The sequence below is a fragment of the Miscanthus floridulus genome, chromosome 3 (genome assembly GCF_019320115.1).
Source record: "Miscanthus floridulus cultivar M001 chromosome 3, ASM1932011v1, whole genome shotgun sequence".
Lineage (NCBI taxonomy): Eukaryota > Viridiplantae > Streptophyta > Magnoliopsida > Poales > Poaceae > Miscanthus > Miscanthus floridulus.
The window spans coordinates 145,227,386-145,298,750 of NC_089582.1; the positions used below are offsets into that span (position 1 = coordinate 145,227,386).

General features: G+C 46.4%; 2 protein-coding genes and 7 pseudogenes across 4 annotated transcripts; 4 read left to right on the plus strand and 5 right to left on the minus strand.

Annotated features, from left to right (window-relative positions):
* Positions 1–10,331: 10,331 nt before the first annotated feature.
* On the minus strand, positions 10,332–11,185 carry LOC136542731 (quinone-oxidoreductase QR2-like; annotated as a pseudogene).
* Positions 11,186–11,188: 3 nt separating this feature from the next.
* Positions 11,189–14,243, plus strand: LOC136542729 (beta-glucosidase 26-like; annotated as a pseudogene).
* A 193-nt stretch (positions 14,244–14,436) lies between these two features.
* LOC136542730 (uncharacterized) lies at positions 14,437–16,299 on the minus strand (annotated as a pseudogene).
* A 75-nt stretch (positions 16,300–16,374) lies between these two features.
* LOC136542728 (probable glycosyltransferase STELLO1) lies at positions 16,375–20,345 on the plus strand. Of its 2 annotated transcripts, none has more exons than XM_066535299.1 (4): positions 16,375–18,146; positions 18,307–18,433; positions 18,525–19,691; positions 19,820–20,345. In XM_066535299.1, exons 1-3 carry the CDS (start codon positions 16,540–16,542, stop codon positions 18,999–19,001), a joined length of 2,211 nt encoding a protein of 736 aa, XP_066391396.1. In that variant the 5' UTR covers positions 16,375–16,539; the 3' UTR covers positions 19,002–19,691; positions 19,820–20,345. The 2 variants fall into 2 exon arrangements, with proteins under 2 accessions (XP_066391396.1, XP_066391397.1); XM_066535300.1 differs by having other exon boundaries at positions 19,824–20,345.
* A 1,522-nt stretch (positions 20,346–21,867) lies between these two features.
* LOC136547393 (uncharacterized) lies at positions 21,868–24,738 on the plus strand (annotated as a pseudogene).
* Positions 24,739–38,592: 13,854 nt separating this feature from the next.
* LOC136542734 (adagio-like protein 3) lies at positions 38,593–40,754 on the minus strand (annotated as a pseudogene).
* Positions 40,755–41,655: 901 nt separating this feature from the next.
* LOC136542732 (uncharacterized) lies at positions 41,656–44,968 on the plus strand (annotated as a pseudogene).
* Positions 44,969–46,173: 1,205 nt separating this feature from the next.
* Positions 46,174–50,550, minus strand: LOC136542733 (serine carboxypeptidase II-3-like). 2 transcript variants are annotated; one of them, XM_066535301.1, is made up of 7 exons: positions 49,808–50,550; positions 49,280–49,665; positions 48,922–49,179; positions 48,707–48,825; positions 46,966–47,115; positions 46,812–46,917; positions 46,174–46,645 (listed from the first exon to the last, which is right to left on the minus strand). In XM_066535301.1, the coding sequence occupies exons 1-7, from the start codon at positions 50,208–50,210 to the stop codon at positions 46,457–46,459; spliced, it is 1,611 nt and encodes a 536-aa protein (XP_066391398.1). In that variant the 5' UTR covers positions 50,211–50,550; the 3' UTR covers positions 46,174–46,456. The 2 variants fall into 2 exon arrangements, with proteins under 2 accessions (XP_066391398.1, XP_066391400.1); XM_066535303.1 differs by having other exon boundaries at positions 46,179–46,645; positions 47,023–47,115; positions 49,808–50,544.
* A 20,237-nt stretch (positions 50,551–70,787) lies between these two features.
* Positions 70,788–71,365, minus strand: part of LOC136547394 (3-oxoacyl-[acyl-carrier-protein] synthase I, chloroplastic-like) — a 2,988-nt pseudogene continuing 2,410 nt past the window's right edge.

Here is a 71,365-nt window from a genome sequence, read left to right on the forward strand (position 1 = left end):
CATCGAGCCCAAGACCTCGGCGCCAGCAACGATGGCGTCGAGCAGTGTAATCTTGGCGTCAGCAACTATGGCGCCGAGTTAAGGGTCTAGATTTTAAAATCTTACCTCTAGGGGCATATTTGTGAATTTTTTTCAAAAAAAGAGCTAAAAATAAAAAATTCAGGCTAGGATTTGGTTGGGGAAACCTGGGGACGGCGTGCGTGTCTGAGTTGGCGAGAGGAGGGAGGGAGAACGAGAGACTGCGAGAGCCCAATCTATGACCGTTGGTGTGGCCTTTTCGCTCGTGCGGTAGCTTACGCAAGGCAGTGGGGCCGCCATGGCAGTGGGCGGCGGGGAGGGGTGTGCCCCGTTCCTCCTGTGGGTGGCCATGTGGCGTGCACATTTTGTTTGGTGGGGAGTTTTGTTTTTTGGTCCTTTTTGAAACTTTTTTCTCTCATCATCACTTGTCACTCCTCGTCAGCTTGGGTGAGCGGCTGGCGGCGGCGTGTGCTATACAGTACAACAAGCTGTCATTCATTTAGGCCTTGTTTAGACCCGGGTATAAAGTCTTGGGGTGTCACATCAGATGTTATATAGGGTATCGCATGGGGTATTCGGATACTAATAAAAAAACAAATTACAGAATCCGTCGGTAAAGCGCGAGATGAATTTATTAAACCTAATTAATCCGTCATTATCACATATGTACTTTAGCAATTTATTGTCAAAACATAGACTAATTAGGCTTAAAAGATTCATCTCGCAAAGTAGTCAGAGTCTGTGCAATTAGTTATTTTTTAATCTATATTTAATACTCCATACATGTGTCTAAACATTCGATGGAATATAGTGTAAAGTTTTGACGGAGGATCTAAACAAGGCCTTACATAAAAATTTTCCTTTCTTGCATTAGAGCTTGGAGTCTTGGATTTGCATTGGAGAGGTCTTGCCTAAAGCCGAGTGTTTTTACTCCTCACAGCCTGATTTCGTAACCGTTTGATTTGCATCGACGGTTCCACGAAAATTAAATAAGGAGAAGCATATCCTCTCCGTCTTAAAAAGAAAAGAATATATCAACCTAGTTTTTCTTTTCAAAATCTAGGCCTCCTCTAGAGACTGAAGTGGAGGATTTTCATAGAAAACCAAGGGAATATTGTTGACATCCTACGATTTCATAGGAATTTTAGAAAGAAAAATAATCTACTTGAACCTCTTTCTTCCGTTACGACGACGCAAAACAACAAAAGGACAGCCGGGTTTCCGTTAATTTCCTATGTCCATCTGAAAACCGCACATTGTACAATTTTGTTGTTGCATTTCTGTGAAATTCCTATTTCTGTGTTTTTGCATTAATGTGTTTCAGAGAGGATCTTAAAATGTTTTTTTTTCAAAGAGACGGATGCAGTAGTGGTTTTGTTCCTAAATATATGTCGTTTTCGTTTTTCAAAAAACAACTTTGACTAAATATATATTAAAAAATATTAATATTTATAATACATAATTAATATTATTGGAAAGATTTTTAAATCTAGTTTTTTAATAAATTTATTTGAAAATATAAATATTACACTTATTTTTTATAAATCGAGTTAAACTTGCGACACGCACACCAACAACGATAGTTATTTAACGGCGGAGCGAGTATGTTTTACTAGCTTGAGTGAGTATGTTTTACTAGTTTGCTTTGGTCCTTTGCGCTGGACACACGTTGGGCACGCATGGGAATGGATTTGGTCAGTTTATTTTACTCCCGGTCAGACACCGACTTGACGACTTGCCTGCATGTGTCGCCAGGTCCACGTGGGCCTCGGTCTGCCTGCCACCTCCGGGCTGCCGGGGGCCACGTCGTCACGGTGGTCCTACTCGTACGCTACCGCCTACCCCTGGCATGGCATATTGGCATCTGACTCACCTTTTCGGCCATTTTTACTTTTACCGAGACCTTGTTTAGATTACCTCCAAATTCCAAAAGTTTTTTTATTCTCTCCATCACATCAATTTTTGGACGCATACATAGAACATTAAATATAGGTAAAAAAAATAACTAATTACACAATTTGGTTGTAAATCACGATACAAATCTTTTGAGCCTAGTTAGCCCATAATCAGACAAAATTTATCAAATACAAACGAAACGTGCTACAGTGTCTAGATTGCAAAAATTTGCAATCTACAGAAGGCCCAAAGGAGGAGGACGAGAAGATGCGGGATCCCGTAGACCCGTATCACCGGATGCGAATCATCTTTTACCTTTCTTTTTACTAGTACCACCTCGCCGGCAGTAGCACAGAAAGGCGGTGAGCTCGTCATCATGTCCTCGTCATGCGGGGCGCTGTCTGTCTGCCATCAAAAGGCACCGTCATGTCTTCATCGCTCGAGCGGGGATGGATTTGCTTCTGATCCGGTGATCATCAGACATTAGAGCAAGCGCAGCGCAGGCAGCTACCATCGTTAGCCTCAGTAAAAAGCTAGCCTACACGTATGAGTGAGTGACTGAAGCCACCACCTCCCAATAGCATATTTGCCTCGGCTTACTTTAAAAACCGGTTTATTTGAGGTTTTTTTTAGCTGAAATAATATTTTTTTTCACAACATTTTAGCTTTGACTTGTTTTTTCAGCCAAGCAAACGGAGCCATTATCGCAGGCTATACTGCCAGTTTGACACAGCTCTCCCTCTCTCTTCAGAACCTTTTCAGAGATGAAAAGTAAATGTTGGAAGCACTTCCTTCCTCTGATCTGGGCATGTTCGGCTGGTATTAAAGCTGGATGATAAATTGGCTGAAACTGTTTTGTTGTGAGAGAAAAATACTGTAGATTCTAGCTGATAAGCCGGCTAATAAGTTCCAACCAGAGCTTATCAGTCAGCCAACAGTATTTTTCTCTCACAACAAATCAGCACCAGCCGACCTTATCAACCCAGAAACCAACCAGCAAACAGACCAATTGTCTGGTTGTTGCTTGTTGCTTTTGAATTTTGTCAGATGAGGCATATATATCCTCTGTAGGATGCTAGCAAGCTCTGCGAGGCCACCATCTTCCCTTTTCTCATCCAATCCTACATGGCCTGACAAAGCCAACATCCAACATGGATCGTTGGGGTAGCCTTAGTGTTACGAATTTAGGTATTTTCATATTAAAATTAATCTAGAAAAGTAATAGCAAATTTGTGATGACAAATATGTGCACATATATGATTTTACTACTACCCACATTAGCAGCAAATATGCTCATGAACAACATACTGATCATAGAAAAAAGAGATTGAATTTAATCAATTTAAAAATAGAGATGTACCCTGCGGAGGGGCCCATGCTCAAGGCACCGGTGGCTCTAGACCCACTCACGACGAGTTGCTCGAAGTCGCGGACCACAGTCAGTGCAGGAAGATGTACGTAGTGCTGAAGCCGATCCGAGGAAGAAGGGGCACCACCAGGAAGAAGATGAAGACGATCCGATGAAGAAGAAGAAGACGAACAGTCGCGGAGACGCTCCCCAAAAACATAATCGCCCGTACACACCCGAGCAGGTGTCCCGATACGAACGTCGGTTCCGGAGGCCTACTCTCCCACTCTCCGTGCGCGCAGAGGATGTGACAGGGAGTGTCGTGATGCAAACGCTAGTTCCGGAGGCCTGCTCTCTCACTCTCCGTGCGCGCAAAGGATGGGACGGGGAGTGCTCGATGCGCGCAGAGGATGGGACAGTGAGTGCTCGGATGCAACTCGACAGGAGGATGTTGAGGTATGGCTCGTGAGGCAACAATATTACGTCTGTATCCCTTCTTCTTCCTTAGCCAGTCTAAGTGGCAAAACCAATCCACACCCACGCTCGACACGCAACCCTCGCCTAGGCTCGGCGGCGGCGGCGGCGGGGCGTGCGCGCGTGTGGCACGCCTTTAACCTCTTTAAATTTCTCTACATGTACACATGTGTGTATCCTATTTAAATTGAGTCAACAATTAGTCAAAATCTTATTAGGGACTAAAATTATATTGTACCACAATATTTAATAAGAGTCTAGAATTAATTAATTATTAAATAAAATATGGGCCTACACCCATGTAATATTCAACGCTTAGTACCCATTCTGGAAAAAAAGGGAGTAGGGTGCTCTGCGCACTAGTAAGGCCCTATTTAGTTGCACCCCAAAACGCCAAATTTTTCAAGATTCTCCGTCACATCGAATTTTTGGATGCATGCATGAAGCATTAAATATAAATAAAAAATAAAACTAATTACACAGTTTAGACGAAATCTACGAGACGAATCTTTTAAGCCTAATTAGACTATGATTGGACACTAATTGTCAAATAACAACGAAAACGCTACAGTAGCGTTTTGCCAAAAATTTTGGCATCCAAACTGGCCCTAACAGTAAAAAAGGACTGCAGGATGAGCAGGTGCAGTAAGGGCCTGTTTAGTTTCCAAAATTTTTTGCGCAGTACCCATCATATCGAATCTTGCGGCACATGCATGGAGTACTAAATGTAGACGAAAAAAAACTAATTGCATAGTTGGACGAGAAATCGTGAAACGAAACTTTCGAACCTAATTAGTTCATAATTAGACACTAATTGTCAAATACAAACGAAAGCGCTATAATAGCCAAAACCCAAAAAATTGTGCATCTAAACACGCCCTAAAGAAAAGAGAACGCGGCCTGCCACGAGGTCCCTCGAGTGTCAGCGGCCAACCGCACGTGCAAAACGACGCAGTCACGCAGGTTTCGGCGGCTAAAATTTAGAAGGTGTTATAAATATGTGTCGTATGAAATATTCAGATACTAATAAAAAAATAAATTATAGAATCCGTCAGGACTTCACGGGACGAATTTATTAAGCCTAATTAATCCATCATTTGTATATGTTTACTGTAGCACTACATTGCCAAATCATAGACTAATTAGGCTTAAAAGATTCGTCTCGTAAATTAATCATAAGCTATATAATTTATTTCGTAATTAGTCTATATTTAATACTCTATACATATGTTCAAACGTTTAAGAGGAGAAATCAACAACCCTGGCGCACGTGCCCGCGGGCATCTTGAAATGAAGACGTCAACTGTCATGTCCCGCAAGGAAAAGAAGAGAAAAGAAACGGCTTGGCGTCTGGAGAACGCAACGCAACCGACGTCGTCGTCGCCGTCTGGCCGCAGCCTGCACAGGCGGCTGTACGTGCGGTGCGCCCCCTGATCGCGCACCGATCACGCGCGGACAGGTCGGGCATGTGGATGCGGACGCCCGGTGCCGAGGCCCCGAAGCCCATGGGCGCACAGGGCGTCTGGTGAGGTCGGTCGTCGTTGTCGGCTCGTCGCGGGCACGCTGGGCATCCCGGTCATCGGCGGACCGGAGGAAGCCTCGGCAGCGACGGGCGGCGCCCCTGGTGTTGGTTGCGCTGGATCGAGCGCCCGATACGACGACGGCGGCGGGCCGGGCCGGGGGTGAAGCAAGACTTTTTGTTCGGTGACCCTCGAATGGATCCCTTCCTGACCATCGTGCATTCCCAAGTCCTGACCGCACCCGTAACCCGTTACCCGTGCCAATGCCCTAGGAAGAAAGCATCGGTGAAGTTGACTTTTCTGTGCTGCTGCGACGAATCTTCGGCCGCACGAGGGATGCTTGGAGGATGGACAAGCATGCTCGCAACCCGCTCTGGGAGGGAAGTGGTTCATGGTCATAGAGCCGTGATCCGTCGCCGTCAAGAGGAGCCGTCAGCCGTGATAACCATTCACCGGACGTGAGGTCGGGGGTGTGGACCGTGCGGACTCTGCTCCGTCCGTCCGAGTCACCCGCGGATTAATGGCCGACGATGGCGGCCGCCGTTTCCTGGGCTGGGCCGCCCGCCCGTAGGCTGAGTCGTGCTTCACCTGGGCTTCGGCCGTTCCTAGACGGATCATAGGCTGGGCCAGAAACATCACATGTCGAAATAGCAAGCTGTCCTGAATTTCTTTCCATTTCTTTCCCTCTGTTTTTTTATTGCTAGCGCCCGGATGTTCGGACGGACGCCCGTGTCCGGACACTGGTGCCACTACCCCATTTCCCGCGCCTACACCCAGCACGCCCACACCCGGCACGCACCACCTGGACCGCACGCACCACTCGTCCTATCGAAAACATGCAGAGACTACTCAACGCTTGTGCCTCATACGCTTTCCACACGCTTATAGGCGGGAACCGCTCATGCCTCGTGCGCTTTCTAACACCCCACAACAGCTGCAACAGGCGGTTGCGGTAGGTGGTCCCATTGCAACATGTATAACACCAGATCTACTTTTGCAATGTCAAGATAAAACACTTGCAACATACGTCCGAAAACCGTTGAAACACTTGCAACATATGTCTAAAACACTTGCAAAACAACTTAAAACACTTGAAGCCATTGCATATGCATGCAACATCCAGATATAGTTTTGCAACATCCAGATAAAAACACTTGCAACATACGTATGAAACACCTAAAACATACGCTTGCAACATGCATGTTATGCAACAACCCGATATACTTCTACACATCCAGATGAAACACTTGAAACATATGTCTGAAACAACTGAAACACTTGAAACATACACTTGCAACATGCGTATATAGCCATTGCAACGTACACAACATCCAGATGAAAACACTTGAAACATGGCGTCGCCGGCAGCCATGGCCTACCTTGTGGGGAACTGCGATAGCCAGCAAGCGACGCTTACGTGCAGTGGAAAGGGAGGATGGCGGGAGGCTAGCGGTTGGGCGCGTTGAAGAACGCCGCGTCGGAATAGTCGTCGTGGACCACGCTGCGTCAGCTCGGAGAACTAGGCGGCGAGTGGTGTGGCGGTGGGGAGATAGGAGGCAGGCGGCGGCGCCTGGCGCGGCATAAAAGAAGAAAAGAAACTAATATAAGTCGAAGACGCGGAATGGTAGTGAATAGAGAAAAAGATTCTTTTAATTTTCTCGTTCATGAAAATATTCGATCTATCTCAGACGCCGAGTGGTGAGTGGTGGTGGGGAGACACAGAGGCAGGCGGCGGCGCTCGATCGTGGTGCAGCACGCCGCTGCGATGCGGCCGCGGCAGCGCGGTCACAGTTGAGCACACCGCAGCACTATGGGCGTGAAGAGTGAGTTCGAGAATAGATCCGGACACAACGGCGATTCGAGGGAAGGTGAGAACGACGATTTTTTATTTTTCTTTCCATGCGGATGCAGTGTTGCCTGTTAGGCAGTTCGGTTGGTCATCCAGGTCTACCCACGTGTGTCCGGACGAAACAGACGAGCTACCGACAACATTTTCGTTTTTTTTTTTGCTGTATTTTGGATTGCGAGGTAAAGTGACCGGATAGAATGGAGGTATTTATGTCCATCTACTGCGTGCTAGACATCCGTAGGTCACCTGACCCGATCAGCCTGGCGGCCTGATTCGCTGGAAAAAAAAACTTACCTTGCCTGATCCGGCTAGTGCATTGGATGACCTCGGTCCATAACTTTTGACCCATATAATTCAAATTTTTTTGAGAATTAATCTGCACAAACTCGTACGTAGCTCGCCCAGACCCGACGGCCACGTCGAATTGGCACAAGCCATTTTTTTTATACCCGGCGTTTTTTTCTTGGGCCGATCTAACCCAATCACGCCTAGTTCCATCCTTCACAAACGTAAAATAATCAAGGCTGTGCTTAGTTGTAGGAATTTGGATTTTGGGGCTACTGTAGCACGTTCGTTTTTATTTGGCAAATAATGTTCAAACATGGACTAATTAGGCTTAAAACGTTCGTCTCACAATTTCCCACCAAACTGTGCAATTAGTTTTTCTTTTCGTCTACATTTAATGCTCCATGCACGGACCGCAAACATTCAATGTGACAGGTACTATAGTAACTTTTTGGAAGTTAGGGTGGAACTAAACAAGAGCCAAGTTGCTTTTGTTTTTTTTTTTGAGAAGAAGCTAGGAGCAGTAGTAGTAGTATATACAGTACTGTTGTTGGCACGTGGACCTGTCCCTTGTCCCTTGTCGTAGCATCGGCCTCGGCCGTGGCCTCCGGTCCTCCCACTGTCCAAACGCGACTCGCTTTGCCATCCGCAGATCCCCGAGTCAGCCGGGCACCCACCAAAGCAGCGCGTCCACCACAACGCAAGCGGCCGGATAGGATCGCTAGCGTGATGGCAGTTTAGCGACGCAACACCTCGTGCTGCCGTTGCACGCCAAGGCAGACGTCGCCGGACCCGGACGCCGGTAGCCGCCCGCCCTCCCCAAACGAAGCTTGCACGCGTACGCGAGCGCGGCGAAGGGGAAGAAGGGTCCAGGCTCGGTTAACGGTGATGTGCACGAGAACCGTTTCTTGTTGCGGGCGGCGGGAGCCCGATCTTGCCTTGCCAAACTTTGTCATATTCTTATCTCCACAATTGTTTTCTGTACATTATCTAAAAAACAAATGTTCTGTAGCACGCTGACACGTGTACGGATATGTTGTTCCTGACACGGTAGCTATGTTCAAACGAGAAGCAAATATGTCTGCAGTATCACGGAGACCCCCGTACGGTGATCCAATCCACTTTCCCTGCAGTTACTGCTGACGAGACTTGTCCGTTCAGATGAAGCGCATCATGCTCTCCATATTTGCAGTTTGGGTCAGTACAGATCAGTTAACATTTGTAGCAAGGACCAGTGGAAAGCAGTTTATACTATGATTTGTCTGGTTTAGCTTTGAGTCGTGAAAAAACTACTGTGAGCTATAGTATGAGTTATGAAAAAATTGTTATGAGTTATGTGCCATAAAGAGTTGTAACTTGTATGTTTCCACTAATGGGTAAAAGCAGAAAGTTGAAAGCCAAAAGTAGGGTTCAACATGTGTTATGAAAAAAAACTACTGCAAAGTAGCGGTTTCTAGAAAACAACTTCTAGTTCTACACATTTAGTTGGTGTTATGCTTTTGGCAGCACATGTATTTTCTATAGCTGAACCAAACACAACTATAGATGAAGTGAGGTGTAGATAGTCTTTTTCTTAGCTTTCGTAAGTTGAATTGATGAGGTTGTTTAGTAGAAATTAAATTTATTATTATTTAAAGAAATACATTATACTTGTTTATTATGAATATAGCATGAATAATATCGTTCTATCCTCATTTCAAAATGTAAGACATATTTAGTTTTATCCTAAGTCAAAGTATATCTAAGAAATATTATTGCTTGATGGTCTAAAGATTTATGTAATTTTTAATAAATTTGGTTAAATCTAGAGAAAAGCTAAACAACTTACAACTTACGCTCTCTGTCCTAAATAAATCAATTCCTAAGATCATCAAAAGCTAACTATTTTAAGTTTGCCCTACTTTATAGAAAAATATAACAATATCTATGACACTAAATGAGTAGATTATGTAATAAAATATATCAAGATACTAATTTGATTTCATAAATATTGGAGCTATTTTTCTATAAATTAAGTCGATTTTAAAATAATTTGACTAGGAACAACAACTCTAGAAGTCGATTTTATTTGGGGAGGGGGAGTATATCAGAGAAAATATTATCAATCAATGTGATTGATAACCAACAAAAAAAATCAATCTAAATCTAATGGACTTGTTTCGTAACCGGTAGCTACTCTCTCCATTCCTGTTTATATGCGTTCTCAAAAAGTCAATTATATTCAACTTTGACCAAATATAATAAGAAATATTAATAATTAATGTCATTAGATAGATTGTTGAATCAATCTTTATAATAAATTTATTTGAAGATATAAATATTGCTAATATTTTTTATAAATATAGTGATAGTGATAGATAAAAAGGAACATGGTAGCAATAGATAAAAAGGAACATACGAGTATATATTGGTCCCGTTCGCTAGTCTAAAACTTAGCTGGTTTTATGAGAGAGAAAAATTGTAGCGGCTGGTTGATAACAGTGGCTTTTGAGGGCGTTCAGCCGGCTGGGCGAACGGCGCCATTATATTCTAACCAAGAAAACTTGCCAAACTGGATATGTGGGTCCTTCATCTCGTTATTGGGAGTATAAAAAAAGACAAACAGAGCCACGCAATCGGCAACGCAGTAAAACACACAGACACGCGCGCGCACACACACAACACTGACTCGAACTGTCGGTTTCGAACTCGAGTTAAACCAACAACAGGAACATGGATATTTAACTTTTTTATCATCGTACGGATAACAGGTTTAAAATTGGCGCTACAATTTTAGCAGCTGAGAGAGAAAACAATACGTTTTCATCATAATTACTAGCGTGACACGTCACCTCCACTAGCCAGCATGGCAGGCGAAGAAAAAATGACCGCCCCTGTCCCTGTCCTCTCTATCCCTCTCCACGTGCGGCCCAGCCCACTCCAGCTCGCCCTTCCGCTCCTCCCTTCCGCGAGCCATGTCCTCCCCGAGCACTACTCCAGTTGCACCGACGGATGGGCATGGCAGAGGACAGAAAACAGAGAGAGCACTACTCCAGCAGGCTCAGGCGACCACGCCCGCTCGGCCGCTCCGGCCTTGAGCTGCTTGGCAAAGGCGGCAAAGTAGTTGCCCTGGTGCACGGCCATCTGGAGCTCGGCGTCGCTGGGTAGCCTGCTCCTCCCGTCGGCGCCGGCGAACGTGCCGGGCCCGTACGGGCTGCAGCAGCTGACCTCGTCCATGTCGAACATGCCGGCGCCGAACGTGGACCCGACGGGCACGAACACCATGGCGTGGTGCGTGAGCTGCGACACGGCCGTGGGCGCCGTCTCTTCCTGCCCGCCCGCCGCCCTGGGTGCCCAGCGAGAAGAAGAACCCCGTGGGCTTGCCCGCGAGCGCCTGCGTCTGCCAGAGCCCGCCCGTGGAGTCGAAGAGCGCCTTCATGTGCGCCGCCATCATGCCGAACCGCGACGGGAAGCCGAACAGGGATGCCGTCGGCGTCGGCCGGCCAGCTGCTTGCCCGATATCACTGGGTGCTTGTCGCTCTTGGCTGGCGCGTGCATCTTCGCCAGCACCTCCTCCGGCAGCGTCTCCCCCCACCTGCCAGATGGTTGCCTCGACGCCGTCGACGGAGTCGGCGCCCTTCTTGATCTCCTCCGCCTGCCTCGCCACGTGGCCGTACGTCGAGGACCTGATCAAAGTCAGCAGCAGCAGCAAGAGCATGATGAATAGTAGAAGGGAGGAGCGGAAGGGCGAGCTGGAGTGGGTCGGGCCATGCGTGGAGAGGGATAGAGAGGACAGAGGTAGGGGCGGTCATTTTCCCTTCGTCTACCACGCTGACTAGCTGAGATGACGTGCCATGCCAGCCATTATAGTAAAAATGTATCGTTTTTCTTCCTCAGCTGTTAAAATCATAGCGCCAATTCTAAACCTGCTATCCGACGAGTGACCATGACAGTAAAAAGTTAAATATCCCACCGGAACAGGGCAAAGGCTCGCCCTCGTCCCTCTTTTAAGCCTTCGGAAAGCACGGCCTGTGTCTCCGGCCTTTGCTGCTTCCACTGGGACCATGCAGAGCACCGTGAAGCTCGCGGTGCTAGCTCTACTGCTAGCGGCAGCAGCTCACCATGGTCTGCTGCTGCTGCCGCTGCTGACGGCGCGATGCTACTGGCTCAACCCGGAGATCTACGACGCCGGCGGGCTGAGCCGCCGCGCGTTCCCGGAGGGCTTCGTCTTTGGGACGGCCGCGTCGGCGTACCAGGTCGAGGGGATGGCCAAGCACGGGGGCCGGGGCCCCAGCATCTGGGACGCCTTCATAGAGGTACCCAGTAAGTAAGTAAGCCGAGCAGTTTGAACAACCATGGCCTTTTTCTTCTGATTCTTTAGGATAACGAAGTGGTGACAGTGATGCTTGAATTTGTGTTCTTGAAAATAAGGGACCGTCCCTAACAATGCCACCGCTGATGTGACGGTCGACGAGTATCATCGGTACAAGATGTGTTATCTGAATGCTGTGAGTTTTTTTTCCCTGGTGCTCCTTGTTGTTTTGTAATGCTTGATATGGCTGATGGATGTTTTTTGAGGCACAGGAAGATGTGAACATAATGAAGAACATGGGCTTTGATGCGAACCGGTTTTCAATTTCTTGGTCGAGGATTTTCCCAAGTAGGTGTGCTCCATTTTGTGATTTTTCTTGGGTCCGAGGAGTTTCTGATGTAGAGTTCTGTATAAAATAAAATAAAATAAAATATATTCAGATGGAAATGGCAAGGTGAACCAGGAAGGTGTGGATTACTACAACAGGCTCATAGATTGCATGCTTCAGTAAGGTAAGATTCTCCCATATGGCAGTTAGTATATTCTTTCAGGGAACATTCAGATTCCTGATTAAGCTTCTTATATGCCGTATGCAAACCTCTACCATTATAACCTCCCCCATTGGCACTCCATGAACAGTACTTGGGCTGGCTTAGCCCAAAGATTGTGTAAGAATTTCAAACTAGGCATCAAGAAATCAAATTTCAACTTGATTTAACCATGTGTCAGTCAGTCTGACCCAACTGCACGCTGTGCTCATGAAGGGAGGTGTTTGCAGACTACGCCAAGTTCTGCTTCCAGACGTTCGGGGACAGGGTGAAGAACTGGTTTACCTTCAACGAGCCGAGGTGCGTCGCCGCTCTGGGCTATGACAATGGCTTGCACGTACCGGGAAGGTGTTCTGGGTGCACTGCAGGAGGTAACTCCATGACGGAGCCGTACCTTTCTGCACACCATCTCATCCTTTCTCATGCAGCTGCGGTGAGGCGATACCGCAACAAGTATCAGGTAAAATGCAGACCTGCTAACCATTTCAAGCCCCAGAACTCAGAAGTGTGAATTGCACGGTGCAAATTTAGTTCAGTTGAAATGTTAGTGCTCAGGCATCTGAAAGATGATCTGTATCTCTTTTTCCATTAAACGAACAGCTTTACCAAAAGGGGAGGATTGGAATTCTCTTGGATTTCGTGTGGTACGAACCTTTCAGCGACAGCAATGCGGACCAGGCTGCAGCACAGCGAGCCAGGGACTTCCACCTAGGCTGGTAAAACCCTGAAAACACACACTTGATTAAGGACCAAATGTCATTGCAGACCTTATTAGAGGTTCATTGTATCAGTGAGTCAGTGACATTATTATAGCGTACTAGGCACAAACTGATGATATCTTATCTTGGAGGGAAACAAACTAACACAGCTCGTTGCCAAGAACAAACTGATACTACAATCTTCTTACAGGTTCCTTGATCCCATTATAAATGGATGGTATCCGTGCTCGATGCAAGAGATTGTCAAAGACAGGCTGCCATTGTTCAGCGATGAAGAATCCAGGATGGTGAAAGGCTCTATAGACTATGTTGGCATCAACCACTACACTTCTTTCTACATGAAGGACCCTGGGACATGGAACCTGACGCCAGTCAGCTACCAGGATGATTGGCATGTTGGTTTTGTCTGTAAGTTTCTGACTCGACATACCAAATTCTTGAATTCTGCAGTTTATTGTGCTGCTATCAACTGTGACTAGATGCTCATTCAGTCATATGCTTCTCACATGTTTCTGCAGACGAACGAAACGGCGTTCCTATTGGCGCTCATGTAAGTATGCTGGTAGATGTCTTCAGACATCGAAAGCAGGGAGGACTGAAAGTTGGTTTGCCTCTGATTATGTAACTGTAAATTTCTTTGAGCTGTGCAGGCAAACTCCTACTGGCTGTACATTGTGCCGTGGGGAATCAACAGGGCTGTCAACTATGTCAAGGAAACTTATGAAAATCCTACAATGATCCTTGCTGAAAATGGTACTCATGAATCAAAATTCAAATTTCCAAGGAAAATGGTCTATGGATTGGTTCTGATAAGTGTTATGCTCTTGCAGGAATGGACCAACCTGGTGATGTTAGTATTACTCAGGGTGTGCATGACACAGTAAGAATTCGTTATTACAGAGACTACATAACTGAGCTCAAGAAGGCAATAGATGGCGGTGCCAGAGTCATTGGGTACTTTGCTTGGTCGCTGCTTGACAACTTCGAGTGGAGGCTTGGGTACACTTCGCGGTTTGGAGTGGTCTATGTGGACTACAAGACGCTGAAGAGGTACCCCAAGGACTCAGCTTTCTGGTTCAAGCATATGCTCTCCAAGAAGAGGAGCTAGAATTTCAAACAAGAGGACCAATGGCTTCAGGTGTCACACAAAAGTTCACTCTGCATATCCTCTTAGTATGTCAGATTTAGCTTAAGAAACCATGCAGATGATTGAGTCTCAAGACTCGACATCTCTAGCTTTGTTAATTGTTGCAAGGCAATAAATTGGTATCTTTGAAAACCTTGATCCTCCATAATAGAACAAATAGAAGCACAATGACTAGATCACAGACAAATGACACAAGTTCGACAACATATATGCCATAAGAAAAAGAAAAGGGGCGAATTAAGATTTCATTGCATTCAAGAAGCTGAAAAATGATCTCATTTTATTCCATAATCCAAACCATATATATATATTTGATTATACGATACACCATCTCAGCATAAATCAACAACGAAAGCATGCTATCTTCATTGCTATACTTTCTAGACTAAACTTATACTTGAGATTCTATCTTGCCATTTTTCTGTCCAAGAGCTTATCTTCATCGTGCTAACATGACAACTTAACTTCTATCCTATACTTCTCCGTGGGAAGGCAAAACCAGGCCATTAAGACAACAGCAGGTAGAAATTACTAGATACACTTCAGAAGATAACTTGGCCTCTCCAATAGTCTTACAGTAAACATCTCCATTGCTATAAACAAAACTTAGTTAACTTCATCGATCAGTCTGCGACCTGAATTTTTTTTTCAGAAAGTTAGTATACACGATATATCACGCGAGTCCATAACTATAATGCACAGCAGAAAAACTAAGATATGGTTAAAATGACTCCTTATGCTTGCGGGCTGCGGCAAGTTCCTAAATCCTAATTTGCAGTTCTAGGAGTTCTACATTTCAATTCATTGATTTTGAAGTTCATAGCTGTGCACAACACATTGCGGATTTTAAAATGCAATTCCAACTACCATCCTAATTCAAGTAGTCTGCACGAGTTTAACATACCATATAAACATACGGATCCAGGGCACCACCAGTGCCTGCACGCCGCAAGCCGCCCTCCTGCTTCAGCAGCCTGCAAATTTTGCACGAGCGGAAGCACGCAGATACACAGGTTTAGGCAGCAATCAGGCAACCATTGCAAAACCGTTTCAAATGGGAGTCGGATGCAGAGTCAAGCTCACCAGCGTATCGCCTTGCTCGTGCCGGAGTTGTCGCCGACGGCGGCGCGGATGTCATTCTCGGTGGCTGGCCCAGCTTGCGGCCGTGAAAACCACTGCATGATCACGTCCGCCCTCCTCGGCCCCTTCCCAGTCCCACCAGCAGCACAACCCGCCCGCGGAGCCCTGTGGCATCTCCCCGACGTGGCCGTGGAGCCCGCGGACGCGACGGCCGTGACGGTGCTCCCCTCGCTGGCCACGGCGCTGCTCCTCTCGCTCTGGTCATCCTTGTCGCCGCCGCTGTCGATCTCGATCCACACGCCCTTCCGCTTCTTCTCTGCGTCGGTATGGAACAGCGCGCTTGTGGCCTCGGCGAGCACCTGGAGCCAAGGAGCAGAGCCATCAGTGCGTAATCGCAGAAGAGAACTTCTCGCAAGCGCGTGCTCATCATTAGTCGAGGAACCGGATTGCACACCTTAGGGTCGACGCGGCGGAGGGAGGCGACGACGGAGAGCACGCGGAGGGGGTCGACGACGGAGAGCACGCGGAGGGGTTCGACGGGGCGGCCGCGCTGCGCCGAGTCGGAGACGCACGACCTCGCCGACGCGCCGGAGTAGGAGAACGAGGAGCCCGAGTAGCAGGAGAACTCGTCGCTGCAATGCGGAGAAGCGCGCCGCAGCGGAGGCTCGGTTAAATTGCGGTGATGAAGTGCAATTCGGTGGGGGCGATGAGCAGATGACGCGAGGCAAGCGAGGAAAGTACCTGAGAGCGGGAGGAGGCGAAGGCGGGGCCGGCGGGGGTGTGGAGTCGGCGAGGAAGAGGAGGGCGCGGGCCCCGGAGACGTCGTCGTAGGTGGGATACTCCGCTCCCATGCCGCCCGCCGCGCTCTCCGCCAGAGGAGGAGCAGTCGCCCGGTAGTGGCGGAGGCAGCGGTTGCCGGGGCCCCGGGGGGCTGGGATTTTGTGGGGGATTTTCGAAAAGTTTCGGGGGCGTGGCCGTGGAGCTGACAGGGGAGCAGCGCCATTTTGAAATTTCGAGCGTCTGGGGGAAAGCCGGAGCGCCGGCCGCCGGAGGAGTGCAGCGGTGCGGGTCCGGGTTTCGCCTCTTAAATTAATGGGCCGATTCAAGATTCGAATCCAGCCCATGGCATTGAAAATTGCCCAGGAAAGAGGCCCGCAGTTCGGTCCAAGTCCAACTTCTGTTAGAGCCTACTCCCAGCCAGACCACGCAGTCCACGCCATCCGGCGTCCCCCCTTCCGGTCCCCTCGCCGGCCGAAGTGCCGAACAATCTCACCGCACCGGCAGCGGCCACCAGCTCGGCGCCGCGACGCTCGCGCTTGACCCGGCAGCGTCGAGTCAACCCCTCTCCTTCCCCCAACGCCCAAATGCCACCGCACGCCTTGCCGACTACCTCCACACCCGCATCTAGGCGCGTCGTCTACGTCCTCCTCGCGGCGCTCGCCACGGCGCCGTTCCTGCTGCTCCTCCTCTACGGCGGCGCGTCCCCGTCCGCGCTCTGCCCCGCCTCCTACCGCGCGCCCCGCCGCCTCCCGTACCCGTCCGTGCTCTGGTCCCGGGTGCCCCCGCTCCCCGCGCTCCCCACCTCGCCGCACCCGGACCTCCGCGGCTCTCGCTGGATCGTCTTCACCGCGTCGCCGCATGCCCCGCGGCACCGCCCGCTGCGCGCGGTCCCCGGGTGGCAGCTCCTCGCCGTCGCCGACGAGGCGACCCCCGCGGACTGGTCCCAACCAGGCGCCGTGCTGCTCACGCTCGCTGACCAGGCCCGCCTCGGATTCCGCTCCGTCGCTTTCCTTCCAGCCCGGGGCCCGGCGCGCAAGGCCGCGGCGTACCTCTTCGCCGTGCAGCGCGGGGCGCGGGTCATCTACGACGCCGACGCTCGCAACGCCGTCCTGGGTGGGAACCTCACCGCTCACTTCGATGTCGATCTGGACCAGCGCCAGGGAGGCGCCGTGCTGCTGCAGTACAGCCATGCCGATCCTAACCGGACGGTCGTGAACCCGTTCGTGCACTTTGGGCAGCCGTCGGTCTGGCCACGGGGGCTGCCGCTGGAGAAGGCAGGGGAACTGGATGCTGAGGAGTTCTACACGGAGATATTCAGTGGTGGCCAATTCATGCAACAAGGGTTGTGTAATGGCCTTCCGGATGTTGATTCAGTGTTCTACTTCACTCGGAAGTCATTGGAGATGGAGGCATTTGATTTCCGGTTTGACGCGGATGCACCCAAGGTTGCGCTGCCACAGGGCACGATGACGCCAGTCAACTCTGTTAACGCATTGTTCCACTCGCCGGCGTTCTGGGGGCTTGCATTGCCGGTGTCAGTGAGTCCAATGGCATCGGATGTCATACGTGGATACTGGGCACAGAGGATACTATGGGAGATTGGAGGGTACCTAGTTGTCTACCCACCAACTGTGCACCGCATAGATAATGTGCGTGCTCACCCATTTGATGAAGAGAAGGATCTCCATGTCAATGTAGGGAAGCTGATAAAGTTCCTAATGGAGTGGCGATCCAGTAAGAGGACACTGTTCGAGCGGATTCTTGATCTAAGCTATGCGATGACAGAGGAGGGATTCTGGGGTGAAAAGGATTTGCATTTCATGACTGCTTGGCTCCAAGATCTTGTTGCTATCGGGTACCGGCAGCCACGGTTGATGTCATTGGAGATTGACCGGCCTAGGGCAACCATTGGACATGGGGACAAGAAGGAGTTTGCACCAAAGAAGCTGTCTTCAGTGCATCTTGGGGTTGAAGAGATTGGGGAAGTAAGCACTGAAATTGGCAATCTAATTAAATGGAGGAAGCATTTTGGTGATATCGTGCTCATAGTTCATTGCATCGAACTTGTGGACCGAACTGCACTAGAGTGGAGGCTGCTTTACGGTCGGATATTTCGAGCAGTTGTTATTCTTTCAGAACAAAGCAATTCTGATCTTGCTGTGGAATTCAGCAACTTGGCACAAGCCTACAAGTGAGTAAAAATAACTTCATTTCTTACTTGGTCGATAAAATTCTCGCAACACTAAATAAACCCCTAAATCTTACTGATTGCTGCATCCAGTAGAGCTTCATTTCCTTCGTATCAAAACTATGCTACTCTGTAAGTGTGTACTGGTAATTTTTTGTTGCAGGTACTTGCCGAAGGTGTTTGCTCGATTTGGAGGTGCTCAAGGATTTCTGTTCCTTCAAGATCATATGATCTTCAATTACTGGAACCTCTTGAATGCTGATAAGGCTAGGCTCTGGATAACCAACCAGGTGCATATCCACGTCATGATTTCTAGAACATATATATGTGAAATACAGAACTTCTGAAGTTTTTGATGAGATAAAATTAACCTCTTCCCAGGTGAAGGAATCTTGGTCGGATGTGCCTCTACATGGTAACAAAATTGAGTGGTTTGTGAACCAAGGGGACATGATTAAAAAGGCAGTCAGCAATTTTCCATCTCATTACGAAGATAATTACAGGAGAAATGTTGGTGAAAATAATCTAATTCGTTGCAGCAGTGAGATATTTTACATACCTCAGCGGTACATCGGTGGCTTTTCAAATCTTGTTAAAGCTATTGGAAGCTTAGACATTCATCACAGTTTTGCAGTCCCCATGTTATTCCTTGCAATGGATTCACTGAGCAACTTTGAATCCAAAGCTTTGACAAAACTTGTCTATAGGGCAGATCTGCCATCAAATACCACACTCTCAACAATTTATACTGCTGAAGCACATGCAGTGTACCCGGTGAAGGTTCAGAATGAGATGGACTTTGTAAAACTAATCAGGGTTATGTCTTCAGGAGATCCATTTCTTATGGAATTGGTCTGATCTAGGATTTCACTAATTTTTTAATGCGTCAGGTTGGAGAGAGAAAACAAAACAATGTTGAAGATAATGTTTGGTTCCTCTTTGTCCTCCCTTCTTCCAGCTGAGGATGAGGATAATCTAGTGTTATTAGATCCAGTTTACATGTACAATCATTAGATAATACAAGCTTACTTTGTTGAGCTACAACAAAAAAAGAATTTCCAAAGTTCTAGTGTTATTTTGATGAATGAATCAGTTAAGGCTGATGATACTCCTTCCTTCCTAGTACTGCTGTCATCAAGCGCAAGAGGAAGGGCAGGGCGCCAGGGCGGCAACAAAAGCCCAACGTCCGTTTCCAAGGCCCAGGAGATGTAGTAGGCAACCAAGCAAACGTTGCAGAACTGACACGTGTGTCGCGCGAGGAGTCCTCTGTGGTCTTCCAAATTTGCCCTTATGGTCGGAAATCCTGTCGGGTCTCGACGCAAGGAGGGCCGAAAATAAACAGAGGGGCTGCAGCCTGGATTGCAGGTAGGGTTTGGAGGAGAGGTGGCATATAGTTGATTAATCGATCGGGCAGCCCCGCTGAGGCTGAGCAGGTTGGATCGATCGGGTGTCACCAATCGATCCAGCCGCCCCGCTAAGCAGCTTGGAAGGATCTACCACGGTGTCCTCTCCACGGGTCCGAGACAGCCCGCCGCCAGCTAGCGCCAGGTACACACAACAAACTCGTGGTTCCAGATTCAGTTTCGGAATCCGACTTCTCTTCGATTGCAACCTGTGATGCTGCTGTCTGCGCTGTATAAATTTAGACTCTAAAAAGGCTCGTTTTGCATCCGTAGATAGATCCAGATACACAAAGGGAGGGGAGGCGTCTACCGCACTACTATCTGGAGGAAAGGGATGCCTAAGCGCCGAGGGGAGGGCTACGGCCAGAACCAGCGCCGCAATGGAGACCTGGCCTGCAAAAGGTCACGCCCAGAGAGACGGTGGAAGCATCTCTATCTAGTCTTGGATGACTGGGAGAAGGGATACAGCATCCACAAGATTGACCTTGTCAGTTTTGACTCCGACTCCGACGACAACCAGGACTCCGACAGGGTTGCTGTTGCAGGGCACCTCCTCGAGCCTCCAGTAGTACGGTTAGAGTCACCAGGGGACGTGGACATGTTGTTCGCCACCATGGCACTTGGCCCTGCCATTCCTGCTCATCTGCAATGTTTGGCAGATGGTTTCTGCGGCTGATAAGCCGGCTGATGCTGTTTTGTTGTGAGAAAAAAAACACCGTACCATGGCTGATAAGTCGGGCTGATAAGTTCAAGCGGTGGCTTCGACACTGTTGTGGCTGCCCATGGAATGTTCTATGTATTTTCACCTCCAGCTTGTAACGAACAACACTCCTTGATGTGATGTCATGCGCACTGGTTGGCTCACGTAGTCCATCTGAGGTGGGCTGGTTCTGGAGGAGTCTCCCGTCATTGCCACCACCGTTCAGCGTCTACGAGACCATTACATCATATGCTGTGCACTCAGATGGACACACCATCTACATGACCACATCCTACAGAGATCGTCCAGGTCTCCAGAAGTGCACCTACTCTCTCAACACTAAGTATTCTGTGTGGAGGTGGCATTCCTGGGCTCTACCTTTCAGAGATGAAGGTTACTTTGACAGCGAGCTAAACGCATGTGTTGGTCTTCGCTGGGATAGGTATATTTGTTGCTGCCAACTTCCCTTTGACAACGGCAGCGAAACTCCAATAGAGCTTGGCACAGTGGAATGGGATTGGCAACTGGTGGAGGACAAATTGTTTTGCAGGGAAACTGAGAAATACTTGGAGGGCCTCTCTCACCTACATGGGAAGAAGCAAATTTTGCCTCATCCGCAGTGCGATGTGTGAGGGAGCCAAAGCTAAGTATCTCTTGGGTGATGATGATAGCTGTGTGCTCCATCTGACTATGTTTGGCCTCAAATACAATGATAAGGGAGACCTGTGTTTCACGAATCACAAGACCTCAGTCTCTTAGGCATACAGATTTCTTTTCTCCTGTAGCATTCTGGTTGTAGAAGTTTTTTTTTAATGTTTGTTCTCAGAATTCACAATTCAGTTATCACCCACGAAACGTCGGTCTATGTTGTGAACTGCGGTTCTCAGCCAGCTGGTATATATATAAGTGTGTCCAGGACCTCAGTCAGGTATTGAAATTCAATTTTACCTGATGGGTTAGTTTTCGTTCTGGAAATCAAGGGATATGCCTATAATCCTGTCTCAAAAATTAAGAGTCATGCTGTTTGTTGTGCTCTTTACAAAATTATCATGCATGTAAGTAAAGATTTGTTTTCATGATTATTACTAAAATTATTTCTATCGACATATAAAAAGATTTAATATAGTTAGAATGCACTTCAATAACAAAGGAAAAACACCAGAGGTTTCCGGTGAGCCAAATCGAATCTCCTGCGGCGTCGAGCGACTTCTGACTAATGGGCCCTGATCAGCACTGTGTCGCACCGTGCGTTGGCTCCTAAATCTCTTGCCACGCGGCGTAGTTTGGTTGGATGTCCGCATGCTGCTGGTGCAGACGGTCCCCACACACGCACGGCACTGAGGTATAGGTTCTCCCCTGTGGATTTGTGACACATGTTTATGAGGAATATTTAGAAAGAAAAATTACATTTCTCGACTCTCGTACGCGCATGAGTTTGGACACGGATAACAAATCTATGATGGGTGGCCACACGGCCACACGGCACACCCCACGCACGCCGTGGATTTCGATGGGCCGTTCCTGTGCGCGCGCGTTCTGGACCGCATCTGTAGTCCTTCCTGTATACGCATGCTGCATGCCAACATGGTATACAAACACGGGCCAGCTTGCTCCCGTCCACGGCTCTGGCTGCCGGTCTGCCCTCTGGGGGCGCCAGCATGTGCTGGCCCAAACTATGGCACGGCGATGTCGTCTTCGTCGCGTCTCACCTGATCATCTCTCGCTTTCGTTCGTCCAGACTTCGGAGAGTCCGGACTCGCCTCTTCCGGCCGTGTGGGTTCGAGCAGATAGGCAGCTAGCCCCTCCCGCTCCAGACCTCCACTACACCGTCGTGTCGCGCTTCACGGCACCGGTGCTCGTGCTCCACGCGCTGGAACAAACCTAACAGTGGGTGCGTCACCCGACAGCGACGACGCGCGACGCCAGGTACATCTCCCCCACCCCTTCTGCCCACCTCTCCTTCAGATCGTCGCTCGCTCGCTCTCGCTCCACTCGGACCACTCCAAGTCCTAGCGACCCAGCCCGCCCGGAGGCCGGAGCATCGCACCGGCGCCGCACGCACGTCGCGGCAACCGCCCAGCCTCTCTCTCTCTCTCGCGCGCACGCGCAGAGCACAGCAAGCAACCCGATGGCGCTCCTGGTGCTGCGCGGCTGCGCCGCGCCAGCCGTCCACGCGGCTCCGGCGGGGTCCCGGCTGCTCCCTCCACCGCCGCCTCGGCGGCGGATCGTGGCCGTCGCCTCGGCTGCCTCCTCCTCGCCGTCCGGCGAGGTGACGTCGTCGCCGCAGGACGTCCGTGGCCACGGGATCGTGGGCGGGCCCAACGGCTCCGCCGTAACGCCCGCGACCGCCACCAAGTCCACCGTCGTCGAGACCACCATCGAGAGGGTACGCTTGCTCCCATCTATCTGCTCCATCGCCTTTCGCTCGCCTCCAGAGTCTTCTATTCTACCGGTCTGACGCCACGCGCGGTCGCTGCTGCTGTGCTCGTCGCAGGTGATCTTCGATTTCCGGTTCCTGGCACTTTTCGCCGTTGCCGGGTCACTCGCCGGCTCCATCCTGTGCTTCCTCAATGTAAGCGATCTTGGATTTCTGCCTGCCCCGTTCCCATCCATGGCTGCTCCGGTTCTAACCTAACACGCAGTACTGGTCTTGGGCGATGCCCGCAGTCATGTAAGACAGCAAATTCAAATTGGCATTCTCTCCTAGTAGCGAGTGTTATTCTGGCTGGAATCTGAAAATAGTTTACGTGGCCGTGCGCGATGGACAGAGCTTTCTTGCAAACTGACATGACTAGTTGAACTGTGTTACCATGCCATTCTGTTGGCCACAAGTTTTAGCACCACTTTTGCATCTGTTCAAATTTTCACTGTGACACACACAAGCAATCATGCATACTTATTACCATTGTTAGGCGCCAACGCTTTTCTACTGTCACTCCACACCAAGGTTCATGGATCTGGTTATCTGACATCTACTCGTGATCAGGGCTGTGTCTTCATCAAAGAGGCATACCAGGTTTATTGGTCGAGCTGTGCTAAGGGGATTCATACGGGGCAGATGGTCCTCAAAGTCGTAGAGGCCATCGGTGAGATGTTCTTCTAGCTAATTTGTTCAGTCAGTTAGCATCATCAATAATGTTATTTGCTACGATAATTCATATCCGTCTGTGCCACCTCACTAAACTGTTGCTTTGCGGTACACTTGTGCACAATCTTCTGCAGATGTGTATCTTGCTGGAACAGTCATGTTGATATTTGGGATGGGTCTTTACGGTCTCTTCATCAGCAATGCATCCGCAGAAGTTCCTTCTGAATCCGACCGTGCCCTGAGTGGATCATCGCTGTTCGGGATGTTCGCTTTGAAGGTAATTGTCGGAATTTTAAATCTCAAACATTTTTGCAAGTTCTGTTGATACCTTTTGAAGTATATATCAAGCCATATTCAGCACTCGTCTGCTTGCTTACATTGCACTCGCACTCATGTATCATGTCTCGAATGTCGTTGCTTCTTCTGAAAATTCATATTAAACCCATTTTTAAGTCAACTGCTCATTTCTTACAACAGTTCGTACACTACTTGTTGTCAAGTGAATTACTCATTCATACTACTCCACTACTGAAAAATTTAGACTACATATAGTCCCAAATAGTTTATAAGTTTTGCTGATAGCCTGGTACTCCCTCCGTTCCAAATTATAAGTCGCTTTGACTTTTTTGGTTCTTCCATTTTACTATGTATCTAGACGTATTATTATATCTAGATACATAGCAAAATTGATGTACCAAAAAAGCCAAAGCGAGTTATAATTTGGAACGGAGGGAGTACCATTTATCAGTATCCTATATGCTTTTGTTGGACACACAGATGCAGAACCATATCTCGAATGCCATCCCATTGCTTATTCTGCATGCTCTTCAGTCTACTGCTGAATTCAGATTAACTCCGTTACTAGTGAAACATTCAGACGACCAGCTACTGAAACAAAACATAGCAACTGCACATTAACTCATAGCATTTCCTACTACTGGTTTGAAAACTGCACTCATCATTTCTACTGTTTCTTCAAACTTGATAAATAGTAATAAGGCACATGTATGAAAAAAAATCCTTTAGCAATACGATAAATCTTTTGTTCATGCAGGAACGACCGAACTGGATGAAGATCACCTCCCTTGACGCGCTCAAGACAAAAGTGGGGCATGTCATCGTGATGATTCTGCTTGTGAAGATGTTCGAGAGGAGCAAGATGGTGACAATAGCCACGGGGCTGGACCTCCTCAGCTACTCGGTTTGCATCTTCTTGTCGTCAGCTTCTCTGTACATACTGCATATGCTCCACAAGGCCGACCCTGAGGACTGAGGAGAGTGCAATGCCGAATTTGTAACTCTTTAACATTGTATAAAATGACCAGATCAGATTTGTTGTAGCTATTGAAGGAACTAGAAAATTTTTGTGTAAGATTATTGATCTCCCAATCTCTGATTTCTGCATGATCATAGCCACTTGCTTCAGTTAAAACAAAAGAGATACTGGTCAGGCGCAAAAAAAAAAAAAAAAAAAAAAAAAAGAGATACTGGTCACTTTGGTTCCGCTGTTCCTTAAAAAAAACTTTGGTTCAGCTGCCATGTGGCCCGTGGACCCACATGTCAGTGAGCAAGGGTGTCGTCACCTGGCAACTGGCATGCCCTTTCCAAGGCTCTGGTCCTGAACTCAGACTACCAAAGAAATTAGGTTATGTTTTACTCTATGGTCTGTATACTATGGGTTTATTTCGGAGTGATTGAGGAAACTTCCATTGTTTTCTCTTGTTTGAATGGATTAGAAGAGACCTGCTGACGCCTCTATGAACGTAACCTATTGCTTTCGTGTCGCATAACTGACGGTACTGGTGTATTCGAGAGAAAATAAAATAAAATAACTGGTGGTGTTCAACGGTGCCGGTCCAAGGATTTTAAGGGCTAGCGATCTTGAACGGCCCTTGATGGTGTATAAAATCTTATAATATATATATATGCTAATTTTACTTATAAAACGAAAGCAAATTCAATAACATAGTTTTAATCTAACATGTTTGATAATTATCGAGGAACAATATAGATTAAGCAATATATTTGTAAATGTATGCTAATTATCGAGGATCAATGTAGATTAAAAATGCAATATATTTGTTTTCTTTTCTCACCCATGACAAATGTTTCTTAGGTAACATTCTAAAATTCTAACACCTAAATTAGAAGAAAAATATGACTATATGGGTACAAAGTATTAGAAGTCTAGAATACTATACAAATAATTAATTTGGATTAAAATAAAAAGGAAAAAATACCTTGGGTCTAAACAACTGATCGGTGATCTCAATTCATAAGAAGCCGATGTTGTCTTTTTGGGCCATATGGCCAGTTCTGTCTCTCTTCTCATTAGTTTGCTAATGCCTAATGGACTATAGGACCTGGGGGTTTGTATACTTGGGCTTGGGCCCCTCCTCTGCTTAGACCCTTGGTTGTCGCACCTCGTGCCCTACCCCTAAGGCCGCCACTGGTGTTCAATACTGGATTTTTAAGGTACACACGTTGTAAGTTCCCTATCTGATACGGACGTTGTTCAAGGTAGGAGTACCGCCTTAGAGCTTATTGCTTCTATTACAAGCCTTGTCAGCATTACTATAAGTCTACGTCCTGTTCGTTTGGGCTTATTTGGCTGATAAGCCATGATTGAAAGTACTGTTGGCTGATTTAGTGTGAGAGAAAAATATTATTCATTGGCTGAAAAAATATGACTTATAAGCCAAACAAGCCCAAGTGAACAGGGTGTATAAACAAGGCTGAAATACTAACGCCTGATAATGGGCACCTTTTTTCAGTCTTCTCCTTTCACTCCATTTTGTCATCCCTACCATCAGTGGGTGGACTACTATAGTTTTTCCTTACCTCCACTAAATGAAACTGCAGAGCACCTGCTAAATTCCGTTCTCAAATAACAAGGGAAAAAGCGTATAAAATGTAGAGAGGCTGTTTAACTGGGTTATCTAGTTAGTTTTAGATGAGGAATATTGTAACATCCCGTCTAAATGGGCCGAATTCTGGTTGAGGTGAGACACCGTAACTGTGCGCGTGGACCGTGGTCCGAGCTGTAGCTGAGGGCACTGCAGCGCTGAGGTGGGCCGGGCCAAAAGCGGGGGCACTGTACCAACGCAGCACTGTTGCTTAATCACTGTTCACGCAACCTGCTGTAGCATCACGAAACCGCTCTGTGACGGGACTTTAATCCTAAACTGTGAATCATAGTACGGCCAGACTGACTTAAATATTCAGAATAAGGATATATAGTAACATTCAGTTAGTTATTTTACGTGAAACGAGGATAGAAACGTAAACGAATTGGTAGGTGGAGCCCATCCTGAATAACCTTGCAACTCACTGTACAGAGGAAGACACGATAAGCGGGTTAACCGATGATGATTTACTCGATCTTGAAATTAAAAGGTCAACTTGAGAGCAGCGGTGAGGGCTGGTGTCTGATCCACACGATGGAGACAGATTCTTAGTCAGCTCAGCATAGATATCAAGGATCCAGCTACTAAAATTTAGGAGGTGTGTCGAGAGGATATTGCATGGTGTGTTCGGATACTAATAAAAAAACAAATTACATAATCCGTCTGTACTCACGAGACGAATTTTTAAGTCTAATTAATCAGTCAATTAGGCTCAAAAGATCCGTCTCGCAAATTAATCGCAAATTATGTAATTAGTTTTGTAATTAGTCTATATTTAATATTCCATACATATGTCAAACATTCGATAGAACAGCGACTAAATTTTAGGAGGAGCAACCAAACACCCTCCTACTTTACGAACCGTGCGCTGACCTCACACCGAATGACCACACTGGTAAAGCAATGCCATTTCTAACTGAAGCAGTCCGGAGAGCATGGTTTTACGTTCTTCTTATCCAACAATTACTCGAGTGAAATTGGTCGTCTTGTTAGGCTTCGTTAAAATTCAGGACGTAAAGTTTTGAGGTGTCACGTGGGGTGTCACATGAGGGTGTCGTATGGAGTGTTCGGATACTAATAAAAAAATAAATTATAGAATCCGTCTCCACGAGACAAATTTATTAAGCCTAATCAATCTGTCATTAGCGCATGCGTTACTGTAGCACCGAGTTATCAATCATCATGGACTAATTAGGCTTAAAAGATTCGTCTCGCAAATTAGTCGTAAACTGTGTAATTAGTTATTTTTTAGTCTATATTTAATACTCCGTGAATGTGTTCAAATATTCAATGAGATAGGAAATAAACTTTAGAGAAAGAAACTAAACAAGACCTTGGTTTCCATTGAAATGAGAATGGCAAAAGACTGTAGCTAACTATTGGTGTTGAAAGATTTGCTGTTGATGTTAGCAACAAGGAAAATGGTAAAACATGCAGAATGCGTGATTTTTTTTCCCTCTCTCTGTCTCTCGAGATCTGTTGCCTCTTGAATTAATATAAGAAGGGAAGTAACACAAATGCAAGAGACAGTTCGCACGGGGAGCATGATCTGCATTACAGGAGGCTTTCAGATTATTGCGAACTACTCGCCACCCTGAATTGTTTCTTCTGTAACTGCCTAGCCTCCTAACATACATGGTTGCATGAAAGAAAAGCCTCTGCCTTTACGTTGCAACCTTTGCTGCATGCATTCATTTTGTGAGTCTGAATCTGAACCGAAACAAACAGGCTTTCATTTGGCTCCAAGTGAAACGTGCTGTTCTGATCTGCAGCAAATGGGCCATCGCTAGTTGGTCAGAGGCTTTAGGCCTTCCCAACGCCATGCTTTGGCTTGTAGCCCTAAATACAGTAGTAGGATAGGATAAAAAAAATAGATGCTCTGTATGTGTTACAGTGACTTGCAGAAATTATATATGTTTAGGGAGATGGAAGGTGGTCCATGCTAAAAAAGAAGAGGAAGAGAAAATAAAGGTGATGCATGATGAAAGAAAAAAATTTCTTTGCAAACCACAAGTAGTGATAGTTTGCATTATCTGTAGTTTTAATATTTTTTAGTCTACGTGGATCACTTTATATGTACAAGAACTACTAAAAGTGTTAGCCTCCATCGGTGATGCCCTTAGCAGCTCTCACAGGCTGCATAGTACTTTCTTTGTCAAAAAAAAATGACGTTACGTGATACATGTGGGTCAAACTTTTTTAACTTTGACTAGATTTATAGAAAAAAAGCATGCAACATTTATATCTCTAAATAAGTTTATTACGAAAGTATATTCAACGAGATACTAATTTTGTATTATAATTATTAATATTTTTTATATATAATTGGTCAAAGTTAAAAAAGTTGATTTTTTGAAAAGCGAGAACGACCTATCTAATAATACTAATTATGACTGTTTGCTTGAACTTATCAGTCGTACCGTTTTAACAAAATAACAGTGTTTTCTCTCACAACAAATCAATATCAGTAATTTTTTTCGGCCAGCCGAACATGGCCTGTCTGTGCTGTGGGCTGGATGTTGCTTGAGCAGTTGAGCACGTGCAGGTGCAGAGCCACCAGCGACTCAGTGAGCGTGGTCCAGGCGTCCAGCAGCCAGAGGATAGGAGGAGGACCAGTGGCTAGTGGGCAGTGGCGGTTGGGCTGATGCTGATCGGGTGGTGCGCTGCGCTGGGGCTCGTGCCTTCTGCCTTTGTGATGATGATGAAGTGAAGAACCCAAGGCCCCAGAGATCTTGTGGCGCCATTTTTCCAAGGGAACCCTTTTCCCAATGTCCACAGGGTGGAAGTTGGAAGGCGAATGAATAGCGATCCTAAACCGTTGCCGAGTTGGGTTTGGGTCCAGTCCATCCCGCTCGTTTTCCTGCAGCTTATACCAAACACGTGCACTCGTTTTCTTAGGAGAAGGTCTATCAGACTTGAAATAACACACACACACTAGTATACTTAGTAAATATTTGGAGTACAATTGGTTGGATCCTGTCGACGAAATATGGTCGGCAGTCCACCGAGGGGGGTGCCCGTGGTGGTAGATTATCGGTAGGATGCGTGTGGTCTGGAACCAGATGGTGACACAAGGCGCAGAGACAGCGATTTAGACAGGTTCGGGCCGTCTGATCGACGTAATACCCTACGTCCTGTGTCTTTGGTGTATTGTATTGAGATGTATACCGATTAACCTGTCCCTGAGGGGGACCCCTGCCTCTCCTTATATACTCTGGAGGAGGAGGGTTACAAGTAAAGTATTCTATTTGGTACTATTACAATATCTAGTACAGCTTGTAGCCTTGCGATGTACAACTTGATCTTGCGGGCCGGGCTACCTCCGGTGGTGCGGCCCATGTATACCCATGAGGGTATAGGGGGTCTATCCCCCACAGCTAGTCCCCGAGCGCCTTGTATCCTTCGAGTAGCGTCGTCTTGAGCTTGCCAGAAGGATGTAAGGGGCTCAAGATAAAATTTGAAAAATATTTCCCCCGAAGTGTGCCCACTTGTATTTCTGAAAAGAAATGTAAGTGCGTCTTGAAGCGTAGCGTCTTTGATCATCAGATCGAGCACATTCACCGCAAGGTGAAGTGTGCCCACTTAGTCCCCGAGCCTGGTAGTAGGTGACGTAGGCACGTGGTGCCAGGGTCTAAAAAGAATTCCCAGTTAAGTTGAGAATCTAATCATCGTACAGGCGATACGAGATGCACCGGCAGGTGCATCGTACCGATGTAGTCCCCGAGCTTGCTGGAAGGCGAGGTATGAGCCTTGTAGCAAGGTCTAAGTGCGAAAAAAATATCCCAGCTGTATGCGAGTTGCCAGTCGCATGTAGCCGAGACGCAAAGTCCCCGTGCGTAGGTCGAGAAACGAGCGACGAAGTCCCCAAGCTGTGGTCGGAGAGTGATCGAGGCAGTCCCCGAGCACAGGTCGAGGAGCGAGCGACGAAGTCCCCAAGCTGTGGTCGGAGAGTTGTTGAGGCAGTCCCCGAGCACAGGTCGAGGAGCGAGCGACGAAGTCCCCGATGGCGATGAAATCTGGTCGGTGGCGATGAAGTTGTCCGGTCCTCGAGCTTTCCGACTTGTCGCACGACGATGGTCACGGTTGTCACAGCGCCGTTCTTCGCGGCAATCATCATTGCGACGTGGTCTGGTGATCGATGTGGTCGGAGCTCGACAGAGCCGCTCGGGACGTGGTCGGAGACTCGGACAGCTCGCGATCGGCGATGGTGTAGATTTGTATGTGGTCTTCATATTTGGAGTCGGTGATGCTTTTCATCTTCTGCATGGAGTCGACGCGTAGTCTTGATCGGATCTTTTGAATCTGGTGGTAGTTCGTAGGGGCAGCTCTGTGCATGTATACGCACGTGCACAAGCACATGCAAGTCTCAGCTCAACAATTGATTAGCTTGTATGGAGCTTGCATTGCATGGCACTGTAGATGTGGCCTTTGCTTGCTGATGATCATCTCGCATGGACGTGCACATGTGGACTTGACGCAAGGGCATGTACATTGCCTCCAATAGCGACATGTCGCGACTTGATGGCAGCGCCGCTTGCGTGCAGTCTTGTTGAGATCCATTGGACGAAGATTCTGAGATTGGCCCTGTATGCGAGTCGTCAGTTGCATGTAGTTGAGACGCGAAATCCCCAAGCTGTGGTCGGAGAGTGGTCGAGGCAGTCCCCGAGCACAGGTCGAGGAGCGAGCGACGAAGTCCCCAAGCTGTGGTCGGAGAGTGATCGAGGCAGTCCCCGAGCACGAAGTGGTCTGGCCAGAATCCTCGAGCACCGTAGTGGTCTTGGTGAGCCCCGAAGCATGAGCTCGTTGACCGAACTATGTTCCTGAAAAATAAACACGTAGAGCGGTAGTACATGATGATGTACAAAATATATTGATCTCTCTGTAGGAGGTGAAGTAAACACTTGGTGTTCGGTTGGCGATGAATTATACTTGGTGTAATATTCGAAAAATAACATTAGCTGTTTTTAGCCCTTTTGTTATGTAGCGGCGTAGCGCGATGTATTAACCTGTCCTGGAGAATGCGCCAGCCCTGGGCTGACCAACATCTCGTAGCGCGAGGTACGGAACGCTGCCGCGCGTAGAGTGCCAGTGTTACCAAGGAGCGACTGCCGACTACCCGTAGCGCAGAGGGCGGACTCTCATGCACGCGTGGGGTGGAGCCGGAGACAGTGCCGTCTCTGGGATTCTCAAGCAGGAAGGAAAACGTATCGGCGAACCGTTGTAAAAACTTATACATGTTTTGGACTGTATGTATGGAGAAAATTCGACGCGGAGCGCACCCTAAGGGTGGTCGGCGGAGATGTACGATGATCGAAGAAATTTTCAATTAAAAATAATACTTAGCTTTATTGACGACCGGTGGGAGTAGTCGGCGTGTTGCGATGTTCGAGAGATGGCTTGACGTGTCGTTGGCGATGAAGTTGTCCGGTCCTCGAGCTTTTCGACCTGTCGTCATGACTGTGGTCGCGATTGTCGTAGCGCCGTTCTTCGCGGCGATCATCATTGCGACGTAGTCTTGCTGTCGAGGTGGTCGGAGCTCGGCGGAGCTGCTCGGGACGTGGTCGACGTGGTCGCGGTCGACGTGGTCGGAGCTCGGCGGAGCTGCTCGGGACGAGATCGACGTGGTCGTGGTCGACGTGGTCGGAGCACGGCGGAGCCGCTCAGGACGTGGTCGGAGCTCGGCGGCTCGCTCTGTGGCTCGGCGTGGCTTGCTGTTGGAGTCGTCGTGTTTGGCTCCATGATGATGGATACGTGCAAGTAGACCTCACGTGTAACTGCTTTGCTTCCTTTCGTGCAGATGTATATACGTATATACATGCTACGTATCTTGTTAGCTTTGCATGGCTTGGGTAGATCACGCGTCCTTGCTGATGTGTTGCGATCGACGTGCACTCGGTCGAGATTCTCCTCTTTGGCAGGCGTCGATAATTGTGGTGGCGATCAGTCATCATGCAAGTCCGAGCAGATCAGAGTAGGATTCTTCTGCACGTGCGGCTCTGCGTGTCGTCGAAACCTGGTAGTCGGTACCTCGAGACGGGTGGAGTAGGGCCGATCCAGACAAGGCTGGAGTCACGCCCTCGAATACGGGACGCCGCCGCACGCCTGAGGTGCTGCTGCGAGTTGCACTTAGGCACATCGGGATTTGATCGTCGTGGTCTGGCGAAGGACGTCATCACGAGACCGCGAGTTGCCGTTGGCGCCGTTGGTTGATTGATGCATCTGCTTTCGCTCGGGTATGCGATTTGGCAGATCAACATATATTGGCCAAAGCTTGGTGTTCCGGCGGTGGGAGCCGCGACGAGCTGTCAATGAGGGAGTGCCGTCGATGTGGATCGACGAGTCGCCACCGTGGCCCGACGATTGCCGCTATTTGGTGCTTCTCGATCCGGGTTGACGTCGAGTCTTTAAGGGCGTAGACAAGGAAATTAGTATACATGTATACGCACTCCATTGTTGCATGGCCCATAACCGTGCATGCATGTGGACATGCAAGTCTCAGATATGCTGAATATTTTTAGCTGGCATGGCCGATTGACCCCGTCGAGGCTTTGATGGCGGCCACGCGGCACGTAGATGGATTTCTTCCGGCTTCGCTGGGAGACTCTTGATCGAATCTGGCACAGGCTGCTGCGGTTGTCGCCAGGTGCAGCTGTGGTTGACGACGAGGCCGTCGCCGGTTGATCCTGAGGTACGCCATCTGGTTCGCCATAGATCAGCGCGCACGATCCCCTAAAGGGGATCCCCTACCTGGCGCGCCACTGTCGACGAAATATGGTCGGCAGTCCACCGAGGGGGGTGCCCGTGGTGGTAGATTATCGGTAGGATGCGTGTGGTCTGGAACCAGATGGTGACACAAGGCGCAGAGACAGCGATTTAGACAGGTTCGGGCCGTCTGATCGACGTAATACCCTACGTCCTGTGTCTTTGGTGTATTGTATTGAGATGTATACCGATTAACCTGTCCCTGAGGGGGACCCCTGCCTCTCCTTATATACTCTGGAGGAGGAGGGTTACAAGTAAAGTATTCTATTTGGTACTATTACAATATCTAGTACAGCTTGTAGCCTTGCGATGTACAACTTGATCTTGCGGGCCGGGCTACCTCCGGTGGTGCGGCCCATGTATACCCATGAGGGTATAGGGGGTCTATCCCCCACAGATCCCAAGATTCTTAGTACTGAAAACTGGACGAAAAACTCGAAGCTCGTAGCTCAGTTCGGCTCATGGCTGGCTCGGCTCGGCTCGGCTCGGCTCGTTATGATAACGAGCCGAGCTAAGCTTTTAGCTCGTTAGCTATAACGAGCCAACTCGCGAGCCGCTCGCGAGCTAAACGAGCCAAGCTTTCAGAAAAAAAGTATCAAAACTTATATTAGTTTTTGTATTACTTCATGTCTTGCACTTTACAATTGACTGGTAACTGGTGAATTTTTTTTAATTTTAACCCTTTTTTGAATATAATTTTAAATCTAACACTGACGAATTTTTTTAAACTAACACTTTTGGCTGCGCCTATTGCCCTGGCGCGGCCAAATGCCTATGCCGCGTCATGCATGGTGGCGCGGCACATGGCTGACGTGGCGTGGCCCGGCCTGGGGGACCGATGACGTGGCCGGTCCTACCGCGCCACCCATCATGGCGCGGCACTGCCGCGCCCTGATCCATGGCGCGGCAGGGCCAAATAAATATAGCGTGCGAGCCCCCCGCCCGCACGCACCCCTGCCCGTCCGCGCACGCCGCCAGCAAGCCGCCGCGCCCCGCCGCCGCCCAGCGCACGCCTCCAGCGCCCGCACGCGGCCGGACCAAAGATACCACACGAGCACCCACACCTGCCGCTACACCCGCCACCGGCCCGGGCTACCTGGATGGTAGAATCGAAACGCGTCGCGCCAGTATATTGTTGAGTTTTTTCACAACCGAATAGAGAATTTGATAAGCCAATGATTAGTTTTTCGTCTTTCATAATACTGTTATGCACCATTTTAACTAATCAATTACGAAAAATTGCTGCCGGTGTCCAGATACGCTGGGACTGCCGGTTTCCGAACGCAGGGTACTTAATCTCGCCGGTAGTGCTGCCGCGACTCAACGAAACGAATAAGAAGCAAGTTGACAAGCTGCCATATAACATATTCATTGTTTTGACATAAGTTTGACATAAAATAACCAAATAAACCTACAAGTTTCGGATGTCACTATTCGATTGACCAAAACAAACTAAGACCCAGGAGTGTAAGGATCCCTCGGACGCCTCTGTCTCTTCGGATTTGTTGGCAACACATTGAGAGTGTAGCCAACGTCGGTATGGTCGCGTCGACAGTGCGTATGGCTCATACCCTGCAGGTATATAATACGCACGATTACTTATAATTCTTTATGATCGTTAGTTCATGGAGCCTACGTACTGAAACAAACTATCTTTGTTAGTACCTATGAGGCTCCTTGGGTGCTAAATGGGACACCACCTAGCTGAGACATGCCGATCTTGTCCTGTGGCCATTTGTCCCACTGGCCGTGCTGTCCGTGGAAGCCCGGGGGTTCGTCGTCGTCGTCATTGTCGTCCTCCTCATCCTCGGCTGCAGGGTCCTTCCCAGCGCTAAGATGTGGTGGTGTACGCACCGCGGAAGTAGCACCATGCGTCATCGCCTGAGAAGAGCCGGCTGGTGTCATCAAAGAGGCTGAAGACGTGCCACCCGACCGCGCGGGAGTAGCGGTTCCTCATAAGGGGTGTCCATGTAGCTCAACTTCTGAGCTAGCTTCCTGTAGCTCTTCTTTACCTTCGGCATAAATAGACGTTAAAGTTAGTTCATTAGCCAAACGCATATACAATAAAAAAATATTTTCGAAACGGACAAGTTTATGTTTACCTCCACAAAAGTCGCGAGAACACCTAGCCCCTGCCCTCTAGACTCGTGAAGCCGGAACGCTGCTTCGTTGGACAGCCTTGACAATTATGTCGCCTGGGTATAGAAACGCGGTAGGACAGTTTTAGTACACATACTTAATACCAAAAGGATAACAAATTGTACCATTCAAGTATCTTACCACGTATCTTTGAAGCGGGGCTCTCTGTAGCTGTGTGTCCTCCCTAGTGGTGACATCGTACACATCTTCGATGACATCTTCCTCCAAGTCCTCGTCAATCGCCACGTCAGTGTACGAGGGCTTGATATGTGTCCTCGTAGGTCTATGAAGCCACCGCAGGTACTCGTCGAATGTGTACTGGTCGTGTGGAGAACCCTCAAGGACCGCATGTGGTACCCTGGTCTGCCACAAATGGATATACGAGCTATGTGTCACGCGCCAATCCTTGATCTTATACCTCTTCCTATTGTCAAACTTGCAACAAAACGATGTTAGTTGTACCAAACACACCTCTGAATTATAGCATTGTTATTAATCGATAATGCACCCGTGCAATTCTTGATTGGTGGAGTACAGCGGTGGTGGGCACCATGTCATTCTTTCGAACTGTCTGTAGACCCGGATGGGCAAGTGAATCTCGACCACATGGAAGAAAATAAGAGGGACGTCGCAGCGATACTCGTGTGACTCGTCCCTAGTGATAGGACTCAGATAGTCCTAGAGCTCCGGAGAATCCCAAGGACACCAAAACACCTAAAATTTCATAATTGTGTTAGGTTGTGATATAGTGTACATCGAAGAAGACACTGCTACGATAGTATAGAGAGCGTAACCTGGTGTTATGTCAGGACGTTGAGATCGTCCGTATACTCCCTGTACTTGTGTCACACATTCCCTCTAACTAACTGTGCTTCAGTCCAGATATACAGAGCTGTAGGGAGTGTATCATGCCCGTTCCATTGCTGCATTGAATACGATAACGAATTAGCAACAAATAATCTCATCATATCTAACTGCCTAAAAAAATATAATGAACCGAAGTACTTACCGGTAAACCATTATTAAGGAGCCTCCCAACGGGCAATCGTTCCCAACACCAAACCTGTAGTAGGTAGGAGCAACCCCAAGGTTCACATATCCTGAGGTGCGACGGCAGGCAACGCATAGCTGTCGATATGTCCATGCCAGGACTACGCTGCCCCAACTGTACCCTGCTATGTTTTCCTACGACTGGCGAAGTATGTCAAGGAAGATCCAGCTGATGGTATTGCCCGAGGCGTCTGGGAAGAGGAAAGCACCAAGAAAGTGTCAGAGCCACACTCGAGCGAACCTATCGATCTGTGCCTTCTCAGCTTGTGGATCTAAGTACTCAAAGCGCTCTGTGATCCAGGACGACGAAACACCGAAACTTTTCCTGTAATTGATCAAAGAAAATGAGACCCGACGCCAGCTGTAAAGCAATGCAAGTATTAAATAGGCTTGAATTACTCACTTATTTTTCTTAGAAGCATCGTCGTCCGGTGGAAGAAAACCAGTAAACTGAGCCACCTGCTCCCTCCAGTGATCGTTGTCAACTATCCCTGTCACTGGAAGTCCCCCCCAACCGAAGACCTAAAATAGCATTGAAGTTCTGCAACGTTAAGATCATCTCGCCACACAGTAGATGGAACGTGTGGGTCTCAGGCCTCCACCTGTTATAAGAATAGAACGACTGTTAGTTGCCTCCAATTTATTACAATAAAGTTTATGTACAAAGAATGCACTCACACCTGTCCACAACTGCAGTCAGTAGTGCTGGATCAAGGGGCAGAAGACTGTGGTTGACAACACGGACAAGCTCGAGGAAGCCGGCACGTCGTATGTACGGCGTATAACGCTCATCCCACTGATGCTCCCTGATGTGAGTGCGGGGCCTCAAAGGAGGCAAGGACACCCCTGCGTCGTTGTCACTCAAGATGTGTACTCGGTGCTGGTCGTCGTACTCCACCTCCAGAATGGGGTACAATGAATGCTGCGTGGGAAGGGCCATCCTATTACAAATTGATAAACAAAGCGTTAGAGTATTCAAATTAATAAAATTTAAATTAACATTATATAGCATTGTAAAATTTGAACTACTTGTAATACAATATGAAAGCACATGTATATATCGGCACAAGGCTAGGATAAACAAGCGAGCAAAAGAGGTAAAGCCCGATGGCCATGTGCTATGGACGTGGATAGGGGCTAGAGATCGTAAAATAAACACCAACCAAGAAGCGAGGGAGCGAGTTACGCTCAGCGTTACGGCTACGGTAGGATTAACCCACGATCGAAACGTTCGAATGAATTACGATCCATCGACCGGCTCGCTACAATCCCTAACTAAATAACTAACTACAAACTAAATAATAAATAACTAATCAATCACAAACTAAATATCCTAAAACAATAATAATCACAAACTAAATAATAAATACCTAAAATCTAAAAACTACCTACATAAATTACAAACTAATTATCATAATATAATAATAATCAAAATAACTTTAAATCAATAGAGAGGTACCTTAGGAGCGGACGGCCTTGACGCGCCAACGTTCATGGCGCGGCCGGTGAGGGTACTGCGAGGCGCGGGCAGCCGCGGCTGGTAGGAGCGGCTGGCGAGGGCGCGGGCGGGCGCGGCGTGGGCGGGCACGGCCGCGTGCGGGCGCTGGAGGCGTGCGCTGGGCGGCGGTGGGGCGCGGCGGCTGACTGGCGGCGTGCGTGTGGGCGGGGGGCTCGCGCGCTATATTTATTTGGCCCTGCCGCGCCATGAGGGGTGGCGCGGCAGGACCGGCCACGTCATCGGCCCCCTGGCCGGGCCACGCCACTCAGCCCTGTGCCGCGCCACGGCACAGGCATTTTGCCGCGCCAGGACGATAGGCGCGACCAAAAGTGTTAGTTTTAAAAAAAATTCGTCAGTGTTTGATTTAAAATTATATTAAAAAAAGGATTAAAATTAAAAAAAAATCTAACTGGTCTAGACCCTATAAATTGACTAGTAACTGGTCTAGATGCATTTCTTTTGTATTATTATTATTCTCAAACTTTAGATAAATGCAAATATTATATTTTGTGTATTTTTTATACCTGGCTCGCGAGCTTAACGAACCAATTCGAGCTTTAAACGAGCCGAACCGAGCTGGCTTTCTAGCTCGTTAGGATAACGAGCCGAGCCGAGCTAGCTCGTTATCTTAACGAGCCAGAACAAGCCGAGCCAGAACGAGCTGAGCCGGCTCGTTATCTGGCCTTACTGAAAACTAAAACTCTAATGAGTTTTTTTTCTTTTCTTTTTGAAATGCAGTATAGGTATAGCGCTGAATTTTGGCCAGCCAGCTGTAGTGAATGAAATAGTGCAGCCGAACACATAGGTACTGAGTACTAGGATGGCCACTTTAGTGCGGCCTTGTTCGGTTCTTTTCAAAGTTTAAGAGAGAATTTTTTATTTGGCACTAAAACAAATCACTCTTTCGTATTTGGCATTGAAAATTTTGAACTTTCTTATCTAGTATCAACATGAAAATTCCTTCCGTATACGGCACTTTCGTCCATTTAATGCAGTAACGGTGTCAAGTGTCACCTAAAATGACATATATGCCCTTCTATGTACCAGCAACATGTAGCGCCAGATAGGAAAAAAATAAATGGACATAATGTCAAATAAAGAAATCACAAATATCACAAATATACTTGTGAATGAAACATAGCATTTTGATAATCGAAGAGTGACAATAATAATCAATAAATTTGTCCGCAGCCTCCAAATACTACCAGCCATGACCCATTCAGCCATGATAGAGTGTGCCCCCACCGGCCAGGTGGAGAGGCAGAAACCTTGACGCGGCGCCATTCTGGCCTTGCAGCCTCGAAGTTAAGCACAAGTGTATCATCCATAGCCTGCATGTTGACACCCTCCCCTCCGAAAAGGACAAGACGGTTACCAACAGCGCAGGCACTGAAGTTGCATCGGGAAGGCTCAACGCGCCCTCCAACTGTGAACTTCCTCCATGAGGCTGCCTCAAGAGTTGTTAACTCTCTTGCAAGACGACCCCATCCTACCATCTTGGTGCTCATCTCAAGCCTGACAGTGACATCCCTTCCCCATGCGTTCTGGCAGACCATCTTCCTCAGGTGATCATTCTTGGTTAGTTCATGCATTCTGGTACAGACTGATCCAATGGATGCAATATCTCTTCGTGACAGGCGAGATAGAATGTTGTGTGCAAGAACTTCGTCTGACAATTGAAGTACTCCATACCACAGTGGTCTGAACTCTGGATTTTTGGAGCATGCTCATGGGAAGCCGAGTTCAGATCTTGAATGCTGAGCCTGTTGTTGGACTGTTGCTTATACACCGGATATGATACGCTGCTGAGATCGATGTTTGCCTCAGAGAATAGCTGGATTCCAATAACATGTGTCACATAGCCATCATCCCCATGCATAGGAATTAGCCTTAATCTGTTGTAAAGTGGAGCACCATCCTTCCGGAAATTCAGCAGCTCGCCTTGGAATTCAATCCCCTCATTGAGGCATCGCCGAATCTCTGAAAAAACCATGGGATCAACAAGGGGATGTCGCCTTTGGGCACGTGGATCCCGAAATTGTAGGAATCGGCTGAAAGACACGTTTGAGTGAACACAGTTCGTGAGATGCTTCAATAGGCCCTCTGTCAAGTTTGTCAGTGTTAGCAATTTTAAAGTTGTACAAGCAAGAAAGCAAGCAGAAAATAACTACTACTACTACCTCTATCCCAAATTATAAGACGTTTTGGCTTTTCTTGACACACTCTTTTGCTATGCACTTAGATATACACTGTCTAAATATATATTAAAAGCAATGTATCTTAAAAGCCAAAACTCCTTATAATTTGGAGTGGAGGGAGTACAAGATGTTATAACATAAAATCATTTGGATCGACTAGCCTGACAAAAGATAAATGACATCTCTCTGCTTCCATGTGGATGTTCATCGTCTTATGTCAACATTAACAGGAAACAAGTTCCAAAATTGGCCGTTACCATGCTGCTTTCGCACAACATTTGAATTTCTAAAAATTTCAGTACTGAACTTCTTAAGTAGATCTGATGCTAAATGCCTAGACTCTGTGGTTCCAGCTGCCGCTCGCAAGAGAGGCGCCAAGCAAGCAAGCGGCATTCCCCAGCATCACGAATCGCCAATCCCCAAGCAGAGGAAAAACAGAGCGGAGAAGGCCGGGAGCAGAGCAGAGCACTGACCAGTTGCGGCCGAGCACCTCGTGCGCGCGGTACCCCGTGGCGGCCTCGAAGGAGGCGTTGACGTAGATGACGGGGAAGTCGACCTCTGCGGCGTCCGCCACGACGATCGCCGCCGCCCGGGGCTCCCCGAGCCCCGCCGGCCGGCGAGCCCGCCCCGCCGCCGCGTCCCCTGCCGGAAGCTCGGCCCACCCCGCTGCCGCGGCCCTGCTGGACCCACACGTCGATCTGAAACCATGGGCTGAGGGACCGACGCCTCTAGCTGAAGGAAGGGCGCCGGCGGCCGACGGCTCCTCCGCCCCATCCTCATCTCCTCCGGGCTCCGGCTTCCATCTAGGGTTGACTGACGGGGAAGAAGGCGAGCGTGCGAGTTTTGGCCGTAGCGACTGTCGAGCAGGTGTGTGCGGGGTATTTTGGTATTTATCAACAAAAACTGACAAGGTCAAGCAAGTCAACAAACGAATGAATGGCTAAAATGGATGGGAGTGCCATATACGGAAGAAATTTTTAAGTTGATGCTAAATAAGAAAGTTCAAAATTTTCAGTGTTAAATACGAAAGAGTGATTTGTTTCAGTGCCAAATACAGAATTCTCTCAAAGTTTAGTCTCTGTCCCATTTAAATAGTTGATACATACATAGAATATTAAATATAAATTAAAAAAATAATTAATTATACAGTTTATGACTAATTTACGAGACGAATCTTTTAAATCTAATTAGTCCATGATTTGATAAGGTGGTGCTACAGTAACACATATGTTAATGATAGATTAATTAGGTTTAATAAATTTGTCTAACAAATTCTCAATAAATTCTATAATTTATTTTGTTATCAGTGTCCGAACGCCACCCTCGTGACCCCTTAAACAACTTTACAGCTTTGATTTAAAACGGCCTGAGCTGCGCACGTCCATATAACCTGTTCAAGTGGTTGCAAAAGAAAAAAATAATGTGAAAATGAAACCGAGCCGAAGTGAAGAGACTTGGGAGACAGCACAGCCACAGATGCCCTGTTCGTTTACCTTATCATAAAGTATTATTAACTAATTTATTATAAAAAATACTATTTATTAACTGAAAAAATATGACTTATAAGCTAAATAAACAGGACAAGAATCAATCGTAAATCGATTTTCATAAATAAAATAACCTATAAAAGGACTTTTCTATATAGAGAAAAATAAGAATTTGATTAAAAAAAATAGAGAGATCAACTGGGCGGGCGGCGACGGCGACGTGTGGGTGGTGGCGGCTGGTCCCAAGCTCGGGGCGGGCGCGACGCGCGAGCACCGCACCGATGCCGATGCTCCTCCCACCCCCTCCAGCCCTCCTCACCCAACTACTACCCTTCATCCTCTCTCCGCCCTCCTTTGGTCCTCCCCCATCCGCTCCGCTCGCAGCACGCTCCCCGGCCTTCCCCTTGCCCCGCGATGTCGTCGTCGTCGCCGCCGCCCGACGACGACGACGGGGCGCAGGAGGTGGGCGCTGGCGCGGACGGCAGCGATGGGAGGTCGCTGGGCTACGGCGAGGCGGAGTACTGGGACGCGCGGTACGTGGAGGAGGGCGGCGCGCCGTACGACTGGTACCAGCGCTACGACGCGCTTCGTCCTTTCGTCCGCCGCTTCGCGCCGCCGGCGTCCCGGATCCTCATGGTCGGCTGCGGCTCCGCGCGTACGCAACACCCCCCCAACCTGCTCCCTTCTTCTACTCTGTCTCTACCCATCATACTGTCAGCACACCGGTAATAGCGGACGAGCAGAGTTACCGTTGCGGCGTTGCTTCGCTTTCTTCTACTTCCTCGATGTTCCCAAAAGTAGAAAGCCCAGGTCAAATTTCCTTCTTCCTCTTTTGCTCATAATAGTAAGTAGCTGGGAATGGACGCATTTGCACTTGCACCGGTAGAATAGAACAGAAGCCAAGCCGCTGTTTGGGTTAGCCACGCGATAGTTTCTGCCAAAGTGTGTCCGTCCGTGGTGATTTGGTTGCGCTTCTTTTTTATCTTTGCTTAGTTACATATAGTATCATCATGGCAACGGGACAGGGTCTTCCTCGCGCTGTCGCGCTACTTCTTTTCTGCCAAGTCATTTTCTTGGTCAGTCCACGTGTTGGGCATAGTGCTTCATCTGTTGTTTACTCTGAATAGAATCCTGCTGCTGCTGTGGGTTGCTCTACGGACTACAGCTAGGCCACTTGTGAAGTGAAGCAGTACTGAAATGGCATGCTCTTGTTATTGATGTTACTCGTCTACAAGCAGCAGCAGTGTTTCTTTGTTTTTCCTTATGTTGAACGTAGAGTCACATATCTCTGGAACCAGCACTTGGCTGTATGATTTATTTTCCTCCGTTGAGGATTTTTTTTTTTTTTGAAACGGTCGGCAGGAGCTCTGCCGAACTTGTATTGATATAGAAGGAAAAAATAACAGAGATGTATAATCGATTGTCTCAATCAACTGTGATCAGGCTAGTTCTGCAGCACGACAAGTTTGTTTTTGTTCTTGCCAGGAAAACCTTCATACGTTCATAATCTTTGGAGGTGTTTCTTCTTTTCCTTAATCACATTATCCATCCTAACCGACTAATTCAATTCCCTTCTCTGACTCTGCTGTCTGTAGTCATGTCGGAGGATATGGTCAATGACGGCTATGTGGAGATAGTGAACATTGACATCTCTTCAGTTGTGATTGAGATGATGAGAAAGAAATACTTCAATGTTCCGCAGCTGCAATGTATCCTTTGTCTGTTATCATTTCCATTTGTTCGGAGCTGCAATCGACCTTCCATTGATACCCTTATGACCTGCAGACTTGCGCATGGATGTTAGAGATATGAGTATGTTTCCTGACGAATCGTTTGATTGTGCAATTGATAAAGGTGTGTGATCCTGCTATGATGTTCTGTTTGTGGCCATTACGGACATGCATTTGTAATTTCAGTTACTTAACTTTGTTAAATTCTTAGGTACTCTGGACTCATTGATGGTAAGTAGGTAACATAAGTCGCTGTGTCCTTTTGCTTATTTCTGAACCTCTTCAACAATGCTGTCTTGCTGCTTTCATAGTGTGGTGTGGATGCTCCTCTCAGTGCAGCGCAGATGATTCTGGAAGTGGACAGGTTTTTTAGTGTCTAGCTGCCTCTCTGAAGTATCACTCTGCAGTGTCATCTGCGCCAAGATATCTCATAAATTTCAACAGCCCTGCGGCCTTATCAGTTATTTACTTTTTATTGCAGGCTTCTTAAACCAGGAGGAGTCTTTATTTTGGTAAGCACTGTGTACATTTGCTCCGAAAGTAGTGCTGTTGAGGACGATTTGGGCCTCAGTTCTAGATTATTTCTCCATTCCTCTTCTTAGTCATGGACCTATGGGCCTTAGTCACTACACAGCCCATCAACAGTAATTAAAATGTTGAAACCCTGATATATGTTTTGATCCATTTTCGTGTCTGGACTTGTAGATAACATATGGTGATCCATCGGTACGAGTGCCCCATTTGAATCAATCAGCATGCAACTGGAAAATTGTACTTTACATTCTACGTATGTATAAAACTTTAGTTTGAGTTTTTATCCCTTGCTTTGGAGACATATGTGTTGTCTAACTGACAGTAAATTTTGTATATCATGGTATGTTTCCTTTTCCTTTTGTATTGTGGTACAACCGTACAATGCTTAGGAGAAGGCTTCAACACTTGTTTTTCACGTATAATGCAATTGAAGTGAGAACTGAGTTTTCTCTTTTTTTTTTCTCATGAATGTTGCCTGTTCCGTTACATAAAGTTACTAATATGTGTAATTTATTTCATTTAATTCTGGAGTACTGCAAGAGTTCTACTAATAGAAGAACATTGCCTATTTTCTTTCTTTCTTTATTTTATCTATGAAGATGCTCGGACCAAAGTAGTAGATTGTGATTCCTGTATCAGCCATACACTTTTGTTCCCCCATGTAATATTCTTCAGAAGAATGACATCTTTTAGTAGAATTAGTGTTCCATACTACCCCACATAGTGGTACAGAAAGAGGATAAATAATGGTATGATAAAATGAAAACAGATAGCTGTGTAAATCCCTGCTGAGTAAAAAAAATGAACACCTTTATGCTGGCTTCATCATTGCTGTTTTAATGTATTGCAGCAAGACCTGGATTCACTGAAGAGATAAGGAGGCGTGTATTTGATCCTGTTCCACTGACAGAGAGGGGTAGACTCCCTGATGGATTTGTTCCAGAGGATCCTGACTCTCATTATGTCTATGTCTGCAAAAAGATGCAAGGATTAACAGGGACAAGTTCCCCAACTGTTAACCACATAGAGAGTCAAGGGGAAGAATGAACTGTAGGCTGATTCACCCCCAGAAGATTTGTGGATTGTTATGATTTATATACAAGATCAGATGACGCGATGTTGCCACTATTGTTATGGCCATCCAAATTTAGAAGCGTGCCATTGCATGCATGTATATTTAACTGATCTTGTAATCCAATGTATTGTGCAACAGGTGTCTTCTTTAGCATTATTTTCTGTATCATCTTGGAAAGCACAACGGAATTGTTTGGTACACTCGAGGAAGATAATATTTTTTATTGGAAGAAATGAATTGGTGTGGAACTGGAAATTCTTTGTTTCTGCAAGATTTGCTTGCACTGATGCACGATTGAGATTTCTGAGACTTGGCCATTCCGCCATGATGCTATTTAATACTTTCAACTCATGGAAGCGATGTTACATTATTTCCTCGAGGTTCCAGTACATAAGTATCGTCGTCTAACATTCTCTGTCATATTTTTTTTTATCGTCTTATAAATTGGTATCCCTCTCCCCTAAAATAGTTCAACTTTAGAGTTGTATTAAGTCAAACTAATTTGAATTTGACTAAATTTATGACTTCAAATTAGTATCACTAGGTATACCATGAAATATATTTTCATAATCTACTTATTTAGTGTTATAAATATTGTTATTGTTCATTATAAAGTTAGTCAACTTAAGATAGCTTGACTCGGAATGATATTAGGAGTTAATTTATTTTACTTTTGGACAGACGAAGTATCTGCAATTGCACATTGAAGCAGCGCTTTTTTAGCACACTTTTTTTAGAGTTCAAGGGTGGCCCCCGGCCTTTATATTGCAAAGACCAAACCGTTTAGCGCCTTACAAAATCTCAGAGTTCAGAATTCCACCTGAGCACATAAAGCCTCAACAGGCAAAACAGAAAGCACAAGAACAGCAAGTGTAACTACTGGCATCAGACACTACATTCCCCAGGCTTCCGCAAGGCTCGAAAAGTTAATCCAGTTCCTTTCACGCACCATCTTCTCCAGGTCATCCCCATTTGCCAGCAGGGCTTTAGCTTCATCAGGTAAAGCATTGTTCTTCCAATCAGTCCCAGCTTGATATAAGACACGTTCCCATTGGTCATTCACCTGACTCAACCAGGTAGTCGGTGAGGTCTTGTAGCGAAGCTTTTTAGCTTGTCCAGGCGATCCAGAAATTCTGGGACTTTCTCCTTCGGACATAGAGAACTCCAATTGTGCAGCATAGCAGTTACCTTCAGTACCAGCACTCGCACATCGACCCAGAGTATTCCCTGAAAACACATGCTATTTCTTAGTTTCCACAGCCCCCACAGGGCAGCAGCACAAAAAATATTCTCCACTACAAATTTCCTATTGCTAATCCACATAGTTCCTATAGACACAAAGTCTGTACCAACTTGCTTATTTAAGATTTCAGAAAGAATGGACCAAAGTTGCTTTGCTACTACGTAGTCAAAATATAAATGATTGACAGTTTCAGCCTCTGAACAAAATAAACAAGTAGGATCCTTGATCTTCTTCCTAATACTCAAATTATCCCTAGTCAGAACATTATTCTTCGACAATAAAAGATTTGTTTGATTCCATCTTCATTCGTGTACAGAATTCTCTCTAGGAGTATATGACTATATAATTGCCTTTTGCAGACCTGCAGTTACATGATCTGCAAGGTGCGTATGTTTCTATCTCTAACTTTGATTCCCTTTCGCTTTCTTTCTCTCTCGTACTGGATCAAATGGATACATGTTGTTGTAGTGCTGCCGGTGCACTCTCTGTACTTCATAATGCTAAGCCGACTCGCATGTTTTGCAGTCAGGGAGCGTTTTGCCTGCAAGGAAATTCTGGACAAGCACGAGCGCTCGCTTTGGCTGGTAGCTGGGCACCTCGTGGCCGGCTCCCCTCACGGTGACCAGGCTGAGGCTGCCCTTCTCCTTGCCCTTGTACTCCACCACGTATCCACCCACCTCTCCGGCGCCCTGAAAAATTCAGTTAGTTCATACTACCATAACATTGAAATGATCACCACAAAATGCAAAAGAAAAAAACAGATATTATTCAGACTAAAAAATGTTTGCATTGCCCTTATGTTTGCTTTGATATTTCATTGAAGAGAACAGGGGAGGGAAGTGTTGAGTAGAGCACCTGAGTGCTGCTGAACCATGCCCTCCATTTTGCAGCAACAGGGAGCTGGAGCTGGTTGACGGAGTACCTGCTGGAAGTGACCGGCACTCTCCCATCGGTGTCTCCACTGCAAAAAAAATCACAGTGACATCGTGCAGAATGCTACTACTAGTACGTTTCGATTTCCACTTGCTGCATCAGTGGAGCTGAAAGAGATGCTGTGCTGGCGTACCTGTACACCCAGACCCTGACGTCGTTCTTGAGGAGCTCCGTGAGAATAGGCAGCACGGTCGTGGCGCTGTCAGTCCAGCGTCTCAAGACATCACTGAAAACAGATTGAACAGCTTTGTTTCAAAAAAAGAAAAACTTTGGCAAGATATAATACTAATATGAAACCATGTTCATCTGTTGCAGACGATAACTGCCGCTTCACATGGGCCCAATCAATTGTCGCAGCACGCAGCATGGGCTGGAACAAGTGGATCAATCATCACAGATTACTTCCAAGATGCGCAAGCAATTCCGGTAGATCCATCCATGCATGTTTTTTTTTCTGGGTCCGATATGTGGAGTGTACTGCTCCATGCATATATTTAAATTTGAGAACTGTATGTAATATAATCCCAAATCATGGAGATCTACCGGTATATATAATCCCAAATAATGCTGGTATATATTCGTCATGTGCGTTGGATCACACCATGAATCATGGGTGCATGAAAACTATGCAGGCAGTGCTATCAGATCCTGGACTCCGGCTACCTACCTCAAATGCGATAGAACCCACTTGACAGGTGCGTGTAATGGAATCATATATAGAGTCAAATCAGGAACCCTAAATTAAACTATTGCCATGCATTCCCTGAATTCTCATTTGTTACTTGGGAAAACAAAACTAAGGGCCTGTTTGGATGGAGGAGCTTAGTCCATGTTTTGGATGCCAAATTGAAGGCCTAAACATGAAGTAATCATGATCTGACAAAAAATAATAGAGGCTAATTGATAGTAGAACTCATTAGAAAAAAAAAGGAAAAAATATATTTAGTCCATGTTTAGCCTATTATCTATCGAAGGACAAACTTTAGTCCGGTTTCCAAACAGACCCTGAGATCCCTCGGAAGCAGGGATGTAGCCATGTAGGGTTGCGTCCCCATTGGTTTGGAAGCTGGAGCAGCACGCAATTTCTGCACGCTTGCCCAACTCACGGAAACAAGCTACTGAAACAAGCTGTGCAGTTGGTGAAAGTTCGAAAGCTTTGTTTGAGCGTGCAACCACCTACTGCCTCTTTTGCGTTGTTCCTGTGCTAAACCTACCGTTCGCGGAAGCGTATATATTACATATTTATACACACACACACACACGCAATAGCGCCCATTAATCCTTTATCATACTGTTACGGACGAGATCCGAGGGAATTATTCAGGGCAGATGCACGAGAGCACTTTCTATTCTCCGTGCATGTGCTGAACCTAATCCTATTATATATGTTATTATGAATAATTTTGCCGTAATCCAGCTCGAACGACCCTAGCGTGAACTGTAACGAACGGAATCAGTGTGGATTTCGTATGCCGTAAGCCAGGGCGAATTTGTCTGAATGATTGTGCTTGACTGCTGCCGGTGTTGTGCAGTGCAGCAGCTTGCTAATCATCTATCATCAGTAGACTGGCGACCGGTGAAGCAAGCATGGAAAAATATCTGCAGCCACGAAAGCCAATCATGAGTGCACATGAGTGCACCGGTGGCCGGCCGGACCACTTGGATGCTTGCGCTGTATTTCAACCAAATCATGTGCAAAACTATACAGAAATGCATATACATGCTCCGTCTGAAATATGGTGAAATTCGTGAGTTCCAAATTAAACAGGCCAATTTTTAAATTTTTTGGGAGCAGTGGTACGGACGGATGGGTGTACCTGCAGGCGGACCAGGGGTGGTCGAGGCGGGTGACGTTGGCGTGGAGCGCCTTCTGCACGTCCGGGTCGTTGAGGTAGGCGTTCACGTAATAATCCGAGCACGGATCAAAGTTGTCCATCTGCAGCAACATTTATATATTTATTTATGTCACATTATTCTTAGCTGATGATATTAGCTAGCGATGAAATCGGCGGCGAGCTGAGGTAAGACGCACCGAGGGGGTGATCGGCGGCGAGACGAGGTCGGCGGACTGACAGTTGGGCGCGTAGATGTTGTAGATGTCGATGTCCTCCAGGGCCTCGCCGGCCTCCGACGTCGCCTCGTCGCACTTGTCGGAGCCCGCGGCGGTGGCGCTGAAGTTGCAGTACCTGTCGATGGCGTCGGCCGTCGCGTCGGAGATGAGCGCGTGCGTCCAGAAGAAGTCGTACATGCCCTTGCTGTCCGTCCAGTCGTTGATCACCGCGTTCCCGATCTTCGCCCGGCACGACACGAAACCTCAATTAGTTGGCCGGGTCGTAACATCATTATTGGCTGCACGGCCCGGCCGGGTCACGTACGTTACACGTACATACCATGATGCCCTTGAGGTTGATGGGCGACGACGACGGCTTGCCGGTGGCGTGGCGGAGGATGGCGTGGGCGAGCTGCGGGACGTAGTGGCCGGCGTAGCTCTCGCCGGCGAGGTAGAAGCCGCGGCCCTTGTACTCGGGGAACTTTTCCATCCAGTTGAGCAGGAACTGGAGCGCGTCCTCGGCCGTCTTGTTGTCGCCGAACCGGCCGTAGTCCGCCGTCGTGTTGGAGTAGGAGAAGCCCACGCCGGCGGGGCTCTCCAGGAACAGCACGTTCGCTGCGTTGTTCCACGCGTACGGGTTGCGGTACAGCGTCTTGCCGTCGCTCTTCACCCGGAAAGGGCCCAGCTCCTCCATGGCGCCGTACCCCAGCGACGAGCACCCGGGGCCTGTCCGTCCGTGTCCGGCCATGGCGGGAATGGATCAACGTCCAACACGTGAGAAGAGAAGCAACCGGTACGTGACCGCAATCAAGTCAACCCAGCTACCTAATGACTACTGATTAGTGTCTAGTGAGCAAGCAAGCCATACCTCCGTTGAGCCAGAGGAGGAGTGGCTTGGCCGCCGACGCCGACCCGCCGCCGACGGCCTCGGCGAGGTAGTAGAAGAGCGCGCGCCCGGCCGCGGCGTCCACCGTCACGTACCCGGCGTACTGCTCGAAGTCCACGCCTGACGGCTGGCCGGGCAGCTTGTCCACGTGGTCGTCCTCCTTGCGCCCCACGGGCGGCGACGCCGCGTGCCGGGCCGCTCTGTCCGTCGCCGACGCGACCGCCAGCGACGCCGACTCGGCCGGCCGCGGCGACCCGCGCAGGCGCGCCAGGTAGTCGCCCTGCCGCAGCCGCGCCGCCTTGGCCGTGGCGCCGGGGAGCAGCGGCAGCGCGAGGCAGAGCACTACCAAGAGCGGCAGCGCGGTGGCGGTGGTGGTGGTCCTCATGGTGCGTGCTCTGTCCGGTGGTTACGGTGCTGGGCGAGCACGAGCACGAGCACGTCGGACCGGAGGGCGTCCAGTATATATAGGCATGGACATGGATGGGCTGCCACTGCGAGCTGGATTCTTTTTTCTTTCTCTTTCAGTCTCTGAAGGAGAAGGATGGATTCGCTGAATTCGATGTGCAGCAGTGGGGCGGATGACAGGCAGGAATTGGTGGCAGGAAGGATTCTCCATTTCAATCAAGAGGATCACCCACTAAGCCATGCATGGTTGTGCATGAATGCTCGGTCCCAATGGCCAATGCAAATGCTTCTGTTGCTGTCCATTGTCCATTGCTCTGTTCTTACTCGGGAAGGGGAAACTGCCGTGAAGATCCTATCAATATTCTATACGTGAGAAGTACTCCCTCCATTCCAAATTACTCGGGAAAGCTTTTGCTACGTACATAGATATACAATTGTGTCCAATGATATATTTGGGAGGGCTCCTCTTTTTTTTTCACCGAAAAAGGGATGCAAACAACTACTCCTACTAAACCGTTTGGTAGGGCTCTTCCGAAGAGCCGGAGTCGAAAAGAAGCCCTACAAACGAGGCCTAAATATGGAGTGAAAACTACGTATTAGGAATACCAAAAACGTCTTATAATTTGGAATAGAGGGAGTCTAGTATTTTAGGATAAATAAATTATAGTAAATCTCCTATCTTATTTTCTATAACTATAACTTTTACTCCCTCCGTCTCAAAATAGAAGTCGTTATGGGATGCGTGTTGGTCAAATTTTCTCAACTTTGACTAAGTTTGTAGAAAATGCATGCATTATTTATATCTTCAAATAAGTTTATTATGAAAGTATATTCAACGATCTATCTAATGATAATAATTATATATTATAAATATTAATATTTTATATATATATTTGGTCAAAGTTACAAAGTCTTTGACTTCTCGAGAAGTGAGAATGACATCTATTTTGGGACGGAGGGAGTAAGAGATATTCTAAAAACAGCCTCCTGTTTCTAAATAAAAGGAGATAACTCTTCTCCCCTGTCCCTAAAATATAGGAGACAAGTTTTAGATAACCTGCTACAATAGTGATCTCTTATATCTTAAATTGATTTCAAGGTACTCTTCTAAAACAACTTGACAAGAGATCGGGTGGAGTTGCTCTAACCCTCCTAATCAGGTTGTTTTAGTATTCTATTAGGTCAAACTTTTTTTAGCTTGGACCATTTTTCAATCTAATTATTTGAAAAGTTAAGTTATTTAGATTCGAAACACAAGGTTGATATTACTATATTCATCATGAAAATACTTTCTCAATATATGTTTTCACTATTCAAGATGGTATATTCTAACAAAACTTGCAATCAAGAGGATCACTCACTAGGCTAGGCACCGAATGGCCAATGCAAATGGTTCCGTTACTGTCCAGTGTCCATTACTACTCTGTTCTTACATGGGAAAGGGAGCCGCCAGCATCTCCATTCGGTATTCTATCCGGTCTTCTATACCTAAAAAGTACTAAATCCGTTCCAAATTATAGTTTATTTGACTTTTTTACCTCAAGTTTGACCACTCGTATTATTCAAAAATTTATATAAAATATCACTTCTTTTGTTGCGGCTTGCTTTATTAACAAAAATTCTTCAAGAATGACTTAAATTTGACTATGTTGGCATAAATTTTTTGAATAAGACGAGTGGTCAAACTTGAGATAAAAAAGTCAAACGAACTATAATTTGGAACGGATGGAGTAGTATTTTAGGATTTTAGGAGATGAAGTATGAGATTTCCCATCTCATCTTCTGTCCCTATAAGTTTTAAGAGATGTCTTAAAAACATCCTCCTTTTTCCTAATAAACGAGACAACCTCCTCTTCTCTATCCCTAAAGAAATATAGGAGACAGGTTTTAGGTAATCTGCTAAAACAATGAGCTCTTCTCGTAGTCAGGATGTAAGTCGTCTTAGTATTCTATTGGGTCAAACTTTTTTAGCTTGGACCATTCAATATAAATATATGAAAAGTTAAGTTATTTATATTCGCAACACACGGTTGCTATACTATATTGATCATATTTTCACAATATATGTTTTCACTATTCAAAATGGTACTATATTCTAACAAAAATTGCAAATCAAATTGTCGCATTGGAGACTATGCCAATGTCATAAACGACCTGCGTTTGGAACCAGAGGTAATAGTATTACCGGTCGCTTTGCTACAAAGCTGTCAAGGATTTGGATTTGGTCAGAGAAATAAAGGTGATGAACGGATAATTCTTCTGTCACATTCTACTGCTTTGATAACTTGATAAAGACATGGCCAATTCCAAGTTACTAGTTGGGTTAGGAATGAAAACCTTTTCTTGTTGTTTCGTCAGCAGAAGTAGACTTTCTCTTGGCACGCTAACACTATGATATGACCTTGATGAGTATTGGAAGTGTGAAGGAAACGGCATCAGCATATCTAAACTTAACCTTGAAGGCTTAACTAACTTTGGGAAAATGCTTCCTGGTTCCACACAGTGTCACATTGTCTAATCGGTCGGACACAAAAACAAAAGGAAATCAAAATACGAGCGAGGGCCGCAAAATTCTCACATGTTTGCATGTGAAATACGTGGGAGTGATGCGATCGACACAGAGAAACCGTGCACTTTGTCATGGCTACGGGTTAATTTCAACATTACATATGGACAGGTTTCTGTCAAAATTATTGCTATGTGCGTACTTGAGATGAGTAGATGACAATGAATCAATGATGTATTGATGTCCCGTTCAATAGTTAAAGCAGTGAGTTGAATCATAATCATCTAGAAGTTGATCCCTTCAAGATAGATAAAAGATGAGACGCGGTGTGTACACCACCCACAAGTCCTGAGGGCTGAGAAATACACCTCAGCCTCGGGCATCGAGGATTTTTCCCTCTCTATATTCTCTTTTTTATTTTGTGCCTTTGTAATACAGAGGCGGGAACAAATGCTCGGTTAGGTTTCCCCCTCTAATTGTCGACTTGGCACGATGCTTTTATTTTTTTTAAATATATATTTTAAGATTTAACGGCGTTGATGTTTCTTCCGGTGATAGACGAATATGCTCGTCAATAATGATATATTTGTGGTGATTTCGTCAACTTTAAGATCTGCCACTTAGATCTTTTGGGTATCTTTATAGTAATATTTATTTACGTGTGTGCGTTCGTAATAGCAAGTGTATATGTGTGTGTTTATGGCAATCCGATCCGTGTGCAATTTGAAAATAAAAGTAACACGAGGACCGGGGAGGAAGTGGAACGTACCTTTTGGCCTCTCTATTCTGGCGGTGCTCCAGCTTTGTTATCCATAATCTGGTTAGGCAAGTACAAGGTACTAGTAATTACCACGTGATTGAGAGCTAAGCTTGGTCAGCTTTTTATTATATTATTAGAGCCTTCCACTATAGAAAATGGCCACCACTTTTACAATATCCGATTAATTAAATTTCTTTGAAAGCATGTTATTGGTTACATCCCTTTCGATGGATACCCCGCGTATATGCGCGTTTCAGATTTACTCTTTTCAGTAAAAAAAAAAGCGGTGTCATGGAGTATGCGTTTACCACCTTTTCGGTTTGATGTATATATACTATATATCAATATTACCTTTAGAGGCAAAATCATGGCCGGTCCTTCAACTTGGCAAGAGATATCATAGATCCCTCTATTCTTAAAATGCTATTTCTGGGTCATGAACTTGATTTTAGGTATCATCCAGGTTGAAACAGGTCCTAACATGCTCTGTACGCTGATGTGGCACGCTGACTGTGCATTAACGTGGCCTCTACTTATAAGGCCGGTCCTTTAACTTGGCAAGGGGTGTCACCTAGGCCCCTACTCTCAAATGTTATTACTGAGTTCATAAACTTGGCTTTGCTTATCATTTAGGTCCAAGCGGATCCTGACCCGAAACGTCACCTTGTGCCAGCTGCTCGCAAACTTTACTTTGAAAAAAAGTGTGACAGCTTAGAAGGAGAACTAAATGTTTTTTCAATAATAAGAAAAAATATAGGCACCTATATTTGAATCGGAGAGGGAGCTCGAATTAAGTGGTTAGGTGTATGATCACACTTAGGTCTTGTTCGGTTATCTGGTATTGATTCCCAGCTGAACTCTTTCCTTAACTAATTTATACTATAACCCTATTCGCTTCTCTTATAATCCGTACTTTTCAGTTTGTTTTTTCAGCCGGAACAATATTTTTCTCTCACAATAAATCAGTCGGAACAGTGTTTCGGCTTGTTTTTTCAGCGAAGCGAACGGAGCTTATAGAGGAACACTTCCGGACGCCGCATGGTCCATTCGAGAACAACCGAACGAGCCTTAACCAGTTCAATTAGCTAGGCTAACGCACTACAAAGTCCCACTTTGTGAGCAGTAGTTCTTTTTATGTTTCCCTAGTCCAGAAAGGACAACGAACGGAACAAGTATCGCTTCGTTGGAAATTATCGTCCTGTTCGTTTGGGCATGACTGAAAGTACTGTTGGCTGGTTTGACGTGAGAAAAAAATATTATTCGTTGGCTGATAAGTCATGACTTATAAGCTAAATACGACCAAACGAACATGTTGTATATGGTGTGTGCCAGTCTGCCAGATAAGATGCCTCGTCAGTTGCGTTGACTTCCATGCATGTTTGTTCGAAGTCCGTACGTACGAGAGCTCCGTGCGATTTCATGCGTGCAAACAATGCTCCATGCAAAGGTTTCATCGAAGACGAAGCTAGGAAATCATCGTCCCGATGTCATGTGCAGCTAGCTCACCTGGAAGCTCTCCTCTGTACCCACGCCAACAAATTCGGAATCCATGGGTGCACACGTCGTGTCGTCGTAGCACACGCGCTACATGCCAAGTGATCGAGCAAAAGTGACACTTTTTACAGTGCTTGGTGAAGTCGCCGCACGATGAGGTTCAGGTCTTCAGGATCCATGAGGTGCGGTGAGGCCGTCGGCGGCGTGAGTCACGCACACGCAGAACGCATGCAGACACATGGTGCGGCCGATTTGCAGTGGCGACAGGTACATTGCACTTTTGCAGTGTTGCCGGACGTCCAGAATCGGTCTCCGTCGCCGGCGACGTCGACGTCGAACGGTGTGGTGGCGAGTGGAGCCGGTATACGTGCAGGTGCCGTCGCATCACCGCGCACGAACCGAGCAGAAGGTCGTGCGATCTATCATTCAGAGGCTGCATGCAGAATGTTGCTGCTGCCCACTGGAGTCTGGAGGCGACTAGCCGACTAGCTAGACCGTGTGGCGAGGCAACAAATTATTATGGCCCCAGTCGTCGTTCAAAATCAAAATAATCTGACCAGAGAGTTTTTTTTTTTCAAGCAGCATCTAAACAGGTGGCATTCCATGTGGATGAGCATACTTTTTTTTTTCTGTTGATGAGCTCTATCGGTATCCAGTGCTATATTATATTCGCTTGGTCGAAAAAACATCGGCATACTTTTTTTCTGTTGATGAGCTCTATCGGTATCCAGTGCTATATTATGCGCGTGTTTAGTTGGGTGAATTTGGGAATTTGGGCTACTGTAGCACTTTCGTTTTTTATTTGGCAATTAGTGTTCAATTATGGACTAATTAGGCTCAAAACGTTCGTCTCGTAATTTCCAACCAAACTGTGCAATTAGTTTTTTTTCGTCTACATTTAATGCTCCATGCACGTATCGCAAGATTCGATGTGATGGGTACTGTAGCACTTTTTAAGAATTTGAGGTAGAAACTAAACACGCGCTATATTCGCTTGGTCGAAAAAACATCAGTCACGCTAGTAGCGTCCGGACGTCCGCTGCTGGGTCCATGTCCGAACGCAGCTCCCCGTGCTCCGTGCCTACTGCTGCTAGAACGACTCGTCCTACTCACGTTTTTCAAACATCACAGCATCAAGAAAGAGGAGGAGACACCGAAGTAAGACAGCAAAAGGCAAGAAGCGAGATGCAACACCCAATGTATTTTTAAAACATCCAAATTAAACATTTGCAACATACGTTTGAAATAGTTAAAACAATTGCAACATACGTATGAAACACTTGTAAAAACACCTGAAAATGCTCGAAAAAACCATTGCAAAATATATGGAACATCCAGACAAAACACATACAACATATTTGTGAAACGCATGCAACATCCAGATAAACACACTTGCAAACATACCTCTGCAAAAACAGATGAAACATTTAGAATAGACGCTTGCAACATACGTGTACAACCATTACAACATATGCAACATCTCGATCTAGTTTTGCAACATCCATATGAAACACTTGCAATATACCTCTGAAACATCCAAAACACTTAAAACATACACTTGCAATATGTGCTTTCATGTGCAACATCTCTTTGCTGCTTGGACGAATGGAGACTCGTCAGCGCGGAGCTCGACGCCGGCTCAGAGCTCGATGTCGCGGAGTCACGCGGGGGATGCTAGTGGGCGGGCAGCTAGGTGCAACCCCAATGAGCGGTTGCGCCGCTCCCGGCGACAGGACGAGCGAGGTCCCCACGGCGAGGCGCCCCCACGGTGTGCTGGAGAAGGGGAGGTGGCGGGCGTGTGACCTCGGAAGCCTACTGTTGATGCTGCTTCTCATCCGTCGGTGGCGGGGAAGGAGGAGGGATGGCGAGAGCGGGAGGCGGCGGCGACAGCGTGGAGCCGAGGCGAAGGAGGAACAAGAGCAGAAGCAGGGAGAAGATCGAGACCGGGGAGAGCACGAGGAGCAACACCGGAATGAGGAATTGACATCCTGCTTCTTTAGATGGAGAAGGCATGAGGAGAGCATCGGGGAGCAAGCATATTGGGCAGAAGAGGCGCGGATGGCACATACGGGAGTGGGGAATCCGCATCCATCCGTCCGGACGTCCTGAGGAGAGTGTTATCGAAAAACGATATATCTTTTTTTTTGTTTCATCACTGGGCGGTCGGAGGAGACTGAATAATGGTTAGAGCGCTAGCAAATTCTGTTGTCTCGTTGGATTGTATCGTCTTCTTCGCTAAGTTAGCTGATAGCTCGATTAATAAGATAGTGGCATCAGCCTAACTTTGTTGCACACCAAACTGCTGCATGCGGAGACTGGAATTTGACTGCCTGAAACAATGATGCGCAGTCGTCATTATCATCTCTCGCCCGCCGTCATTCCATCGCGTCTGGGCCGTTCGGCTCTTGGGTCACTTTCGATCGGGTGTACTAGTAGTCTGCAGTGTCATGGCATCCGCATCCTCTTGGCCGGAATTGGAAGAATCCACGCTAGTAGACAGCAGTCACCACTCCAGCCACCACGCTCGGCACTATATCTGTTTTCGTATTTTTCTCTAAAAAAAGTCGGAGTTAGAGCCAGGTATCGATAACGTGGCATGCGAATGCAGATTTGTCTCGGTTACTGGTACCAATAAATATGTATTGAATACGGGACAAGATAGGTCCGGATAATGTCGCCAGGAATATTTTTAAAAATATTGAGTAAGGCAACAATAATATGTATCACATGTTTTTAATTCATCAAGACACTTTAGTCAAATACCAAAAAAAAATCTCATATTAAGAACACATGCATAAATTTTAGTCAAATGGCTCGAAATATTATCAAATTTTAAACTTTTGCAAAAGAAAATATGCATTGATTGGCTATTTTATCTTCTCAATTAACTTTGAGTTTATTATCAATTTAGCAAAGTCGAATGTGTACTTAGTTCATACTTCATATATCTATATACTTTAGATTTACCATTTTTTAGCTGAAAATCATCTTACTCCAATCCTACTGGATATCCAACGGAAGTATCCGGATCTAATATCCACTTAGCCAACCGAATTATTTGACCGGATATCCGATATCTCATATCCATATTCGATATCTAAGAAAGTGACTAGATATATGAGAAGGTAAAAACTAAACCTGCTAGAGGCATCTCGAGTTAAGTTTAACTTGAGGCCCCCAATTTGGCAAAAAAATAACAACTATAAGAACCAACAAATACCCTGAAACGGAATAATGAGAGAGGATGATGGAAGTAAGAAATGGTACCATAATCCACATCGGTAGCGCTTCGATGATCCTCCAGCTTTGGCAACCTCCGTTTCAAATTAGGGTTAGAGGGTTGAGATTAAGGTTTCGGGTTTGGGGTTGGGTAAGGCAATATGTGCCTATCAAGTTTAAAGGGGATGGGGCTACGCCACTAGTGGTGGTGCGGACTGACACTAGTGGTGGTGTGTGGCCGAACGGATGGCGGCGGTGCCACCACCACCGGAATAGTGGTGGAGGTCGGTTGAGGAGGGTTGGTTGGTGGGGGCATCGGATTTGTAGCAATTAGTGGTGCGATGATGGTTGTTGCTCTGGCGGTGATGGTGCCACCAGATTGGGAGGCACGATGACGAAGACGAGGAAGCCTGAGATAAGGAAGGGGAGGATGGTTCTTGACGGCTTGTTCATACTAGTTAGCAAGGGCAACGGGATCCAATGACGATGGCACCTACAGATCAGAAGGGATGATGGTGGAGACAAGACACTTGGGTGTTTTTGTACCGGTTAATTAGTGGCAGCTATGGTCGTGAGGAAGCAAGCCGACAATGGTGACGCGCCTGAATCAGGACAGACAACGATGGAGGCAAGGAAGCATAGGAGGAGGGAGAGGACGAGGAGGAGAAGGAGGGAGGACGAGAAAGACAGAGACCTTGGGACTGGATCGGACTAGAAGTAGGACTTGGTTCGGGCCCTCTCGTGCTTTGTGCCGCTTTGGGTCGTAATCTCTAGGTACTCTAGACACGTTGGACTGTGCCAATACAACACGAGAACTCTTTGCTTCGGCTCAAAAAATAATCCATGGCACGTCAGCACACCTTCAAGTTGAAATGGTCCGACCATCGAAATATTTTTGTTTGTTTTCTTAAACGAGATAGGACCTAGGTGGTTTTTCATTAAGAAAAGAAATATGCAACCAAATTCAGCCCAAGACAAGACAACCTAGGTGGTTGGGTGCATTGACACACCTCTTACCCAACAAGTTAGCTAGGCTCACTTCTTTTTGTTTGTTTTCTTCAAACTTCAATAATTTTTATAGTCTATTCTTAGGTGAGTGGTGGTGTAGTAAATACTTAAAAATATATTTTAGTGTTGTAGATATACTTACATACCATTCTCGTGCCGTGCCAGTCCAGTACTCCCTACATTCCTAAATAACTATCGTCATTGGTATGCGTGCCACAAGTTTAACTAAATTTGTAAAAAATACGTGCAACATTTGTATCTCTAAATAAATTTATTAAAAAACTAGATTCAATGATCTTTTCAGTGATAATAGTTATTTACCATAAATATTAATATTTTTAAATATATATTTAATCAAAGTTGTTTATAAGTAAGCGAAATCGACATATATTTAGGGATTACGAGTTATGTTGTGTCATCCAACGTAGATCCTAGTATTACACGGTCCTCGTGCTGTCGACCGTGTCATGGCCTTCCCTCAATTAACATGGCCTACGTTTTTCAGCTGTTGATCGGATGGTGTTCCGACCGTTTACGCATAGAGCGTAGAAGCCTGCGTCCTACGGCCGTCGTGTAAAGCTGGCGGTCTTGTCGGCTCGGCCGTCCGTTCCGTCCGTCCATTTTGACACTGGAAGCTTCCTGCGCTCTAAACTTTCCGGTGGTTACCGGACCGGCACCGGCGGCATCTCTTTTCGAGGCACGAGGAGGTAGGCTGTGTTTAGTTGAGTGAAATTTGAGAATTTGGCTATGGTAGTATTTTTGTTTTTATTTGGTAATTAATATTTAATCATGGATTAATTAGATTCAAAACGTTCGTCTCACGATTTTCAACCAAGCTGTGCAATTAGTTTTTTTTTTTGTCTACATTTAATGTTTCATGCACGTATCGTAAGATTCGATGTGATGACTACTGTAGTATTTTTTGGGAAATTTTTTTGAACTAGGCGTATGATTTGCAATGCAAGAGGACAGGACAGGACAACGTCCAAGTTGCGGTTTGGCCGGCGTACGTCGATGAGATTTTCTAGAAAAATCTGTCAGAGGCAGTTTAGCTGGACTGCTGATGGCTGATGCCCAATGCCGGCGCCATCTCAAACTGTGCCAAACCCATAGGATTTTAATACCTTCCATTACTCAGGTGAGTTTTCTATGCTCCCGGGAGTAACTACTCTCTCCTCCTAGCGGTACATCAGAACCCCAACAGGAAAAACGGCTTCATGCATGGCACATTTGAATGCCACCAACGAGAAAATATCGGTACAGCAAATTGGAGTACGTGTACTCCTTTTAAAATATAGTATTTATACATAGTACTTTTTAAAATGGAGTATATGTACATAGTTTTTAGGATAGAGTATTTATACATACTTTTTGGAATGGAGTATCTGTACATACTTTTTTAAAAGAATGGAGTATGTGTACATACTTTTTGGATTAGAGTATTTATACATACTTGCAAACATACGCAAAGATTTAGATAGTACAAGTGCATACTAAACCACACGATCGGAGTATGTGCATACATTCACGTATGGAGATATACAAAACAACGAGAGTATGTATTCATACTTATTTTGAGAAAAAAATATATGTGCATACTTTTGTGAGAAGGGAGTATGCGTATATACTTTTCTCAACAAAATTACACCAATGTAATACTCACATGCAAAAATCAAATCGTCAGTACTAAAAATTCAGAGATAATTGGATCAGCCTTCACTGCCTATGCCTGCACCGTATCCCGCATGGAGCCGCCGGTGGAGCAACAACTCATGCGGGCAGGATTGCACGAACCAAAATCCATGACGACGGCGGGCAGCGGATGCCGATTGGAGGAGCTTCACGTGGACGGAAACTCTGATGATCGGTAGTCTCACGTTGAAGTCCGATCTGAAACCTATGGTGGCAAAAAAATCAATGCTTAAAAATCCAAATGGAATCTGAATCCATCAGATGCGAGGACTCAAGAATAAAAAAAATGAGGCATCTGTTCAAGGAGGCATAGCGAGAAAAGAAAAGGATAACCGATGCTTGGATCTGGATGGAGTGAGGCACCGTGGGAGACGGGCGCCGCCGCCAGCCAGATGTAGGCTCCTCAACCGTCGCCGATCCCGGTTGTGGAGCGAGCGCCGCCGGATCCACAAGGCCAGGGGAGTGCCGCCGGATCAACTGACCTGGATCTGGAAGCTGTCGTGGGGCGCCGTGCGGGTCGGGCCGCCACCGCCGCCAGGGACGCCTACCGCACGGGCTGGCGGTGCCATGCGCGCGGGGAGGGCCGTCGACGCAACCGGCAGGGTCGGGTCCGCCGCCGTCGTGGTTCGATGGGGTGAGAGCGCCGGGATGGCGCACAGACTTCGCCACGGAACTACTCGGCGGGGACGGAGCTCGGACACCGGTGGGCTCGCGCAGCCCGGCGTGCCCGCTGGACGATGGTGGCGCTCACATCTCCAACGGGGCCATGGAAGAGAGGAGGAAGGAAAGAGGACGGCGGTGACTGCGAGATGCGTCAGGTGGGGCTCCGGCATGAGATGCTTGTGGATCTTTCTATATAGATCAGATTAACGGGTCTGTTTTTTAAACCCGCTAACGTTCCACGGGTGTATATGTGTGTAATTAAGAGCAGAGTACGTGTGTCAGCGTCGGGCAGTAGCTATCGTCAGCCTGTTCGTTTGGCTGTGGCTTGTCGTAAACGATCGTAAATTTCCAGCCGGAACAGTATTTTTCTCTCACACAAACCAGCCAGCAGTACTTCTTCACGAATCAGCAACGATACGAACCGGCCAAACGAACATGCTCGGAGCCCTGGGCGAGAATCACATTTGATTTGATTTGATGGATGATCGATCAGACCAGGGCCATAAATTGGATGGATGGGGTTGGGAGGCCCGTGCACTCCACTGACTGTCAGTCCGTCACGATCACCACCACCACACCATCGGCTTGTGGCGCTGGCGCTTTTCTTTGCTGTCCGTCCATCCGTCGGGATGTCAATTGATTCCGGGCGTCCATCGGGGCCTCCTGACCTCCGATATCATCCAGTTGCATTGCGTTTGCGTCGCCGGGCGGATAGGCAACCCAACCCATCCAAGTCGGTCGTGTGTGTTTCGTGTGTATCCCGTGAAATGAAATCCACCTCCACCACCAGGGTTTCAGCGCTGGATCGATGGCTCTCGCGGTCGTCGCGGATCCGGCGGGCCTCCATCTGCATCTCCATCTCCATCCATCCATTGGCTAGCCGCGTTCGTGGCGCCACGCTCATGCCGTGCCCAAGCCAAAAAACTAGCTAGCTACCCGGCCCGCGCGGCTAATTCTTCCGTGGCGACGGCTGGCCGTCTGCCGATCGGACGCCGGCCGTGCAACGCTGTCTAGTAAAGCAAGTTTGCTTATACATTCACCTATATATATATATATATATATATATATATATATATATATATATATATATATATATATATATATATATATGGAAATTATTTCCTACTCCCAGGGAGTAGTTACTCCCATGTCTATATCTCTAGATTTAGGACGTATATGGCCCGATGAAATATATTTAGATAGAGTATATAATCATACTAGACCATCTAGAGTACTATGTATGTAAAGTATGCAAGTATACTTATGGTATATGGTTATACTTGTTTTATATACTACTATCATAGTATTAAATAACATATTAAAAATATGGGCTCTTTTGAAAAAATTTCACATAGTAAAAATCTGGAGTATCTTAATATGAGTATGTCAACACACTCAAACTGATAAATGAGTATGTACACATACGCAACGTGATTTATTGATCATGGGAGTAACTACTCAGGAGTATATAAAATGCACCATATATATATATATATATATATATATATATATATATATATGTATGTATGTATGTATGTATGTATGTATATATATTTATATTCACGTTTGTTCCACTCATGTGTCGTGCTATCAAATTTATGATTTTTTCAATGCTTTTACCGAAAGTAGGTGTTTTGCTGTCAGCGATTTACAAGCTACTTATATATGTCTTGCTTTTATACTCGCATTGGCAGGCATCAAACCTCAATATATGGAGACGAGGAAAATTCAATCTGTGCTACGTACCGGGCCTCTGAAAATTTAAGGAGTCTTTTACTTGTATGCCATTAAAAAAGATGGTCTAATCGTCTATGTCCCTAAAAAGTTCGATCTATCGTCAGTGTCCAAGCTCGAAAAACTTTTCTCTCTCACGCCATTCTGTCCGCCTTCTGTTTGATTTGCGCCGTTTGGCTGTCCTGACGAGTGGGGTCCGCTGTGGCAAATGACCTCAGTTGCCCCTTGCCGTTGGAATTAGAGGTGGAGGCCGTGTTGACCGGTATTGACCGCTCTCACTCTCCTCATCTGGCTCGACTCCTCCGCTCCCTCCTCTATCCCATCACCGAAACCCAAACCCTAGCAGCGATTGTGGGCGGTGGCGTCGGGCGACTGAGCGTCAGCGGGCTGCGGCGGCTGAGGGGAGACAAGAATCCCATCCCTGGTTGCGGCGGGGCATGGGATAGTGGAGCAAGGGAGGTACCGTGGGCAGCCCGGATTGGCGGCGCATGGCGGCGAACATGGCGGCGGCCGAGCGCCCTTCATGGTTTCGAGACGGGTGAGTTCCTCTTCTCCTTCGCTTGCTTGTTCGTGGTGATTATGGAGAGCTAGGATTGTTGTTGCTTGCTCTTGCTAGTTTGTTTCCCCCTTTGTGATTGTTGTTGTTCATCTGTAGGATGGACCCAATTAGTAGCTACAATCTAGAGTTTCGGATTATTTCTGAAAATATGCGTGGGGGGAAGTGGTATGGCGTGAGTGAAGTTGTGGATGTTGATCGTGCAAACTACAGAAATGTGGTTAAAGGTATTGTGGATAAGTATCCTGGGCGCTATGGGGATACTTACAGTGTGTTTTACTGGTGCCATGACACAAAGATGAACATCCCCCTCACCAATGACCATGACTTAGTTGAAATGTTTGCCAAAAATAAAGCTTCCAAGTGTTGTTGGATGAGTTTAGCCTACTATAAACCCAACACTGTGCCTCCTGTCATCCCTTCTTGGGATCCAATTACTGAGCAATCTATTGAACCACCCATCACTCCTTCAATGGCCACTCCTTCCATTGCCACTCCTTCCATTGCCTGTCCTTCCAATGCACCTCCTAGCATTGCAGAATCAACCCAGACAAAGAGCACAGCATGTGCAGATGATGACATTCTGGCAAACCCAAACCCAGAGAATGAGCATATGGGTGTTGATGATGAAGGTTTGTACCTTGACCTTCCACCACCTCCAAAGCCACAACAACCAACACCTCCAGAAGATCAGATCCAAACTGCCACCACTGAAAGGTGTCCAAGTCCAAAGCCAGCTGAATCTGAAACTGAGAGTGATAGTCCAAAGCCAGCTAAATCTAAAACTGAGAGTGATGCTAGTTCAGGGTCTGATGATGAGTTTGATCCTGAAATGGACCCTGATGAGGCAGATGAAATGGTTAAGGACCATGAGCCTGACTACATGGCACCTCTTGAGTATGACAAAAGGAACCCCCCCATGTGTGTTGGAAGCATGTATCCAGACATGTTTGAATTTAAGATGGCTTTAGCTACTCATGCTGCAATAAAAGAGAATCGATATTTCATTCAGAAGAGTGATACAGGAAGGTACCGAGTGTACTGCCTCTGGAGGAATGAAGGTTGCCCTTGGAGAATCCATGCATCAACCATGAGTGATGGCAAAACAATTCAGGTGATTTCCTCTTCTAAGTTCTAATTGGTGCTTCCATTGTTATATATTCAAACTTGGTGTTTTCATTGATATTTGCATGTTGTTTTCATTGGCAGGTTAAGAAGAATCCATCTATCCATGAATGTCAGAGCCAGAAGAGGACTGGTGTTCCTGTTGGCTGCACCAAGTATTGGGTTTGTGAGAGAGTTATTGACTGGCTGAAAGAAGATGGGACTTTGGGTACTACTGAGTTGATTAAGAAACTCAAGGATCATTTCAAAGTGGAGATGCCCTACATGAGAGTGTACTATGGTAAGAACCTTGCTATGGACAAGCTTTATGGGCCATGGGACAAGAGTTTTGACAACCTGTACAGATTCAAGGCACAGATAGAGAGTGAGAGTCCTGGGTCAATGGTTGTGATTGATAACCACATAATAAACAACAAGCTCAGGTTCAACAGGCTTTTTTTTTCAATGAAGGCTTGTGTTGATGGATTCCTTAGTGGTTGTAGGCCCTATTTAGCAATAGATAGCACTTTCTTGTATGGTAGGTTCAGGGGCCAGTTGTGCATAGCATGTGCAGTTGATGGGCACAACTGGATGTATCCGGTTGCTATAGGTGTCATAGATTCAGAAACCAATGATAACTGGGTGTGGTTTATGGAGAGGCTGAAAGAAGCAATAGGCACCCCAGATGGTCTCTGCATAAGCACAGACTGTGGACAGGCAGTGATGCATGGGGTCAGTGAGGTTTTTCTAGAAGCAGAACATAGAGAGTGCATGTACCACCTTGTACAGAATTTTAAGAAGAGATACAATGGCAAAATTTTTGATGATCATCTTTGGGCAGCTTCTTATTCTTGGTCTGAGTACTGGTTTGACATCCATTATAATGCAATGGCTAAAGCCAAACCAGAGGCTATGAAGTATCTGTTACAGACTCACAAGAAGTTGTGGACTAGGAGCCAGTACCTATTTGGCAGCAAGGTTGACTATGTAACAAACAACTTGGCAGAGTCCTTCAACAAGTGGATAAAGAAAGACAAAGGCAAGCACCTTGATGACTTGCTGGACACTTTTAGGCAGAAGTTGTTGATTAAATGGAATATGAGGAAAAAAGTTGCAAACAAGTTTGAAGGGAAGATCCTACCTCACATTGTTAAGAAGTTGAGGGAGGATAGCTACAACTTAGACATTGATGTCATTACTGAAAGTGATGGAGTTGCAGAAGTATGTGCCAAGGGGAGCAGTGACAATGCATTCAGGTTTGTGGTGAACTTAAGACAGAGGACATGTGTATGCAGAGTGTGGCAAGGGACTGGATTACCTTGTAGGCATGCTATTGCCTACATCACCTCAATTCCAGGAGCAAAGCTAGAGGACTATGTAGATGACTGCTACTCAGTTGAGAAGTTCAGAGCTGCATATGGAGGTGTGATCCCATCCATTCCAGACAAGTCCATGTGGCCCAAAGCCACACATGGATTTTTTATGCACCCTCCTCTATTGAAGTCCACAGCTGGAAGAAGCAAGAACAGGCACAAAGGAGCACTAGAAGGAGGTAGCAGGAAGAAGATAAAGAGGCATGAGTGCCCTATATGTCATCAATTAGGGCACCACTGGTACACCTGCAAAAATGGTGATCCAGCAGACATAGCTGCAGTGGAACAACAAAGGTAAACATCATGACTTGTTTCATCAAGCTCTTTCATCACATTGTGATATTGGCTAATTTTTGCTTCATGTTGCCTGCAGGGGTCTCCCAAAGAAGAGGCAGAAGAAAGCAGCTTTAGCCAACACAGAGACAAGCATTGTTGTTGCTAGACAACCTGTTGGGATGGTTTACCCACCAAATGAGGCTGTGGAGTTTGCAGTACCCCAGAAAAGGAAGAGGAAGACTTCATCTGCATCAAGTGTCAAGAAAAGCAAGGCCTCATCTACAAGTGCATCAGCTTCAACTGGCAGGTATGGTTGTATGCATCTTTTCCATTTGAGTGCTCTTTTCATTTCATCTTTTTCATTTCATTAGTACTACTTTGTGACTGTTTGTTTACTTCATGAAGGTCTGGAACTGGATCCAATGAACCTGTTCCTCTCCAAAGTGTGTTCCTAGCCCCTAACCCTGCCAGCACTGAAGCAACAGGCAGTGCCACAGTGATGGCACCACTGAAGGAGCAGGAGTCTGTCCAAGTTGCCAGTCCTCCAAGGAAGAAAATTGCTGTCAAGAAGAAGCTTACACCAAGGAAGGATGTATGCCGGGTTGCAGCTGACCCTTCCAGCCCAGCTGCAAATACCAGAGGCAAGAAGAACCTACAGCTTGGTTAAAGAACAGGTGACTCCTCAATGGCCTTTTGCTTGGTAAACCTGAGAACATGTTGGTGATGAAAACTTATCTTTTTGTGGGATGAAAACTTGTTGGAAAACTTGGTTAAAGCACAGGTTTTTGCTTTGTTGAAAACCTAAGACAATGTTTGTGATGTGATGATTTCCTGTGATGTAATGTTGGTGAAATGAACGAAACTGAACTGAACAATGTTGGTGATGATTTCCTGTGATTTTCTATGATGTTATGTAATGTTTGGACAAGTTAATGCTAGTTTCATCCAGTTTGGACTAATTTGATGTTGTTGATGTCATTTTGGTTCATGGTTAAGCATTGTTGTGGTCTAAAATGCCATTGCAACCTTCATTCATTGATTGTTCATCCATACATGCATAAACATACAATGGCAAACACACACACCTACTTCTTCATTATTGCATACATGGCAAGAAATATTGCAAGATAGACCAGCTTCTCAATCCATTTAAGCTGTTGCATAACCCCATCTGCCCTGTCTTGAACTCCACCTCTGCCAGCAGCCTGGAAAGCTTCATTCATGTTGGCCACTTGAGCTGAAGCTGCTGTAGGTGCTGCTGCCACTGCCTGCATAGCCACTGGATCCATTGCCTGTATAGGCAAAGGAGTAGCATAGCCAGCCTGTGATGGAGTGACATCCATCTCATCCTCCCACCTCCAGAATTGGCACCCACCAGCCTAAGCACCAGATTATTAGAAGAGCGCTCTTATTAGAACCACAAGCACAGATTAGAAGAACAAGAGCATAACATGAACAAAGAAGAGAGACAAACCGAGAAGTAGGGACACTTGTGAAAGACACGACTGGTGTTCTTCTCTGTCCTCGCGGTGAAGCGATTGGCCAGCACTCTACAGTTGGGGCAAAAAACGCGCCTAGTGAGCCGCCTCTCATAAGAGCTTGAACCTTCAGACATGGCCATGGAGAAGAGAGGGATTGAGTGGACAGAGAGGTGAGTGGGAATGGAAGGGAGGGGGTGGCTATATATAGAGCAGGGCAAGTTGGCGCCAAGGCCAACCTTGTTGGCGCCAAAAGCCATCAGGTTGCCGCCCAGCAGACAGTGGCACATGAGAAACAAAAGTTCCAGGGGCATTGAAGTCATTTGCCACACACATTTCACACCGTCAGTGCGTCAAGTAGACGGAATGGCGTGGGAGAGAAAAGTTTTTCGAGCTTAGACACTGACGATAGATCGAACTTTTTAGGGACATAGACGATTAGACCATCTTTTTTAATGGCATACAAGTAAAAGACTCAAATTTAAGACCCCTGATTTATCTTAAGTAAAATGGTTAGTAGTACTACAAATTACTAGCAATTACTAGTCTAATGAATCAATAAAAACCTCCTCTCCATGACCAACCCACATCCCCACAACTCCACAAATCTACAACTCCTGTAGCCCTCTACCTCTCACGTCTCCGGCCTCTTTATCTTCCAATGCATCCACACACAAGCTCTCTCTTTGAAATTAAATTCCATCGATCAAGGTTTCTTTCAAACCAATTTAGATTCGTGATTTTTGGATTCTAATACATGTTATTTTTTATTGAATGCATCTTGGACATTGATAGTAATGACTTGTGAATGGAATTTAAGTTACTCCAAGGTTTCTGTAGAAATTATATATAAGAACTTATGACATTTTGATTTTTCTCAAGGGGTTAATTCATATCATGAGTCATCTACTGCATACAGAATTTCGTAGACTATTCCAATGATTGTGGCATCAGAAGAGATATTTTCTTCAACCTTGATTTTTTTTAAATCCTACATGCCTTGTACAATGACACATGAAAATTCATTGCCCTAGCTACAATAGTAAAAGGACCGAGGATATCGCGCAAATAGGTGAAAATCTAAAATTTGGAAAGTGATGCTTGGGATGAGCAAGTGCATTTGTTGGCTTTCGAGCTGTAGCGGCTGCGGGCGGGAGAGTTGGTTCTCCAATTGATCCTTGATGTTGGCCCTTCTGCATCATCCAGCAAGGCTCAGAAGTTTGAGCTATTAAGGTGCGGTTGACAAATTACAACTTAAAATGTAGAAGGCGTTAGAATAAGGATTTTCAATTTCTCGCAAATCCCAAATCAGAGATAAAAAACCTCTAAAGCTAATACACATTGTATAACAGTTATTAAACAAGTATAGGAGTCAAACACCTTCAAAACATAGGGATAAAAACCGAAATACAAATTTTAGTCTGGGGGAGGTGTCGAACCGCACTAAGTCTGGTATTTTGCAAATGTCCAGATCATATATAAGCGTACTATTACATTTGGTCATTTACACATAATACGTGTTGTCATTTGTCCTGAAATATATCCACAATAAGTCTGCAAACTGAAAACTTTTATTGATTATTAGGTCATTGATGCCGAGGGTGTTTGTGTCTTTTCAGCCTTTATTTAACATCGTTAGTCTCCATCATGGAATAGGGGCAATGTGAAGCTTTGAATTAAAAAAACAAGGATAAATCTGCTAAAGTTTAAAAGAAACAGTATCAAACATGCAGTTAGAGTTGAGAGAACAATTCCACAATTGTTCCTAAATTTTAAAAGGTGGCATGATACCAGTACATTCAGGCACTCAGCCATTCAGGCTAGCCTAATGCCTATATATATAGGCGTTGCAGACTCTTATATCTAAGCAGGCCTCCAAGACACATAACAAGTGCAGCCCATGACGAAGTATCCAGGGCTAGATCTACTTCTTGGGGAACGTGGATTTTTGTTTGTAATCTTTTATTTATTCGTTTATTCTATTAATGGTTGTTTGGTTTGAGAAAACACTTCATCTAAAATAGAATGATAACGATCCATCATGGACCATCCTATGAATTTTGGAGGGAGAAAACCTATTGCTCAACCTTAAGCTAATTATGAGCACGTGAGGAGCAAGGAGTGAGGTGTGGATCATTCCATTCAACTCTCCAAATAACCAAACAGAAATATAAATAGTAAGATGTGCTAACAGGACCACCTTTTATTTACCTCTAACCAAACTGATGTAAAAGTTCTTTTTACTTTATTAATAAAATCCAACCCTTCTCTCAAAAAAAAAAATCTAGCAAACACGTAAGTTAGGCAAAATGGTGTAAACAGGCCAAAATCCATCTTACAACGCTGCCGCACTAGTGATCTTTTTTTTTTCTGTCAGTCGGTTCGTTAGCTTCAACATTATCTATCATCCGTGACAAAGGCCCAGACGGTGGCACCGTGCCAAGCATCTGGTCCATATATACATACATGCATGACAAAAGGCCCTGTTGTCTACTGCGACGACCCTGGGAGATCGAATTTTCGTTTTCCCTTGATGCTGCCGTTTTACACAACGCATTACACAAACACAACACAACAAACAATTCTGTATGGGAACTTTTCACTATGGCTAGAAAACATCAAGGAAGGCATAGTATCATGTTCTACCAAAACATGTAGTATAGTGGTGTTGCTGCAGAAACGTGCGACGCACCGTCTTGGCCACTCATAGCCATTCACAAGTCACCAGGGTATGGGCTTGAACGGTGCGAACACTGCCACCGAGTTGTGCCCACCAAATCCAAACGAATTGGAGATACCTGCATGCCAGAGGGAGGAACTCATCATCATCACCACTACACCAGTGCCATACTGCCAGGGAGGGAGCAATTCAGTTCTGTACTTGTATGCATTGACAGTTCGCCACTCACCGACGTGTACCTCGTGCCGCTGTTTTACCCCACTCACCGTGTCAAATTCATAAACTGCCGGCTCAGGATTCTGCAGTCGATAGAGCAAAGCCAATAGACAAATAAATATCACTACGCTTTCGTTACGTACAAACATCACATTTGTATAACAACAAGATGGAAATTCATTCGAAGCTTGATTCAATTTCTCGGGGACCAGTAGTTTCAGAGATGTAAATTTACTGAACTTGTGCAAACTTACGAATTGGTTTATGGTCGGATGCACCCAGCCGGTGGTTATGGCTTTGACGGTAGCAATGGCTTCCAGCCCGCCGGCCGCGCCAAGGCAATGCCCGATCATGGACTGCGAGAAGACACCCACAC

Excerpts from the sequence above, each read along its gene's own strand:
- LOC136542728 (XM_066535299.1), top strand. The coding sequence starts at position 16,540 with ATGCCACCGCACGCCTTGCCGACTACCTCCACACCCGCATCTAGGCGC. Across the intron at positions 18,147-18,306 it reads AACTTGGCACAAGCCTACAA|GTACTTGCCGAAGGTGTTTG; the intron begins GTGAGTAAAAAT and ends TTTTTGTTGCAG. Across the intron at positions 18,434-18,524 it reads GGCTCTGGATAACCAACCAG|GTGAAGGAATCTTGGTCGGA; the intron begins GTGCATATCCAC and ends ACCTCTTCCCAG.
- LOC136542733 (XM_066535301.1), bottom strand. The coding sequence starts at position 50,210 with ATGAGGACCACCACCACCGCCACCGCGCTGCCGCTCTTGGTAGTGCTC. Across the intron at positions 48,826-48,921 it reads CGCCGCCGATCACCCCCTCG|ATGGACAACTTTGATCCGTG; the intron begins GTGCGTCTTACC and ends ATGTTGCTGCAG. Across the intron at positions 46,918-46,965 it reads CAGCAAGTGGAAATCGAAAC|TGGAGACACCGATGGGAGAG; the intron begins GTACTAGTAGTA and ends TTTTTTTTGCAG.